Source organism: Lagopus muta, chromosome Z, assembly GCF_023343835.1.
Source record: "Lagopus muta isolate bLagMut1 chromosome Z, bLagMut1 primary, whole genome shotgun sequence".
NCBI classification, from domain to species: Eukaryota; Metazoa; Chordata; class Aves; order Galliformes; family Phasianidae; genus Lagopus; species Lagopus muta.
The window spans coordinates 41,161,054-41,233,142 of record NC_064472.1 but is presented as its reverse complement, the minus strand read 5'-3'; the positions used below and the strand labels follow the sequence as shown (position 1 = coordinate 41,233,142).

At 39.9% G+C, this 72,089-nt stretch overlaps 1 protein-coding gene across 1 annotated transcript; it reads left to right on the top strand.

Moving 5' to 3' along the window:
• Positions 1-34,271: 34,271 nt before the first annotated feature.
• On the top strand, positions 34,272-53,560 carry GAS1 (growth arrest specific 1). The gene has a single exon (XM_048932196.1). It carries the CDS (start codon positions 51,276-51,278, stop codon positions 52,218-52,220), a length of 945 nt encoding a protein of 314 aa, XP_048788153.1. The 5' UTR covers positions 34,272-51,275; the 3' UTR covers positions 52,221-53,560.
• The last annotated feature ends 18,529 nt before the right edge of the window (positions 53,561-72,089 follow it).

The following is a 72,089-nucleotide window of genomic DNA, read 5'->3' as shown; positions in this document are numbered from 1 at the left end:
TGAGCAGCTTCTTGTTCTTTACCCAGCCAGCAATTTTCTAAGAAGTGTACCTTATAGAAACAAGGTGACTATTCCTCTTTTGTAGCCTCCAAGCTTCCAAGACACATTCAGAGGGCAGCTTTGTGAACTGGGGATTGTTGAGTGGCCACTAATTCATCCACTTTCCATGTTTCTAACTTCTAACTCTCTGCCATTTGACTCTCATTGTCCAAAAAACAACCTCCTGTTTGATTGAAGTCTGCAGTGTGGTAACTCCTCCAGGTGCTTGACCGCTACATTATTATGAAAAAGACTCTGTAGTCGCTTCCTTTTTTTTCTTTTTTTTTTTCCCTCCTTCTTTATTGCTGGAAATGTGAAAATGATCTTAGTATAAAAGTATTCCTTAGTATATTCTTCAAGCAGAAGATGGTATATTTCAAGTTTGCCAAGTCCCTGTTCAAGGCCAAATACCTCTTCTAAATAAAAACTATTATAAAAGGTCTTTAGAGATTATTAAGGCTGTTACTGGCACTACCTAAAATGTGTTACAGGTAGGTGTACAAGATGGTCTTTTGCTGGTCAAATGAAGGGCAATGTAATGAATATGACACAGCATTCCTCTTGGAAGCATTTATATGAACACTATAATGTTTCTGTCACTACTTCTCAAAAGCATTATATCAAAGGAAGACAAGGGTGAGAAAGCACTGTATTGATCATGGGTCAGCTAGAAGAAACTTCTGCTAAGTGTATCACATATTTACTAGTGAGTTCACAACTTTACATACATAAGCAAAGAGAACCTATGAGATACAGAGACTCCAGAAAATCTAGAAGTTGCAATGTTATAAGATGAATCCACTTTGTTTAAGTGATGGAGCCAGAAAAAGCCACTGACCTGATGGATGAAATGAACTGAAATTAACATCGTGTGATTTTTTACAGGCCAGACAACAGACTCATCATGTATCAGTGAGATGGAAGAAGTTCTCTCTGTTCTGGATTAAGGCAAAATAAGGATGATATGGCATTAAATGCTGGGTATGCAACATTTCATTCTATCATTCTATGACAGAATGATATGACCTAGAACCAAGATAAATTTTGTCTTTGTTTCCCCTGACCAAGAAATGATTTTTGAAGAGCAAACTTCAAAGCGCTTGACCATTTGTCAGAAATTACTGAAAAACTACAAAGAAATAACCCAACAGTTAATCAAAAATCTGAGAAAGAAACCTCTTGCAAGGACTACAAAGAAAGAAAAAAACAAATGGCATGAAGAGTTGATTATAACACCAGCAGTTTGCCACAGCGAAGAAGAAACTGATACCAGATGCTGCTGGGAGCCCTTTCATTACCTTGTGCACGACCTGCAGAGCTGTGAAGGGGCCCCATGTAGCTCTTCATCTCTTGCTGGGATAAATGTGAGGCACTTGGGTACTCAAAAGAGATCTGCTGAGCCAACTGTTATTTTATTTGAATGATGAATTCAATGGCCAACTCCTCATAAGTTTGCTGCATCCCTTCATCATCTCCTCACAAGTCTTTTGAAGTTAGCTTGTCTTGAAAAATTAAGCTATCATTGTGCTTTTAATGTCAGCAGTATTACTATTTAAAGTGAAAGTAGGATATGAAAAATTAATTAAAAAGTATTTAATATTGATTGTTAAGTTTACCAGAACTTATGACCCTTGGCATGTACTCTCCAGATTTTTAAATCCTCAGTTATTTTTGTCTGGTCCTATGCAATTCATTTTTAATTTGACTGATTATTCAGCAATTCCTAAATAACAGTAAGCAATACAACCATTTTCTTCCACACTTGTAAAAAGTAAAGTCAGCTGGAAACAAGATGATTTATCCTTAGGTAGTACTATCTGCAATTTTACTCACTCTTACTGCATCAGATTAAGAAAATACACAATGCACTAAGAAAAGGAGGGATTTTTATTCTAATAAGACTTTTCTCTTAAATTTTGTTTTATTAGCCTAGTTGCAGAGAGTTCTGCTCAAAGATCTGCATGCAAAGACCATGAGGGAAGACTGGGAAAAAGATACCTTGATGTTGTTTTATCAGTCATAAGGCAGAGAGTTTATGTTGTTGTAGTTGTTGTTGCTTCTTGTTTGGTTTTGTTTGTTGTTATTTCTTTGTTGTTAAGTCCCTATTTATTCTCCCTGTGGTTTCCAGTCTTTTCAGGTTCATTTGCTTTGTGTTTCTGTGGTTTTCTCTGCAACCATGAGGGATACCAATACTCTTTTCCAAACAAGTGAAAGCAGAAATTATATGGAATCATTGGAGTCCAGCAGATGAGGGTTTTTTTTAGCAAAACCATATCAATTATAACAGCTGTGGCAATAAAACTGTTAAATCTGTCACTACAGTGACTGAAAATCAGATGAAGGACAGACATGCAAAGAGAAAGCAGCAAACAAGTTGCAGCAAGCCAGAGGAGAAACAATGGGGATGTTCTGAGCAGAATTGGTAACTCTCAAAGACAAACATTATCAGCATTAATGATTCGTGTAATTCTGGAAGATATTCATTGTCCTTTGTGGAAACGTGAAGTCTGCTGACTGGAGGGTATGGGCAAATTTTCTCCCATGATTATATATCTCACATATTCTACTCTTCAAAAAAAAAATTATTGCTTTAAAGGCTGTTGAATGTTTTCAAAAACTGAATGTTGTGCTAATAGCTTCCTGAGTTATTAGTACTCAGGGACAGAGACAGGACAGCACCAGTGACAGTGAAGCTACCAAGACCTGGGAGCACACTAGCCCTTGCCAGGCTTCCAATCATGTTCATTTTCACAGTGTCTCAATGTGATATGAAACCATAACTTAATTGAGATCGACGACAAAAACACCATAACAAAGTCTGAATAGGAGGGAGTAACTGCCTTATTCATCAGAGAGAAGTATTATCTTGGTCAAGAAATCTGTTACTGAGAGAAATCTGTTACTGTCACTAAAGTGAGAAAAAAGAAAATTACTGTTCTCCAAGCTTACTGCAGCTTCTGTCCTGTCTTGGTCATTGTTTCTGAATAATAACTTCTCAGGAAGAAAACTGATTTCACTGGAACACTGTGCATTCTGAAAATAATACTATCAGTATAGAGCATGGGTGTCCACAGTCATGATGGCCTGGTGGCAGGGGGTGAGCCATATTGCAAGCTGCGCTGGGCCATGGGTCGTGGGTTGGACATACCTGACAGGCAAGCTGCATGTGCCCTAGCACAGCTCACAATGCGGCCCACCCCCTGCCCACAGCATAATGGCACCTGCTGGTGTGCACCTATCACTCAGGAAAAAACAAATACTGATGTGCTGTTAACTCTATCTGGGCTGAAACCAGCAAAAGAAAAGGGAACAGGGCAGTGCTAACTCAAGTTATCGCAAATAATTTTAAGCATTTTGAAGAACTGGCTAAAGACAGTCCTGTGAACAGCGAAGAAAATACAGATGTTCTTTCAATTGTGATACAGGAATTTTAAAACAAGTTTAAATACTGAAAAAAAAAAAAACCCTCTACCAATTTGTTATTATATTTGTGACTCCATTTTCTGACATTACTTGCAAATTTTCAAATGGAATGCATAGATTTGCAATCAGACATGCAGCTCAAAAATCTGATCATATCTCTTTACTGTTCAAAAGTCCTATCATAACAGAGATAAATATCCCTCACTTCACCATTACAGCTTACTCACATCACCACTTTCTGGAAGCATGTACAGAAAGAGTAAATTTCAATCAAAAATCTCTAATGAACACCTTCAGAGCTCACTGAGAATTGCAGCCACAGCCAAACCATTCTGATTCAATAGTTTCACAAAGACAAGGTCAAATATCTCACCAATTTTATAGTTTTATATGACACTTATTTTTGTGTTTAAATAAAAATATTAAACATTAAAATATTTTGTAACTCATATACATTAACTATATTATATATTTAATGAGGGCTGCTCCAAAAGTAATTCTTGCTATTCATGCTGTTGGCCCATGATATCAAATGCTGATGTTAATGGTACGTCAGTAGAGATTGAACCTTTCCACCAGTATTCCCATGTTGTCGCCATGTAACAATGTCAGCAGAGGGGCAGTCTGACATAATGGTATCTGACACAGAAGTGCATAAGGACCAAAGGTGTATCACTGAATTTCTCCATGTGGAGAAAATGACATCCCCTGACATTCACCAACACTTAATGTTTGCAAACCAAACAGTGAATCTGAACACACTGAGGCAGTGGGTGGTGTGTTTCAGCAGTGATGACAGTGACAGTGGGTCACCTCTGCTGGCTGTTACAGCCATGGCACGCAGGCTCTTGTCAATGGTTGACAAAAACGCAGAGCTAATGGTGATGACTATACTGAAAAATAGCATTTTATAGCCCAGAATGTGTGCAATCAGTGTTATTGCAATCAGCTCGTTCTATTTGTTGTAGCTTCCACAGAAGTAGGCATTACTTTTGAACCAACCTACATATATGTTGCTTAAGGGAATTTGTCATCACTCAGTGTGAGTCCTAGCAAGCTGAAAGGTTGGACAAAGGGACATAGAACAAGCCAGAAAATGTTACAACTGGTGCTATGAAGGTGATAAAAAAACCACTTGAATTAAGTGTAACACTAAGGGTGTTTAAAGTGCATAAGGAAATATATTCTCATTCCTTTTAGCCAAGGAAATACTTCTTGCTTCTCTTTGCACAACACTTAGTACAGAGTACTTGTAGAAGATACTCCAATGTAGTTGTACTTAAGATACAGCCATAGCACAAATAATGAATAACAATTAACTTGTGGCTGCTTTCCTCAGTAAGAAGCATGTGAAAACACATGAGAAGTCTCATAAATATCTAGAAGAATTTCTCTTTTGGCCAAAAGAGAAAGCAAACCCCAAGTAAATATTAGCTTTCTATTACATTCTTCTCACACTTACTTGCAAAACTACATCAAGGAATAAAAATATATATTTTTTTCACTTTCTTTCAGAGGGCTTGTTTGCAATACTGAATAACAGCAATAGCTGTTTTTTTGTACTGCTGCTGCTATGGCACCATTATTTAGGCAAGAGTCTAGATCCAGAATCTGAACGTATTTGTAGAAGGATTATCTGCTGTAGTGTAACGTGCAGCAGTGGTATAAAAGCCGGTATAATTCCCCTGGTTTTCTGTTGGTGGAGCTGAAAGCTCAATCTGAGATGACTAGCCTTCAGAGTTAAGAACCACACAAACCACATAACTGCTGTAAATGAAAATGAGTCTCAGGACTTGTCTCAGAAAGGAAAATAAATAAATAAATAATAGGAAATATAGTGGCAGAACTGAAGTGGAATTTTTTATCCATCCTGTGTGATTTTTGTTGTTGCTGTATTGTAGACTGTGAAACAATGTCCTTTGGGAAGTGGTCGAGACAATAGTGGCATTAATCCTTTAAAAGATGTTTGCTCATTGAAAATAAAAAAAAAAAAAATTGCAGTGATAGAAAAATAAATGAAAGGATACTATGGTCCCGAAGCTGGAAGTTTCTGTTACACTTGACAGAAGCATCATTACATTGTCAGATTACTTTCTGAGCCCACATAAACATTTTGGTTTCCACATCACCCTGTGGCAAGGATTTCTACAGTTTAAATACAGGTTGTCTGAGCGGGGATTTTCTCTTGTTTCTTTTGAAGCTCCTGTCTGAAATGCTCTTTTTTTTTTTTTTTTTTTTTTTTTTAATATAAATTTTTTAAGGTGAGAACTGACGAGTAATATTTTGCTGTTTTCTATTCAAGAACCCTCTGGCTGCCTACCTGTGTGACTTACTGTAGGGAACCTGCCTTAGCAGGGGAGTTGGACTTGTTCTCTTGAGGTCCCTGCCAACTCCAGCAATTCTGCAATTCAGTGACTCTGCAATTCTGCAGTTCTACAATTCTGTGATTCTTCCTCCTTGTCACTTGCGATTTTTTAAATCTTTATCACATAACCCTTTCATCAACATCTGTTTTTCCTCTTTTTCTTATGGAATTAGTCTCATCAGACAAATTCAGTACATGTCAGGCACAAGTAGTGAAAGTAGATACAAGAATTCAGACAGCAGTCATCTGCAATGGAAATTACACTGTATCCTTGGAATTGCTTGGACACCAGAGATATAGGGGGTTACAGCTTTCTCCTTCTGCATATTTCTGTGTGATATCAGGGAATTTATTTGTTTGTCCTTGGTTTAAGGACCTACAAAATGAGGGTAAGTTTTCCTCGCAAGCACAGGCGTGTGCTCTACTCATTCTTGTAATGGAAGTTTCTTATGTCCAGCTGTTGCACCTATTCAAACTGGCCTGTGATTCTCACTGGTAAATATTAAATGAAAGAAGGCTAAATGGAATCAATCCAAAGGCAAAAAGCCAGATAAGCATTCGGCTGTGCACTGCAAGTCAGAACATACCTAACATCCTGAAATTTTCAATTATCCTTTCTTTCCTAGAAGCATTTAGCTAGTTAATACAACATAAAACTGAGGCTTTAACAGAGATTCATCAAGAACAAAGCAGTGTGCTTCCATAGGGAAGAGTGAAGAAAACCTTAAAAACAGCAGGAAAAAGTCTCTCTGTCTGTGAACAGGATTGAAAAGAAATGTGAAAAGAATTGAGAAAAGCTCGGTAAAACCAGCTTACCAGTAATGAAAGTTGAAAAGTTATTTAACAAAGTTGGGAACATTACGCTGTTTTATGAGCTTCCCCTCTCACTCTCCTCCACCCACAAATGTCATTTATTGCTTTGGGAGCTTTTTGTCTGCTTTTTTTTTCAAGCATGCTTCATTTGCCTGCCAGAAAGGCACTGTTGCAACATATATCACTGAATTCTCTTCTGGCACAGGTACCCCCACTTCTCCTTCAGCCCAGGCTGTGGAAGTGAAAATGTTTGAGCAGGTGAAGTTTGATTGTCAGCTGACTATGTTACCAAGCACTGGAGAGCTCTACTTTCTTGTAATGATCTTGTATGAATTCTGCAGTCTAACCTGTTTTAATGTAAGTTTTCTGAATAACGGAAGCTCTGAGGATATCTACCTAAATGTGCACAGTGAAACAAATACTTTTCTCATACCATTCTTTGTTCTGCAGTTTCATTCTTGCATTGTATCTCCCGAGGAAAGTTCTGGTTCAGTGTACGCACAACTGCATCTGAGGGCAGTTTCATCTATATGGGCAAAACACAAATTCTGAAGCCACCTGCAAGGAGAGCAAGGAAGCAGTGTACAGGGAATGTCACACATGGTACTCTTTGGTATTTTCTCAGTCTACAGCCAGCAAACTTCAAGTTTGTCTTGATCACTGGAATGAAGAACAGAAAATACGAAGATGTATTTTAGTAAGGACAAATACATATCTCCTGAGATGTGATGCAGCAGCTGTGTAAAGGCGGGATGGGAAATGACTAGACAAACAATGAAGCAGTAAAAAAGAAGATGGATGCTGTAGTCAGTGTAAATCAGCACTGCTGTGAACCTGTGAAGAGAGGATTTTGTAACCCACACAGAGTAAAGATCACTAAGAGAAAATCTGAGGAAAAAAGATCAGAAGTCAACAAAATATGAAGTGAAAAGGAAAACTGAAACAAAAGGGAATGTTTACTCTAAGAGGTTACTGCAGTTAATAAATTCTTAAAATATGCAAAAAGAAGCTATAACCAGGAAGGAAATATTTTCTTTTTTTCATATGTGCTGTGGCTAAGTTACATAAAGTGTGAATTAAGTGATTTGGAGGACAAGCTTTCTAACTCTAAGCACATAAAGCACTGCAGTGGAGTGTACCAAGTGATGTGAGTATTACAGATTGCTAAAAACAGGCTGAACAAACTAGTGATGGGCACCATTGCCACCTTGGCTTTATGCAACACTCAGACTAGGTGACCTCTCATGACCCCTCCATAGAAATCACTTCTCCGAGTTTTTTAAAGGAGCAGAAATATTTTCCCCACCTCATTATCTCTTTTCTCCAAATGACTTCCCTCTGCTTCACAGGACTCTTCTCTACTTTTGAAATGAATCTGGACAGAAAGGGCAGAGTTGTGCACAAAACATTCTTTTAAAAACTTCTGTAGCAAGAACATAGGCAGGACAATGCACAGGTAGTGATCACTTTTCCCAAAGACAAGGGCAAAGGAGGTCAGGTACTGACTGCAGACAAGGCATCTTGGGTACAGTTGCAACAGCCTAAGCACAGATTTCACAGAGAAATTTTATCCCAGTAGTGTTATTTTAAAGAAGATGGTATTCACAGATACCTTTGCTATGAAATTTTTCCCTGAGATTTAGATGCTGGTCCAATATTCAGCTGGTAAAATTAGTGCTAGAACATGGCCCTAAAGAGAGGCAAATTTACTCATAACTTCTGCGGGTTTGCTCCATATCTTTATTTCTCTATCTGAAAAATTCTTTTTTTTTTTTTTTCCCTGTTCAGAAGTATTTCATGAATTACTGTTGGTAATTAAGTGTTATTTTTGAAAGATAGTGGATTAATGAGTCAGGAAAGCCTCTGGAAACAGAGAAACATTAACACCACAAGCCATCCCCAGTTTCTAACAATTCACTGATGCTTCACCTGAAAATCTAGCCTAAAAATAACTTCTTCCACTTCTGAGGAATGCAGGGAGCTGAATTAAATGCTCCAGACTTACAAGGAGAGATGAGTAAAGACCACCATATGTTCAGGGAAAATCTTGGAAGAACAAGCATCAGGTTTCTGGAAATATTTTAATCACCTTTTTTATTTAACAAAGTTGGGAACATTACGCTATTTTATGAGCCTCCCCTCTCACCCTCCTCCACCCACAAATGTCATTTATTGCTTTGGGAACTTTTTGTCTGCTTTTTTTTTCAAGCATGCTTCATTTGCCTGCCAGAAAGGAGGGAATATTGTATCCTGGAATTTTCCTGTGTATGTTAAAGCAGTACTTGGCAAAATTGTACTGGAATAACAAGTAACAGCTTTCTTAAGATAGGGCTATTTACTGAATTACATACAGCTCTCTCAGAAGAAAATCTCCCAAGTACTCTCTGTTTGACAAACATTTTTTCCATCATCTGGTTAGAATTTTTATGCCAGTCAGCTTGTGCCCTGCTATTTCCTCTGCATGTGTTCTGCAAGCTGTGGGGAGGATACATTTGTTATTTTGAAGGAGTCAGGAGCGAGATGCAATTATGGGAGCCTAAGCACACAAGAGATAAAATCTCCTTCCCGCTAGCCAGTATAGAGGGCAGCCTGGGTTCAGAGGCAGCTGATCAGATCTAAGTCTGAGTATTTGAAAACAGTCCTTAGCAGCATATGAGCCCCATATTTGTTTATTTAGAAAGAAACCATTGTATTATTTAATTATTCTAACGAGGCCTGCAAAGCAAGTGCTGGCTTTGATACGATGAATTTCAAACACATCCAGCCCGTGTTTGAGTGAAGTGGCTTCATATTGTGCTGTCACTTAACATGTACTAAATCCTGTGCATGCTTGCCAATGTTTTCAAGTGTACTTTTGACATTTCAGTGCAGTTTATAGACTTCAAATGAGAAGTATTTTTAAATGAGGACAATTTCTGGTAATTTGCCCGCATTCTGCATTTATGCTCTCTTTGGCCTAATCTGTTTAATCGAGATCTGTTCTCTGGCTGACTGCCAATATTAGTAGAGAATGGGGGTAGTAGACTGGCTTACCTATGTACTGCAAGAAGATTTTTTTTCACACTCTGAGTTATCGTATGTTAAGATAGCATTGGTTCAAAGAAATATCCTCCCTTGATATCCAGTATTTACCATTTGCCTATCAATATATTTCATTTTTCAGCACGTAACTAACTTTCTAATGAACTTTCTAATGGCTTGTTCAGTAAAGCCTACTTCAATATCTGACTTAATGCTATACTTATTTTCCATTTTTGGAAAGGTCTACATGAGAAATCAACTGACATTTTGTTTTACAATGGTTTTGCGATGTGCAGCATGAGAACTAGAGAGCCCTTGACCATTTTGACTGTAAAATCACATGTGAAATATTTCAATGAATTTTAACTGTAGCAAGTAAAATTCTTTTCTGATACTGAATGCTGAATTTCTTAAATAAGAGCTTTAAGTCCTAGGTTAAATGATTCATTCTGAGTCCCTCAGGAAGGTGTTCTTGTGAACATGAAAGCTTTCACTTACGAGCAAAGACTTTGTCCTCCCCACGTTGGACAAAGGAGTTTGAACCCTGTCAGCATAGATGTTAGACATGCCTCCATCATGTCAGTTTCCAAAAGTTTCTGAAATCAGCTGGTCCTCAAGATGGCCCCTCACCCATTCCCTTAAGCTAATGAAATGGTATGGGAAATGAAGATGGGAAGAAAATGTTTGGTCCTAGTACATCACTGCTCATTGCCACCAGAAGCAACCCTTATGCTTCCTCCTTTTTTCTACAATTGGTCAATGACTTTAAATATTTAAAATTTCTTGCCAAGATATTTGGAATAATAACATTGGCACTGTTAGACTTGAAAATTCAGGATGCGTCTTGAAAACGCATCCTGATGTAAAAACTGCAGTGAATCTAAACTCATAATGTCATGAGGACTGCAAAATTCTGCAGGACAATAGGCAAAGAGCAGAAATATACTTCTTTAAATTACTCAGCATAGACAGGCCCTATATTACCATATATTCTGAAAGAATACATTTAATACTAAAGAAAAGGGAAGATAATGTGCTTGAAATTTGACCCCTTTTTAAGTGCAAGATGAACTTATCCTGCTAATTCCACTCTTACTTCACCCATTCCCTTCCTTCTACAAGAGCATTTCTAAGGTGCTAGAGCTGAGCAAATCAGTTCCATTAGGATAACAGTCATTGTTTGTTGTTTCTACTCACCCCACCATCAGGTTCTCCTTTTTCAAGCTGAGCTGGACCCCCAGAATGCTGATCCAAAGCCTATAAGTCAGTTTTTCCCAGCAGGATCTGTTCCTATTGTTACCCGCCTTCGATGGCAAAGGTTTTAGCAAAGCTCTGTAGAGAATGAGATCACAGAAAGCAGTAAACATCCTTTCGATCTAAGCCTAGGAATTCAAACCTGCCTGCATTCCTGAAGATCTGGAAGAAGACTGCTGCCAATTGCTAGTGTTAGGGTCAGACAGCACTGCCTTCCCTTTTCACAGGAACTGTCTCTCCATGGCAGTGGATTTCAAACCAATGGGATCAGATGTTTCATTGTCAACACACTTGGACTGTTCCTTACCTTGCTATTTCTTGTGGACACATCACCACTGTGACTGTTTCTGAAGAGCACCCTTTTCATGTACCAGTCCTTCACAACATCTACTGCCTGGGTGCCAAAGGAAAGTCCACAGCTTATGGATTCTGAGCTGATTACCAAAATGTTTATAGGGATCTTTTCAGGAAGCACAAACATTTCTAATTTCTACTCTGTGTAAGTAAGAAAAATCAACACAACTCTTTGACAAGGGAGCATCTGACCTTTGAGGTATAGAATGAAAAAATTAACTCAATATTCTTGTTTTACAGGCATTTAATATTTTTTATACCTTGTGTTTTCTTGTTGCCAGTAGTGAAAATATCACTATTTGATTATAGGGCTAAGTATTCCTCCATGTAACAATTCACTCCTAGACAAAGATGCAAAATCATAGAAAAGCACATTTTTTTATTAAATAAATATGATGTGGCTGGCTGTATTTTTCCTTATTTTGTGTATTTGATGTTCAAAACACTTTACGAATTTAAATCCTCAGCTCAAGACATTTATTCATGACTTCAATTCATCAGAGAAAGCACTTGTTAAAGACAGTGCTCCTGAAATGCTCACATAGTCACAGTAAGAGTGCAAATGAGAACAGTTTCCTAAAGCCCCTTCAGAATATTATTCTGTTGCTTCTCATCACCCTGAATGGGCATACAGATACTGGATGGATGAAGTAAGTCTTCAAATTAAGTCAAGATACAAATTAAGAGAAGAACAAATGAAGGAGGAAACATCAAGTTGCACCAGCGAATGGTTAGATTAGATATTGGGAAGATTTCCTTCAGGGAAAGGGCATTGGAACAATTGGCCCAGAGTAGCATGGAGTTACTATCCCTGGAGATGTTTAAGAGATGTGTGAATATAAGGCTTATGGACATGATTTAGAGGTGAACTTAGCAGTACTATGATTGATGGTTGGACTTGATGATGTTAAGTGTCTTCCCCAGCCTAAACGATTTATGATTCTATGATGATATGTAGTATTCTGATCAGGGATACCAAATATTTTGTGAAAGTTTGACATTTATTTTATTCCAAGTGCTCAGTATTTCTACTAACCTGTGGGAAACCAAACATTTAATAGGAAAATACCTTCGGATTTTAATAACTAATTCAGGCATAGGGATAAAGAATGCATAGTTTTAAAATTAGTTGCAGAGCCATAATTTTTGAAGAACTTGATGGATGTGGCTCCTTGAAAGGCTTAGAGGAGTTTCTTGATCTAAATTCATTACATACATCCATAAATCAGAGCAATTTGCCAAGTTTAACAGTACTCAAGTTTGCTTACACAGCAGCTTGAGGAAATTACACAACCAGGTACCTCATGTTGGACAGAAAGTGACTGAGAATAAAGTTAGCCAAACAGAAGGCTCAGGACCTTGCATCCCAACAGATTTACCTATGGGATCGGACGTCAGGCTGCACAAGAGACGAGTGCCTACATAGACATAGGTGGAAGAAATTGAAAAAGGACTCTGTCTGAGAGAGTATCAAGCAAAGATATTCAGCTCCAAATGCTCTTTTATATTTTGTTGTTGCACTTGGAACCATAGTTATATGGAGTAATATGTCTTTAGATTTTTTAGAAAAGCACATTTTCAAGGAAAATGTAAAGAATCAAACTGTAGTTTTGTACTTTGTGTGGCTCACGACAACCTCAAAAAGCACTACAGAGCTAAAATGACACACATTTGGAAAGAAGCCATGTTTTTAATTAATTTCTCTGTTATCAAGCTAGAAATTTACTTACAGAATTTATTTTGCTAACATTAAATTTCTTCTGGATGTGAATCCTTTGCCTTTCTCCACTTTCTGTAGTTTAACCATCCATTAGCAACATCTTATGGATGTTATTTGTCTGTAAGTAATCCCTCAAGCTTGTATAAATACACGTACTTGTGCTGTGTGCTGAAGCAGAGCTGTGCATGTTATAACAGCTGGCATTCAACCATCTAGTGAGTAAACACCATGTCCAGGGGTTAAAGTGGGCTGGAACAGTTCCAACTTAGGTCTGCTAAAAAGCTACTGGGTTAAATATTCGGGCCTTATCCTCACCATTTGGAAAGTTAAAGCATGTCTAAAAACTGAATACCAGCAGATTGTCATTGCCACCTTGGAAAAAGCTGTATCTGTGGCACCCTTCTGTATCAATACGCATTTCTGACTTACAGTATTTACTTGCATGGTGAAATATTTACTAAATGTTAGAGAATATTTACTTTATTCTTGATACAAGATCAGAATGATACAAGCCACTTCAGAATATTAACAAACTCAATGGAAATGTTGAAGGTTACTGTTGCATGATGCACTGGTACTCCCTCCTGGTCTTTTGAGGCTCCTGGTCCTGGTCAGTTCATACTAGCATGCATGCAAGCTATGAAAAGGAGCAGCTACAGAATAAGACCTCTCTACCCCGTCATGGTGTTTAGAGTGGCAACAGAATTTGGAAGCTGGAGGAAACTGGAGAGTTGGAAGGCTAAAGCCAGGTATTGCTGGAAGGAAGAAACAGCTCCCTGTATAAAGGAAAGGGTGGAAATGAATGCAGTGGGAAACTGAGAACAGTGAGATAAGCTTCATTCTCAAATGAAGTAAAACACACATCTATCTATTCCGATTCTTGTGTAAGTTCATACAATTATTCAGAGAGACCATGCTTGTCCATTTGAGAGGTAACTGGTAGAAAAAAACATAAGCTTGTAATTATTCAGTTGCAATAATTACTGAGACAAGAAGTTATTTTGTTTCTTTAAAAAAATTACAGCTTTTACTGAACATATCAATCATGTTGTGGTCCAAAGACAGAATTATGGCTTTTTTTTAAAGCATTAACAGTTTTCTGTTGTTCCTGCATATCCACCCAGAGCTACTAGTTTCTTCTGCAATGGCCTTCACACCGCCACGGTGTGTTTCCTTCTAGACTCAGATCACTTGCTGACTATGTCAGTGGGAATCTTTTCTACCATTGCCAGTGGATGAGCCTTTTCAACAACTCAGAAATGAAACCAGTGCTATTTATTCACTGTTCTAACTTTCACGCAAAAAATGTTATTTCTTAATAGCTTGTATCTTCCAGTTACAAGTGATGTTTTTACCTTGTGCTGGCTGTGATCAAGGACTAGTCCAACAAAAGGATTTGTTTCTTACAGTTGGTATGTGACATTTTTGAACCTTCTAGACATCTACACAGAGCTCAAATTATTACCACACTCATTATGATGTGTTCTGCATTGCCTCAGATATCAAAGACCAGAGATGGTTTGAAAAAGAACAGAGACCTGGTTAAAATACACAAGTTGAATGACAATAAGTAAATAACTAACTAAATAAATAAATAAATAAATGGGTACATAGACAGATAAATAAATAAAAAGGCCTGCTCCAGAACTCCAAACGCACAAGGACAGGTTTTATCCCATATCCTTTACATTTAGATGCCTGGTGCAAACCAGGTGTCCAAGCTCCCTTTACAGGGGCAGTGAGAGGAAAAAAGCACTTCCAGCAGTGGAACAGCACATTTGTCCATGCTGGGTTAGTGCCAATTGTTTTCCAAGGTCCTTTTTTGACAAAACTGACTGCAGAAGGCCCTTAGATGGATGTCTTAGTTTCAGCTGGGATGGAATTATTTTCTTCAGAGTGCCTGGTACGCTACTATGTTTTGGTTCTAAGAGAAAAACAAGGTTGACAACACACCAATGTGTTGCTAACCAAAGCTGCTGCTAAACAGTGTTGCACAGAGCCAAGGCCATTTGCAGCAAAGGTCCCAAGGATCTGGGAGGGAACAGAATTAGGACAGCTGACTCAGACTGATCAAAGAGACATTCCATAGCCTATGACATCACACAGAAGAATTTTTGAAGGAGGTGGGAATCTGTTGCTTCTTCCTCTGCTCAGGGGTCTAGCTACACATTGGTCGGGGATGGTGAGTACTTGCTTGTGCATCACTTGTTATGTACATTCATATGTATATATACACATATATAGTCATAGGTATTATCTCCTACCTTTTTCTCTATCTTAGTAAATAGTTTTATCTCAATCCACAAGTTCTACTTTTTCGCTGGTTCTCTCCCTCATCCTACTAGGAAGAGGGAGCAGTGAGCAAACTACTGTGGTGCTCAGTCACCTGCCAGGTTAAACCATAACAGTGAGCAAGCTGCACAAAATGCCTAGCTTTTAGATGACTAAAATCTACAGCTAACTATCACACCCATTTAATTTTCTCTATATTTGGTTAATCAGGAGAATGGAAGCATCAAATTATCAGCATTCTAACTGGAATAGTGCTGGGAATACAATGTGCTGCAATACATACAGTTTGAAGAGTTATACTGATGTTATAATCATCATATTATCTTAGTGTATGTCTGTGGGTATGTATGTTTGCCTTTTCCTACACATCTTGTCCTTGATAAAAGCTAAGAATTAAGTAGCTATGTCATATTGGGACTTAAAAATCCTACTTTAGCTTAGAAGTACTACACCAAAAGCCAAGAACATAAATGAGTCTAAGGCACAAGTCTGGCTAAAGCACACCATTTTCTATAGCCAAAAACACATTAAGGAGGTTGAACATATCATTCAAATCCACCTTTCTCATCTCTCCAGTATGAATTCTCAACTCCTTTCTCCAGCTGAGCTGATCTCAGTTGGCTTCTACAAGCAGGCTTGCATGAGTTTCGTAATCCAAGATATGAAATATTTTACAACAGCCCTCAAAATAATTTATTTAGAAGAATAAAGAAGAGATTAGAGTTATCGTAAATGTATTGTGAATCACACCAATATTTAATATATTAGACATCCAGTAGTTAATTAGGCATGTGATTTTTACTTTTCTACTCCATTTTTAATGTATCTCAGAAGCATACCTTACCTTTGGCAATTGCATAGAACAGCTAATATTAATTAGATGCACCCATTAAACTGGAATAAATGAGAAAATATTTTAAAAAAATACAGATGTTTCAGTGCTTTTACTTAAATCTAATTACTGTATATAGGTTGCAGAAGAAAAATATTGGGATGTATCTATATTGACTGTAAAACAGCTCCTTAATTGAAATTTTGTAGGTCATTCTGAAGGCTGTTCACTATATTTGGTAGGAGACAACCTCATCTTTGAAAGGCCCTCTTTACGTATTTACACCTAACAGTCAGTCACTTCTTGTCTTTGAACACATCTTAAATACTAGGATACTTCCAATCTAACCTTTCATCTCCAGCCACAGGACATCTGGAGATCCAGCTCAGATTGACCCTCCCACCACCAGCATTTTTCTATTTAAAGCTGGCTGAGAGTGTAAAGATAAGGAAATAGCTAAGGAACCAACTGAAGGGGTAGATCTTTGTGTTATAACGGCTCTGTCATGACTGTAATTTCCACCATTCTTACCCATTTTGTGTATGCTCCATCACTTCCACTGTTTTAAATCTAGTTTTCTTCCACAAATCTGATGCCCTTTCCCACTGTTTGATTAATAGACCAGCTGAGAGTATGCTATGGCTGTATGACATCCAGTGATAGTACATAGAAAGAAAAGCAGGTTTTTCATCAGATTAGGTGAAAAAATATGGTATCATAAACCATCATTAGGAGTCAAGGAGAGTTGAATTACATTGAGCATATTTTACTGATTCTGACAAAAATTCTTCTGAACCATGCTTTGCTGTCCAAGAGCTTTGGTAAACAGCCATCACATACAGTGCTTTATCGAAAGACACTCTTGTGTTTGGCATCCTGCTTCTGACTCAGTGGTGCTGCTGAGCATTCAAAATCACAAGGTGATGTCCCCATTCATCTGCCCTCCATTAACATTGCTATCTTAATACTGAGACAGAACAGCTAAGTCATGCCTAGTAGAAAGATCACTGATTCATTAAATAACGCCATATATATCTAAGAATAACAAGTTTGTTCCAGAAGACATCAAGGTATCCTCTTCTGTCTTGCAACTAATGCTATTCAAAAAAATGTCTGCATTATTTTTATGATAATATTACTTTGCGTTGCTTAAATCTTCTCATGTAGATTAATGTGAAATCAGTTTCCTGTTTTTACCAAAATAACAAAACAAAACAAAACAACCAAAAAACAACTAATACTGAGTCAAGGAAAGAAGTCTGTTAGCCATGGCATAAAATCGAAGTCATGAAACTGAGATTTTATTGGCCAGCAAGTTTTGTTATTTCAGTAATGGTCACCACAGAAGGTCTTATGCAAAGTAAGCCTTGCTGCTTTTGGAGGTTTTATCTGATAAAGGAAGATGTAACTAGCAAAATAAAATAGAATGATGAAGAGACTAAGACAGAGCAGGGAAAGATTAAACAGAAGAAAGAACATGTGGCTAATTTCCACTGGGGTCCTCATTCTACCCACCCAGGGCAGCAAAGGAAGGGAAAGGAGTGGTTAAAAAAAAAAAAAAAAAAAAAAAAAAAAAAAAAAAAAAAGAATAAGAATAAGAATAAGAATAAGAATAAGAATAAGAATAAGAATAAGAATAAGAATAAGAATAAGAATAAGAATAAGAAGTGTCTGCGAGCAGGATAAAGGGAAAAAACCAAGACAAGTTCAACAGCAACATAATTATCTGTCTTGGGATGGGCTGTCAACTGAAGTGATAATACTCAGTTTTCTGAAAATCATAAGCTACCTTAATTCACTAACCATCTACTGAGATGTTTTGCAGATGCTAAATAGCTTTCTCTGGTTGCTCTGGTTTCAATTATCATCTAAATGCTACAAGCTGCATGAGATGGTGCATGGCTTCCTTTGTCCTACATGTAGCAGGGTGATTGAATTAGACTTGTCTCTAAATCTCTTGAGGGTTACATCCCCAAACCTGAAATTCTTCCTTGCCTTACTTCTGTCAAGCAACGCTATGAGCTGTACTTAACCTGGGCCACACTGTTGTGCAAGCTGTGCCTAATCTGTGCTTTCAAAACACAGTATGAGCTTAAGTAAGCCAAAACTGCCAAGTTTTGGGTATCACAAACCAAAGTATCATTAAATTATAACCACTAAAATCTTACACATTTATTTACTGATGTATGTATGTATACATACATTAAAGTCTCTGCATCTATCTACCCTGTCTTGTGTGTATGCAGTGTTTTCTTGTGCTAATCTATGTGGTTATTTAAACAATAATAACACTATGCACACATTTTACTGAAAATGTGCACCATAGAACATGGAACACAATCTAGATGTGTCCTCCTAAGATATCCTTATCTTCTCTACCAAAGCTTCCTATAGGCTTGGAAGTCTACACCAATATATTGTCTTTGACTTCAAAAGTCAAGTAACCTGTATTCCTCTCCCATAGATTTCTTGGTATAACTACTTGACGCTTGTAGATTTGTGTGATGAAATTGAAGAAATCACCAAGTGATTTTTGAGTGTGTGCTGAGGATAAGGTCATGGAATAAAAGATCTAAAAATTACTGAGGCCTCATCATTTGAAAGTAAGTTCACAAAAAAGCCAATGAAATACTGAATCAGAATGTGTGAATATACCATGAATTCAATATGATGGCTTCATTACTCCTCATGTGAGTCTCCTGGAGTTTGCACATTCAAAGATACTCAAAAATTTGTCTGGGTGATTTGGTCAAATATATATTGTAGGTTTCCATATACAAAGCCATTAATCAAAATCAATCAACATGTGATATACTTTGCATTCTCTCTTTAGTAGCAACGTTGGCTAGGCATTCTGAAGTTATTATGCAGAATGACTGTTAGTGCAGCATGCATAATCCGTGCATAGCCAAACCTTTAAGAGTAACCTTTAACAAGTATTTTCAGACCCTGTATAATTTGCAATACCACTGTTTCCAGAATACAAGACAGTCAAGAAAAAAAGAGTGTGAACGCAAGGAATAATTTATGTTTTCTTTAACTATAAAATTCTGATGATGATTGTTTGGTTTCTTATTAATGATATACAACATCTCCAAAGTAGCTGCAGGAAAACCAACACTGCATGGACTGTATCTATAAAATTAGCTATTTGCTTTTAGAATTTTTGTTTGGATAACCTTTATACAAAAATCTGAAAGTCAAAAGCTTTTAGGTGTTTACTTGATTCCAGTATTCAGATGGAATATATTTCTGGAGAAACAACAGGATACTTTTCACAAACAAGTAATTAAATCCAATTATCAAAAAGAAACTACAAGATGTTTTTAGCTATCTGTATTCACAAGTCTGACCCCAAAATAGTTCTGAAAATGTTGACCAGATATGTCTTCATCTGTCTTCAATTATGTGAGTCAGCCACTGAAGAAAAAAAGAGTCAACACTCTGTAACCAGCTTTCTGCATTCTATTATAGTGTTCTGAACTGTTAAAATAAAAAAAAGTCATGAGCAACTCTTCAAAATCATGAGATAGAACATTTAAAAAATCAGATTCAGAGAACTCTAATTCATAATTTCAATAATTTTTTTTTAGGTTACCACAAGAATAGAAAAACATGTTTTTATAATATAAGCCCACATTCTAGTAAGAACACATCTTAAAGTATGAGAATTTTAAAGAACACAAAGTATCAAAGGATTATGATAACATCACAAGAATTCACAGCACTATTAAGAGCAAATTCTGTCCAGAATACCTATGGGGCTCAGTTCCTACCTAAGATTGAAATTTATAGTTTGAAAATGCCTGGAAATTATGGTTTTGCTGTAGCAAAAGAAAAGCAATAAGCCACCTGCAGAGAAACTGTGAGGTCAGCAGGAAAATATAGTGCTGCTAGAATGAATGCTGGGATTCCCTGGACTGATTGGAAAATGGTACACGGTACTAAAAATTCTGTGAAAATGTCAAAGAACCAGACAATTCCATTCTTTCTTGATTTAAGAGGACAAAATAAAACACTAATTTCTAGTGCAGAGATGACAAAAGGGAAAGTCCAAATTAAATTATTGGTTTTTTGGAAGATTACTTATATTGTTCTTCAAATAACTGTGTCTCAGTCTGTAGGACATCTGCTTTCTTTCTCTGTCTGCTCAGACTGACTTCTGGAATAATACAAAGATATCACAAACACTTAATTAACTTGTTTGTAGCAAAAGACCTTTAAGGAAAACAGCTCTTGGCTGTGGTTGGTTGTTTTTGTTTTTTTTTCCCCCAGCTCAGGTTCGAATGTCTAGCTTTTCAATCCAGAAAGCAGATGTTTTAACAGTGCCTGGGAAATGATTTTTAGCATGTTTCATATGGCCTAAACATAATCCAACCAATAGAAATTGCTATTCCATGTTTAATCTATTCTGAGAGATTCTTTTCTTTACTAGATTTAGTCTTAACACAGAACAGCTGGAGACTGAAACATTTTTGGCACAAAAAGACCAAAATGGAAAGTTTTTTCCAGTACAAAATTGTTTGCACTCTTTGTCCTAACAGTGCCACCTGATTCCCTCTGGAAGGATTAGATTTCTCTACATCCATCATAACCAAATAGGGCAGTGTCAAGAGACCGGCAATACCCTTAGTTTGCCCATCCATGACTGACATTCAGTACATTTTTGTCTGAGTAGACCAGGAGGTTGACATAAAGGTAAATTCCAGCCTAACATTTTAAGACACAAGCCCCTTTGTGTACTGACTTCTGCTCTCACTTCTAGACTCTTCATAACCTCATATGGCATGTAAAGCAGTTTCAAGTACAAGCTTGCATTGTCACTTCAAAAAAAATCCCGGCTCGTAACATACATGTATTCATCTCTTGATGATGATAATAATAATAATAATGAAAAAAATCCCGTAAGATTGCCAGGTATAACAATAAACATGCCAGGATCTAAAAGTTCAGTGTTGGATCATGTTGCAGTTGATGTCAACGCTATTGCATTTTTAATCTAATAGAAATATACTGCAATTTATCATGTCTGTCTCACTGGTCCTAATATTTTGCTTAATCTTTCTGAATAATAAAAATAAGGTATGAATTTTAACTGGTATGTAATCTGATTAAACAAGTGGTAAGCAAAATCCAAGACTCTGGGCTCATTGCTAAGCACAACTGCAGGTCTTTTGAGCCTTTCATGGAATCTTCTGCTGCCTAATGCCTGTGACTGTTTATTTTCACCTTTATGTTTCATATTCTCATGCTGTCTGTTAAAAAAATCCTGGTTTTATTTTGTCAATACAAGTTTAAAAATTTGCTACAGAGATGTTCCTTACTTGTTACTTCTGGAAGAGACACTTAGGATTTCAGAAGAATGTGGACACACTCTCTCAGGGTATTCAAAAACATAAGGCCACAAGAGTTCACTGTACTGTTTCAGATGAGAAATGATGGCATACCAACTTTTTTAAGAGAAACATCTGCATTTGTCAAGAGAAGCTTCTCTTTTAAACTACAAACTGCAGTTCATTAAAAATGTATGGTTTCAGTGAGATTTCAAGCTGCAATTACTTTGAATGTTTCTCAATTGTCCCAGCTCTTCTAAAAATATGTCTCTTTGAATCTTGGCACACTCGCTTGCAGTGAAGCTGAGGATCCCAAAGGACTATAAGTAACACCCCACTGTCACTTCACTGGCTGTTAGGATACTAACGCAGCCAACACATGAGAAGTCGAGACGTACTTATTAGATTCTTTCTATACTAAAATATAAATATCCAAAACATTAACAAAAAAGACAGTTAAGACTGATTATAAACACCTGATAAGCTTTGTGCAGGCTAGATATTGAATCCTGCAGTTCAACGTGGCATACAAAACAGCACTTCAGCACATCAGGCCCTACATCAATTGCATCTATTTATATTCTGAAATCAGAATTATCTTCTGAAATCAATCCCTAAACGTGGCCTGGTCTCCTCTAAACGTGCCTTGTACCTGTGATTTGTCCATGGCAGATAGTGAGCAGGGACATCCAACAGCTTACACCAGCCAGGGAACCATTTTGCCCTTTCAGACACAAGGATCTGTTCAGTATATTTCTGCATTGCTTGGGACCGTCTGTTACAGAAATGTAGCTGTCATGATTAATTATGAGATTGTATTATTTATTTGTTTGTTTGTTTGCTTTGGGGGGTAGAGAGGGGAATCTAAAAAGGTTGCACTGCAATACAGAAAATACACTGATTCACGTTATCTTCAAAGGCAACTATGTGAGTGGCAACTGCACCATTAAAAGGAAGAAAATACAGTGGAAGTTCAAGATTGAACTTATTTGTGTGTAGACAGAGTATACTTCCATCCTGTGCTGAGAAATGAACTACTGGCTCTGTTCTGTCCAACAATGGTGTCTTACCGTGAGATGCAACAACTGTTCTGTCTGCAGGCCCTATACAAACAAAGGTCGCTGGCACTTTTTGCTGTAGTGCTGCTTGCAGCCCAACCTCAGAAGCACCACACAGCTCGTGCTTCTCAGACTTGTAACAGTTTGGGATACTGCTTTGCTTGTAAATTGCTGTGATTAAAACCATGTTATAATGGTCTCATCCGTGAGCTAGTAGTGTAAAGCAGTTGCCTACAGGCATTGAGTTAGGTAGTTGTAAGTTATGATTCTGGTTTCATTTTTTCCACTTACATGGAGCTGCCTGGTGTGTCAGCACATGTGACATGCCTTAGCAACTCACTGCTGCCTACAGGTATTATGTCCTGGACAGACGCCACAGAAAGGCTGTCAGAGGTGGGGTCAGTCCCTGCACTAGCAGTGTGAGTGGCTAGCACTGCTGGCAGGGAGTCAAGTCGGGTGAGCAACAGACAGTGAAATGTGGATAGTTATCTAAATGCTGTGTTAGAAGCAGAAGAAATCTTTATAACTAAAGGCTTTTTCTTGGTCTTATTGAAACTACTGGTTGGACACCAACTGTGTAGAAACACATCAGAGAAGTTTTTGTAAACCCAGAGCAGGGCAGGCTGAGGGGAGGCCTGATGGCGGCTGCAGCTCCTCACAGGGAGCGGAGGGGCAGCGCTGAGCTCTGCTCTGTGTGACAGCGGCAGGGCCGAGGGAACGGCATGGAGCTGTGTGAGGGGAGGGCAGCTGGGGGTTGGGGACAGTTCTGCACCACAGGGCGGTCGGCATGGGATGGGCTGCCCAGGGCAGCATGCACGGCCCCAAGCTTCTGGAGTTCAAGGAGCCTCTGGATAATGCTCTCAGACATAGGGTTTGGATTTTGGGTGGTTTTATGTGGAACTGAACATCGAGCTGAACTCGATGATCCTTGTAGGCCCCTTCCAACTCAGCATCTTTTATGGTTCTATAACTAAGTCAAGTCTGGAAATGGGATTCTGCCTAAGAATTCAGGGACACGATTTAGCAGAAGGTTGTTAGAGTTAGGGTACTATGGTTAGGTCGTGGTTGAACTTGATGATCTTTAAGGTCTTTTCCAACCTGAGTGATTCTGTGATTCTGTGTTTCCATAAATTCACATACACAGCTTGAAAAATAGATGCAAAGACACTGCTTCTAAATGTGTACTCTCACGTGCAAGCACAGTAACTACTTGCAAAATTGCAGCTTTTATTGCCTAGCTCAGTTTGACACTTTTATTCAAATTCTCTGCAGCTGTCTATCCTCATAAGGTGTTTCAAATGTTTTTCTCTAACTGTAAGGTAGGCAGTCTCTTCCAGAAAACAAACACAAAAGACAACTTTGTGATGTTTCAAAAATATTTTAAAGTAAAATATAAACATTCCTAGACGTATTGAGCTTCATTCTATATGTAAGAACCTATATTTATTTCCAAAGTAAGGAATACCCTCTTTATTTTGTACAATAAAATTTAGTAAAAGTACTAAGTATTTCACACTTCTAATTTTTTTTTTTTTTTTTTTTTTTTTTCTCACAGTTTAAATCTAAATTTTTAACTGATATATTCCTTCACCTTCTGGGGGCTCAGGATGATTTTGCTCAGTGCAGATGTCATTTGGAATTTTCCCAATGTTCCATTTCTTAGAAGTATCAATTGCACGCTTATCTTCCTTTCAACGGTTACTTAATGAACAGTTGTTAGGTTTCATGAGAAGAAAAAGTAAAAGAAACTTTATGCAGCAGTTTGAAATGTTCATTTGTTTCTTCCCCACCAATGCAGCTGAGCAGCTGCAGTTTTCTTTAAGATTGTGCAAATGAAATCATTCATTTTTATTGCACATTCTGGTAGAACACACAATGGAATAGATTTACCACTAAAGAACAGGCTGTGGGCTAAGGAACTTGCCATGTCGAAAAGGAAAACAAATTGTGATGATGATTGTACTTGATTGGTTGAAATATTTCATTCTCAGCACTGTGTACAACAACACAAGCAGAACAGCTTTGCTGTTTCATAAAGATTCACGGTATATGTGATCATGCATTAACTAGAAAAAAAAAAATCCAGCTCAGATTTGTAGTCAATGTGTATTTTTTTAATAAAAAATTATATGTGGTAACTAGTAGAATAATAAGTGCATGTGGTCCTCTCTAATGATCAGCATAACCTGCATTCTTTTAGGCAGAAAAAAAAAAAAAAAAGAAAAAAAAAAAGCATGGATTTCTGTACTATTGGTATAAAGAACTTTAAGGAGTGTTTTAAACCATGCCACAGATACCATGTTATGTTTCCAGAGACATACATTATTTGCTAGTCAGCTATGATGCACACATGCATGTGACTTTATTGATAAGGAAATCTTTGCCAAGTTCAGTGAAGGGCTGTGAGCTACACATTCAATTCAGACAGCTTCAAACAATGACATTTTAAGATATCAGCTGATTTCAGCAGAGGAACCATCAAGCCATATTCATATTAATTATTTCCCCCCAACAATCTGAGGATAACACAAGCCTCATCTTCAAAAAAGGGGACTGGGCTTTTCTATCATTTAGTGTTTGAAAATGGCAAATGTTGCTGTCTGACAAAAAATACCAGCATGGTGGGGGGTTCTGCCTAATTTATTTTCAATTTTAAATTCATCTTTTGTTGGTCTGTCCTCCATTTTCTTACTGAAATATTCACACACTAAGAAAACAAGAAGCAGATATTAAATATTCCTAAAAGATAATAATTAGAGGGTAAAGGTGACTTAGTATGTCTAACCTTGTTGATAGGAATTCTTTGGTTGATATATGATATATTGGTACATTAGTCTGAAAAAGTGATGAGTCAGCAGGACATAATGCATATTTATGAAGTCATAAGTGGGGTGACAAAGGTAAGCCAAGAATGACTATTAATTACTTCCCAAAATACCAGATTTGCAAACACATGAAATTGTGGATATAAAACAAACCCTTTGCCTATTTCTTGACACAGTGTATAATTAAGACGTGGACTTTTTTGTCACAGTATGTGGCAAATACTCAAAGAGTACAAACTCTTTCAAAAGGAACTGAATGATAGTTATGGGCCACTTCAGCACAACCAATATCTACAAAGGCTGGGGGAGTTCAGAACAGCATCACCCTGCACAAGCTCTGCTTCCGGCACTGCTCTCCTGAGTACTGTAAAGCTAAATGTTTCAAATACCTGGCATTATGATTTCTGCAAGAATCACCTGACAACCAGTGAAATCCTCTTATCACAGAGCTAATGTAATAAGTGCAACTGAGTTCTCTGAAACATATTCTGCTGGTCTGATTCAGCCTGAAGAGATTATGGTAAATAGATATAACCGTGAGACATGCTTATTCTGATTGATTACACACAACATAGTTTAGAGCAATTTTTTATGATTCTATCTAAATGGAGTGAGATTTCCGAGTGAGCTTTGATTATGAAATGCCAGTGCAGCTGTTCCAGTTGTTCCTCCCCATGCACAGGTTGGTGTTCAGTTTGGAAACCATGTGTGCAGTGCAGGGGAGTAAGGATCCATTGCAGTAAGTTGTATAAAAAACAAAAGAACTCAATAAATATGTCTCAGGGGAAAAGCCTGCCTACTTTGTTCTAGAAGCTCTTATAGAAGTTAGATGCCAAGAACAAAGCTACTAAGTAGTCAGCCTTCAAAGCATTATTACAGTGCCTGGGCAATATTTTATAGTTTGCCTTTTAAAATTCTTCACTAATTCTGTTTTCTTTCTTTCACACAACCTTAGCATAGAAGTTTGCAGATATTATTTGAGACAAATTGTGAAAGTTAATAAAAGTAGAGAGGATGAGAGAGCATTAAAAAGCACAGCAGTTAAAATGAAGAAAATAAAGTAAAGCAGCTGCTCAAGGGGCTAAATCAGGTTAATCAAACCAGAAGGATCTTATATGAAAAACTGTTTAATGACTGAGCAGATGATAAATCTCCAATTTTCGTTGTGGGCTATTGTAAGAATGTGTCACCTTTAAAAATTGTTTGTGATCTGCTTTGCAGTACTGTGGCTATTCTCTGGCCTGCTAAATTTCTGATCATTTATTTCATAAAGGAATTAGACACAGGAAAATAGCAGAGAAAACTATAAAACATAATCAGAAGTTGGTGTGTGTACCGAGACCCTTAGGATATAATGATCAAAGCACTGAAATAGTTGCATATGCCATTTCCCTGAGGCTTAGTGTCTATATAATATTTCCTACAGCTTTTACTAGGCAATAACTCATTGTTAACTGAACACTCAAACTTCAGTGACAATAGCTGAAGATGTGAATTCATTGAGTGGTGACTCCTCCACAAAATGGGCAGCAAGACAAATTTCGTGCTGCTAGCTTCTATAACGTGGCTGCTCTCAAGGATCTGAGAAGTTGGAAATGAGTCCTCCTTAAGTCAGTCATGACTCTACTTTAAATGCCATGCTGGTCAGGATTAACTAGATTTCTTCTCATCCTCTCTTTGGTCTTCACTGTAGAACATGCTGCAGAAAGTAGTTGCTTCCCGAAATACGATAAGAGGCAAGAACATAGAGAGAACGAGCCTCTTATCTGTAAACAGAAACAGGGGAAGAACGCTGTGCTTATAATTTAGAGCTTAATGACTTTCAAAAAGTTAGGTGAGTGCTGCAGAAGTCAGAGTTCAGCACAGAAACTTCTGTTCAGTAGAAAAAGGTAGAGGTTCAAAACACATAGGCTGAGTAGGCAGAAATCAGACTACTTCATGTTAAGTGCTAATAGCAAGTGGCTACATAAATATACGCTCACATCTTACATGTTCTATTTCAGCATGCACGTTATTTTCTATACTAAAAGCCCAGAGTCTATACATTGAGGCTCAAACAGATGTGGACTTCAAAAATAATGTGGTTACCTGTTGTGTGTTGCTCTTTTTGTACACTGGCACGAACATACTGACATGAACAATCAGCCAGAAGAGATATGATGGGATATCAGCTGTCTGAAACTACACTGGCTAAAAACCCCGTGGTTTTGACCTGTCACAAAAATATGTGATATCAGGTGTTTCTGGAGAGGCCATTTCACTTTTCCTACTGAAGCTGTACCGTCATATGGAAAGGAATGAAAGGATAATGAGGCCAGAGAGTTGGTGTGTCCTCCTGTTTTTCAGCTCCTGAGCAAACTCCTTATCCATTAGGCTGTTGTGAAAAAGGCCTAACCACAAGTGTGGGAATACTTCTGAGCAAGAATGGCAAGAAATATTCCCTCCTGAAACAGACTACCAGAGATCATCATGTCTGTCAAGCTGAGGTCTCTCTGGGGATACAACAGATGTTAGTATGGTTTGGTTTATACAGATCCTTAATAGGATCAAAGTATTAGGAACACAATTCCAGACCAGGAAGACAGATAATTCTTGAAACCAAGGAGCCCTGCCACACAAAGTCCACTGGTGGGATGTATGGGCCTAGGTTGGCTGATGTCTTAGCACAGGCACTGAAATAAATGGTATAGGCCTATCTGGCTGTCATGGAGAGAAGGTAGCCTAGGTGCCTTCCATGCATTCACAGGCTTCCTGAAAGCCAAGTCCTCCGAAAGGACAGATGGTTGTTAAATGTCCACAGGCAGAGAGAAAGAGAGCCACTTCTCCTAAAAGCTCTGATAGCTTTCTCTCCTTTTCAAGAGCGTGTGGACCAGGCCCTCAAGAAAAAAATAGTTGTAATTTGTCCAAACAACAACATTGTAAACATTCTTTTTGCCAAAAGTAACATTTGGCTAGGAATATAACAAGCTCATAAAATAAGCTTGACTTGGCAATGCAAAATTATGCATTAATTATGCCTCTAGTTGATCTGACTTCCTACTGAATATGTCAAACCCTGATTAAGTACAAAGGGAGGCCCCAGTCTGGTAAACACTTATTCCTGGATGACTCCCTTCATTTTAGGTGCATAAAATATTTGGTGAGAGTGGGAAGAAGACAGAGAATCATGCATACCTGTGTAGAAGTCCTTAGAGAATTAAAGGCCTTACATACAAAGCAAAGGCCAAGCCATGCTGTCTGAAATGAACTCATCTCACAGTCTTTCTTTTAAGTTGTAAGTACAATGTTTTTTTCCTTTCAGCTTCATTAATGAGATTTCACTTGAACAAATGTTTTTACAGCATACCTTACTTTTGGATCCTGGCCAGCCCTGAAAGGAGTTGTGGTTTCTTCACAGAAATTCAGATCTTCACAAAAAATAAAACTTTTCAGTTTGTAATTCCCCAGTGGTTGCCTCTCCGGCCAAATCACCCTTGGAAACATATTTTAAACCATTTGAGCTGGGAAAAATATTTGGAACTTTGCCTGTTTTGCTAAGGCTCAGCATCAAATTACACAGTCAGAGCTTCTGTTTTTTTTAAAAATATTTTATGTCTATACTATTTTAAAGTACATGGAAAGTAGTATTTTTTTTAAAATAAAATAAAGCTTACTGGCGCCAGTATTACATCAGCGACTGTAACCACTGTGTGCATTGTATCCCTGGTAAGGATTTCTCAATCTTAATGCAACTGACTCAGGACATCAGGTTAGATTCAGTAGGAGATGTGAATGCAATTAAGTCCTTCCCTGAGTTCTTCAGGAAAACAACAGCACTATTACAATTTGATTTATGCTTCTCAGGTGATGTATGCCAAATCCTTCATTTTTTAATGGAAAGTATGACTGAAAACTGGGATCTAAGCCGAGTTTCGTGTTAGAAGATTTTTTTCTTTTTCATTAGCAAATACGAGCCAGAAACTTGCAACACTTACTTAGACAAATAATCATCAGTTTGGTCTGCAGCTTAGCAAACATACATGGAAACAAAGAAGCCAAGTCCTTAACTGACATAAAATGGAAAGGCTCCAGGACTGAAGGGGACTTAGAGGAGGGCTCCATCAATTTATGCTTACTGAGGATCTCCTCCAAGACATCTGCTTATGTATGTGGAGGCTGTATGTATGGTGTGATGACTGTGTGTAAAGAAATATCTAAGCAACTTATCACATAACTACAATTGCATCATCTGCTCATTAATCCATCTCTACAGTTCAATCTGGTATTCCTTGCTATTGAGCTGCTTCGAACAGCACCATTTATATTTTATAGTCAATCTGCCATGGAAGTATTTCCTCCCTCCCCCACCAAAGAAATGGAATTTCCTCAGAAACTATACCTGCCTGAGGTCCAGGACAGAAATTATTCATTCTGAAAAATATGAAATTGTCTCAGTTTTAAAGCTATGCGTGTGTAGTCCTAGGAAGTACTAGTCAATGAAATCAGAAGAACATGGCAGTGCCCCAGCAGACCAACTCAAAAAAACATGGAGTTTCTGAGATTTGGGGCTTTAAACCAGTAATTTTTTATTAATAGAAATGGTCTAAAACGATATTAGATATGTTGTACAGTTGTTTGGTTTTTTTCTTCCTCTTGGTAGTCAAAGCACTTGGTTCAGTAGGCCAGGAGACATATGAAACACTCTCCTACAAGTATTTTTCAAAGCTCCAAAATGTTTTAGAAGAGTTCTCTTATAACATATATGGAATGAACAGCAAATCCAAAACTTACATTAATTAAACTGAGATGCCAAAGACCATCCATGTATCCTTACATATTCTTAAATGCATATGTGAAGAGATTCTTCAGGCTGGAAATGCAGGCTGTCATGAATTAGGAATTGAAATTTGTTATCAATCAATGCCATTTTTCAAGTATTATGTATGTTCTCCTATAGCCACACAACCTCCTCCTGGCCTATTCCAAGCCATGCTTCTTTCAGTAAGCAGATGGTGAATCTGTATGTCTTTTTGATCTTACAAGAAATGGGAAGATGAAAAAGAAATACAGATGAGCCATCTGCTTACTGAAGGAAGCACAGCTCCAATTTGACATAATGTACTTGAGCTCGACACTGCATGCACAAATATTTACGCCCTCCCTGTTGTAGGGATGATCTCACCATGCCTTCACTATGCTACTTGTGAGTTTGGTGCTCCTTGTTCCAATAGTAGAGCTTACAAGTGTAAAGTACTACAAAGAACAACAACAAAAAGACCCCAAAACCTCTAGATGTATCAAAAACTAGTAGCTGGCATTTGGTTTTTGGTGCATTTGGAATCAGATTGTACACTGCACACGTAGGACAGCTGCAAACACCCTCTCTTGCTCCTATAGTTGTTATGCACATGCATTTGCAGAAGTGTTCCCTGGACGGTCAGTTGGACGGGACACAGAAGTCAGGAGGAGAGGTAGAGAGATAACCCAGTTGCTGAAGAAGCCCTCAACTGCTTTTGCTTTTTTGTATGGCCACTCCCTACCTTAATCTGATAAAATCTGCAACCAAGAGAGGAAGAGTGCGCTCTTTCATTGTTCTGACGCGATGACTGTGTTAAGAATATTCCCAACTATGCAGAAAATGAAGCCAGTATTTTGCAGGAACCATGCATGTGATCGCATAATGAAAAGCCAACAGAAAGCACATACTGAAGGTGTCAGATTAAGGTGAATGTGGCAAACTTCAGAATGTTGAGTGTTTCATTTCGCAACTTAATGTTTTATCTATTTTAATGCAGTTCCCAAATTGAAAAAATCTGAAAATATCCATAAATTCTGCTTGATATAAAGAAAGAGGCCACTAGCAGAAGCAGAACTTGATCCCTAGATTTAGTACAAAACCTGATAACTTCAGCACATAGATCATTATTGATCATATAAACTACTGCCTGAGAAAGGGGTAGAATGGAAAGCAGGAGAGCCCTTTATCAGAGGGATTCCCTGGTGACATCAGGTGATAGAGATTTTAGCTTCAAGTCTGAAAGAGTAATAGCTTGAACAAAGTTTTTGCAAGCTCAGGCGATATGCTTGTGGCCTGCTTCCAATGTCTTTGCTTCCACCTGTTTGCCCATTTCAGGGCTCCTTTCAGGTGCCCTCGCTGTTGCACTTTCCTGGTTCCTCTGTAAAATATGTAGCTTATGCTAAAGATTCAGCTTTTGTTCCGTAATGCTGCTTTCCTGTCCTGTGCTTCTCCTTACTTTCTTGAAAGGCATAAGTTCCCCATTCCTCTGCATCTAACTAGGCTTATTTCTTTTTTTTTGTAGCACCTTGATCAAGACTTTTTACAAAGCATTATCCTTGCTATGTCCTGTCCAACGAGAGCCACAGAAAGCTCCAAAGGGGAATTTCAGAAAAATACTGCACAGTTCTTGCTGATCTGTAGGGAAGAATGCTGTGGAGAACTTATCTGCTTATTTCTTCCACTTCTTCTATTTCTTTTTCACTTGTTTAAATATGTGAGAATTTTTTTTTTTCCCATCCAATACAAGAAGCAAAGTACATGTCCTGGCATGATGGTATCATGCTCCCCTCTTTATTTGTCACCAAATTTACAAGCTTCCTTCAAATTATAGGCATTCAGAGTGAACCAAAAGTAAATTAATTTTAACATGAATAGAATACTAATAGAATACTCTATTTCCTCAACAGCCCCTCTAAATTCAACATAAATTAGATACCCAGAATGGAAAACTTTCAGGAAAACTTTTTAACTTTGTGCGTTTAAAACAATTTGGCAAGCTTAGTGACAAATGTAAGCAGAGACCTTATAATGGGAAACATACAGAAACTGTAGGTGTATTTAACACATCTGTCCATGTAATGTGGAATAGGAGACAGGCATTAAGTAGAATGTCAGTTTTCAGCTCTGTTCAGATCTGTATCTGTTTAATCAAAGCATATTACTACATCCCATCATTCTTTTCTTTCATTCTTTACTCATCCCACACTGAAACTTTGCTATAGATCATGAGGAGAGAAAGAAGAAAAAAAAGATGCAACAGAACACTATCTTGAGGAATCTTTCATCTATATATATGATAATAGAAGCGGAAAAAGGGACTGTAAAAGAAATAGAGGAAGGACTGCAAAGGAAGACAGACATAGCAACTATAGCTCATTCATTCTTTAGTGAGTACAAAAGAAATTAAATGATACAGTGTGAGTTGAAACAGAATATGAAGGGCGTGATAGATGTTGGAGTGATAAGAGAGAAAATGAAAAGTGAAGTGGCTGAGTAGGTCTGAAGCCAGGGGAAATAAGGACTGTCAGTTGGACAGAACACAGGTATCAAAAAAGAATGACACTGTAAAAAAGCTCCCAATTTGCAGTCCTTGTGTGTGTGTGTGAAAATGCAATAATAAAACAAAACTTAACTTTCTGAAATTGAAGCCTTTTCCCTGCCACATATTCCTTGGCCTTGTCTAGTCCCAGACTAAAACACAGAACAAAGTTTCCATAACCTTCTAGTGATTAATTCCAGGGTGAAAATTCATTCCTTTCCTAAATTTCCACCTGTTCCTCTCCATTCTGTCTCTGGATTCTGTCCAAAATATCTTACCTGCATAAGTGCACACAAAGCCTGGAGACCAGTAGGATTCCACTAACCTGTTCTCCTTGGGGATGTAGAAATTGCTTTACATCCAAAAAGGAGCATACATGTCCAGTGCTTACAGCTGATATTCTCTCCTTTCTCCCTTCTCTTACAAGACTGTTCTTCCATGAAGCATCATGGTCTCTCTTTTGCTGGGGCACTGGTGCAAGCACATATTGTTCTTGTGGTGCTTGTTTAGGTCACATTTAGCAGCTTTTTTTGGTTACTCTGACTGCTCTATACTAAATGGTAAGATATTTTTGAATCTGTAGGTAAAATGCAGCCATCAACTCTTCTGTGTTTTTACTCAGTCCTCAGCTATCACACCAGGTACTTGGTACTCTTATGCCTTGCAATGGACACCCTGGTGTCTTGTCTGGCCAGCTGTTATGGCATATATAGAAAACAGACAACAACTGATAAAGTAGGAAAGGGGAAAAACTCAGAAAACCTGTATGATTTCTGACATCCTACAATTTAATTCTTTTTGGATGCCGTAATGTCCAGCCAATGCAGATGAAATGGCTCATTTCATACAAGAGCAATTTTCCCTGCTTGGTGCCTACCATTCATAATTGGCTGAGTGACTATCTCCTGTGCCAGCTGTCAAGCAGCTATGCATGGTTCACCCAGGTAAGCACAGAAGTAGAGATCCTGTAGCCATGCAAAAGTACATGGCTGCTACTGTTTGCAAATCAAACACCCCATCCTGGTCAAAAGAGGACCTATTTTATGTGGGAACACAGGCTGTGAAATTGTTCCTATGAAATGTTCAATAGTTGCTATCTTGTATCTCACATGGCTTGCCAATGGAAAGTTGCCAAAGGCAAATAACAGGGTATGCTTATATATCTCTAAATTGGATGTTACTCAGGGGCGTCACATTTTTTGCTTCTCCACCTTCTATAATGAATTTGTACTATACATGCAAAAAGACGCTCTTTCTCACTGTACTCAACAGACTGTCTGATGACTGTCAGTTTCCTTTAATTATGTTAATGGCAATATTTCATTTCAAGGATTTCCTGATCTCTCAGTTCTCCCTAGCTGGCAAGCAGAGGCAGTTCCTCTTCATGTCTCAGGGCAGGTGCAGAAAACATGGTAGAGCTCTCTAGTGCACAGATCTGTTAACAGGTACTGATCCTAAGCAGGATTAGCATTTCAGCAGATAGACAGTATCTCATCACTGCAAAAAGAACAGTTGCTGTTGCAACCTGGTTAAGGATGAAAAATGGTGGACTGCCAGAAGAGCACTCAGTTCATATGCACAAATGCAAACATCTGTGCACAGTCTTAGTATTCAGTAAACCAACTGCACTTTTAAAAGAGCAGTACAGAACATGCACTGTCTCACTAGCTAATAGATACTGAAATAGTCATGTAAATGGAGACCCTTTCAAACGAATTGTCCATTCCCTCCTACCACCTTGTATGCAAGTCTTTAGAGTATGTTTTTCCAAACAGTTCTTGGCAATTCCATCTCCCAAGCATTTTTACAAAGGACAGAAAATTGTTTTGGAAAAGGACCAAACATTAACTGTTAAAAGTCAAACAAAGACGTATGAGTCAGGAAACTAATTTTATATATATATATATGTGTGTGTGTGTGTGTGTGTGTGTGTGTATGTATAAATATATATGAAATGAGAAACAAAATTCAGTTTGGAAAACATTTTTATTAAAAACTGTAGCTGTTTGTACTCTGGAAAACCCTGGAGGTCTAAAGATGATATCAGTATATAAATATTCAGGGCTTCCTGACTATTATTTTTTCAGTAATGACTTTTTTTCCCTCCTTTACAATTTCTTTGACCTTTAGAAAACAGTCACTATTTGTAGCTTGATTTTTTCAAGATGTTCTCCAGTACATAAAGATGGCAGAGAATTCAATTTAAAAGTCAACTCATGAAACACAATAATAATAGTCAGAAGATAGCATTGCTTTAGGCAATATTTTATTAAGTGCACAGCCATTCAAAGCATTTTATCTTGGAGCATATTATATCCTATTCAAAGGAGTTCACTTCCTTCAATGCTACAGCAAAAGCATTTTTCAAGAGAAATGATATTTGAAGTATCCACAGGCATATGGATAAAATGCTCAGCATTCAGCTGTAACAGAGATGTGTACAGAGAACTGTCAAAAGGACTGGTATATAAAAAGTCAAAAGGACTGATATATAAAAAGGTGTTTTTTTTGTTTTTTGCTTTTTTGTTTTTTGTTTTTTCCCCTTTAAAGAGAACAACGCTTTCATGAGCTCCCATAGAACAGCTGCAAAAATACCTTCAGTCTGGCATCTGGAATTCCTGAAGGTGACTTGAGGATTTGTGGCCAATGAAACATTACACAAGAGCACTCATCATGTTGTAAAATACCTCTGATGGTTTATTAGACTCTCACAGGACAAAAAATGAAAGGTGCCCCAAGCATGTTATTCTGTTATAATTACATAAAGCACAAAGTTAGAAGGAAACGTTAAAACCTAGACATCCCCTAAGAGAACCAAACACGAATACTTCTCTGTGACCTCAATAGTAGATAATGAATAACTTGTGACATTACAAAGCGATCAATGGAGACGTGGTGTCCAAGTAAGAATTCTCGCTGATGAAAGTCAGCATGCTTTCTCATGATTTACAACAAAGCAAGATTAAAACTCAGTTGCCAAAAACTTATCTCGCTTGACCTTATCTAGCACAAGAATTTGTTCTAGCCCACTCCACAGAAAAGACATCTGATAAGAGTAACAGCCAGTAATAGATTACTTTGCGTTGAGAGCAAGGAGAGGGCACTGAAAGAACTGTTCTTTTCAAAGTTCAGCGAAGACAGTATGCATGATACAATATATGGTCTTTTTGATATGTCTGTTTTTCTACCTTTTCAAGACAAGATTTAGTAAAGTACAAGAAATGATACTATTTTTAAATAAATGATCACATATGCTACATTCATTTATTCTTAGAATAAAAAGATAAACTGTTTCTTCATAAAAAAACACTACAGTTCAATATTTTCACTTGTAAAAAAGTATTTCCCATATTTATATTTTTATCATTTATAAAGAAGTTTTAATAACTTGCATTTACTGAACTTAGCTTTTCAAATATGTTCTAATAAAAGGTTCTGTGGCAGACAGAAAAAAAAAAAAAAAAAAAAAAGCCAGTGCAGCAAATGGAGAGAATAACCAAGAAAGGTTGCAGGGATGTGACAGATGGCTTTACATTCCTGGGGAAACGTTGACTCGCATTGCTGATGCAATAGCCACTACACAGCTGCAATTGGGTTTTTGCCTTGTTGCCAGTGCAGAGAAGAGTTTCCCCTTTCTGATTGTTTCCAGGGCCTTTCCATGAACAAAGCACATTTGCATCAGCATCTCCAAGGGACAAAGACCTATTTGCAGCATCAAACCTTTCCTGTCATGATTGGAACATAAAGACATGCACTGCTCTTCAGCCTTTATCTGCACAGTTTTAAACATTTAATTTGGAGTTCTGGGAACAGAATATTCTGGGCCTTTTTGTTTACTTTTTTGGACAGGCGTGATTTTCATCCATGACCATAAATGCCTACTTATCTCAAAAGAAACTCAATTCTTTCTGTGCCTTTTCAGGTGTGCTGTCTGAGAACATTAACTTAATTGTAATGTGGCTGTACTCAGTGGAAGTTCTCACATCCAGAGACATCCTTCAGATTTGAACATTACTTGCACTGCTGTGAAACTAAAAGGCTAGAAGTGGAGAAAAAAATATCGACACTTTTCAGCTGTGATTAGCACACTTTCCTTATAGCATTCATGTTCTACAAACACACAAAAAAAGTTTCTTTTTTGCTAACTTGGCAAAGCAAAATGTGTAAAAACAGAAGTATTTTATCCCTCGTTAGACTTTTCAGCACAGTAAAAACTAACATGGTAATGTTGACAGTGATTGTTCCACATAAGCTAACCTCTTACTGAAAAACAAGAGAAGAGACACCAGAAAGGAGCAAGTTTTCTTCCCTTTTATCTCTACTATTTCTTTTCCCTTTTCTTTCATTCCTATCTTCATCATTTATTTTCTTAGTTTGTTTGTTTGTTTGTTTGTTTTTCCTTGAAAAGGAACTGACTTCTTGCCACCTCCTATACAGATTCAAAAAACATTCTTCTACACCCAGTTCTCATGGTTTGAAGGCTGGTTGCAAACCAGGCCTGGTTTGAGTGAAAGGGAGAGTTCACAGCGATCACTTACACACTACTGTCTCAGGCTGGATGAACTCTGTCTGCCTAATTTCAAATCCCCTTGAACATCAAAGGTCTAACTCACACTTCAGGGTTAGCAGGGTCACATTCCACCTAAAAGAAGATGAATACTGCCTGAACTGTTCACAACAAGCTCCTTGTTTGACAGCTTTTACCCCATTTTCTCTTCTCAAATGACATGCAAACAAACATAAATTTTGTCATATTCTCTAATAATTCACTGAACACATTATGCGAATGAGTGTCTTGCTCTGGGTTATCTGCTACGAGCTGAGCTTTAAGCTTTCAGTACTTGTACTATGACATTCAGGCTGCAGTTTTCTACCTGGTGGTATGCATGGCTTCTGGAAGGCTACCAAATTCACAGAAAGGTTTCAACATGGCCACTCAGTTGTTCCTGATTCTCTTAGGAATATGCTTAGTTCATGCAACGCTTTGCCCTTGACAAATGACATCAATGATGTTCAACTAAGGAAGCCAGAAAAAGAAAACAGAAGAGGTCATAAGAGTATCAGTAATTGTGGTTGAACAGAGGGCCTCATCTATGGAGGCAATGGGAAAAATAAAGATAATATCATAAATATCTTTATTTAGGAACAACCATTCCTCAGTAGAACCAAGGATGGTGAAAATAGATACTGCCATTCCCTACTGCCATTCCCTACATGTATATATGATTCTTGGAGCCCATCTTGAAGAATTTCACTATCTTTTCAGGAGGCATCAGATTATGCACATCAGAACACACTGCTTAGCTCTGCAGAACATGAAAACTAACCTACCTAAGGAAAAATAGCATGCTGGAAGCCATAAGCCCAACTAACCCAAAGCAAGCAGTCAGTTAACAACCCAACATTATATTATTTTTTTTGTCAAAAACTATCTCCACACTAGCTATGTATCTCAGATCAAACTCAGGTTAAAAACTAATATGAAATAGACATATCCTTGAAGAACACTATTATAAAAGGCTTTCAAGCAGAACTTGTATAGTAGTCCCAAAAGATGTATACTACAAGTGTATTGCAAAATCTCATTTCAATAGCATTTTCCCATTAGTATGAAAGAAATATGAAAAAAAGTAAGTGTTCTGTGAACTTAACTCAGACTGTTGGAAGAATAAACAAATCTTATTTGGACCACAAGAAAGAGGCAGGCAAATCTTAGGGAAGTTTCTTTTACAGCTAAATTAAAGAAGCAAATAGCATCCATAAAAGAGAGAGTCAGGATATACATTTGTAATGCTGTTTTCCTCCTAAGACAGAAAGTTAATTAAGGAGTATTCTTTCTATTATTTCTCAGATGTTGTATTACAGCTTAGAGACCTTGAGTAAGGTACCGTAACAGGGTAGAGAATTTGAATGAAAAAGAAACAGTACTATACGGATTTGTGAGGTGGATGTATAAAACTGATAGGAAAACAAACTGCAACACTTATGAACACTACTGACTGGATTCTACAATCATATTTGCAATACTGTTATGCTAAATCTCAACCCTGCTCTACTTTAATGTTGCTAGTGTCTGAATGCTAATGCATTAGATAAAAATGACTATACAAGGCTACACAAACAGCAGTTTCACCTGCAGTATAATGATCTAAATTGGCATGGGCATTCTGAATAACTAAATACCTAATAATTACTTTAATAATTAATCTTATGAATACCACAGGAATTAATGTTGATAGAAAATTACTTGGGTGGGAACAATGAAAAATAGCTATGCACAATGGAATGGTATTAAAGGAGGTAAAAATCTGCACCAGTTATAAAATGTTTCCAAACACGTCTACTAAAAGGACATGGTAGAAGCTCCTTATCACTTAACAATATTAACAAATAGGCCAAAATAAACTGGAAAATGTAATAAAGTTAATGACTAATCTCACACTGATGGAATAATCTTGCAGTAAGGATGGAGAATGTTCCAAAACCTCTTTTCCATTTAAAATTTCTACCATCTGTAACCTTGTGGACATGTTAGGGCTATCCAACCATGGGTATTATGTCTGGCTCCAGAAAGCAGAGTGATGCCAGCATATAACTCAATTGCCAGAGATTGGAAACCACCAGAGCACTGCTGTTGCTAACTGCATTCCCAAAAGTACAGCCTTCAGTGTTATCTTTACAGCCTCCTGAAACTGATTCATCCCTTTTGGGGAACTCTGAAAAGAGCAGTTGCCTAACATAACGAAACAAAAAGAAGACAGCTTAGCTCACCTCTACTGTTCATACAGAGAATGATTACTGTTTGTTAGGAAGAATAAAATATTCACAGGATGCCTGACAATGGCTGGTAGCTCAGTATATTTTCATGTAACAAAGCTCTGATTGCTATCCTTCACCTGAAAATAAAACCATAGCTATTTTGTGGTGCTGTTATTGAGATCTCCCAGTTAAGCATTTTAATATTTAGTAATGCACCGTGACAAATTTATGCTGGTTATATTTCTCTCTATTTTCTGAAGCCCTTAATTTTTTGCTGCAGAATATATGCAGAGATCCATTTTCAAAATGTAGCTGTAACTGCAGATGATTCCTCTTTGAATGTCATGCTAGAATATCTGATTTTCCAATGTTAGGTGCTCATCACTCTCTGAAAATCAGGCTGGAAGAAAGTACCTAAATCATTCATCACTTTAGCAAATTAAATTTTTAAGATACAAAGACATTTTTCTTTCATCCTAGAATTAAGACAATACTGCTAAGGGCATACTAGAGGAACTGAGCGGAACTCTACTGCCTTGACATCTTTTAAATTTAGGTGAAGTGTAAGAAGAAAGGCGCATGTACCTGCATGCATATAGCTGCTGCTCTTGTCACAAAATCTGCTAATTATCCAAACTATTTACCTCTAGATGAGAATTAATTTAAATTCATTCTTCTTCCCTAGTATTTCAAGCAAATGAACAAATCAACCAAAGGAAATTGTTCCTTCTGTCCCTAGTAGGCTGCTAACCATATAAAAAATTGTACTGATTAATTAAAACTGCTTTTTAAAAGAACTAATTAAATCAGAGGAAATCCTTGCCCACATAAATTAGTTTGTTTACAGAGCAATACTGATTTATTTGAATTTGGTAATCTAGGTCAGGACTCTGAAATATTTGCATCCTTCATGTTTAACGTACTATTTACACTGTACACATTTTGTTTTAGTGCACTGAAGGAATGAAACTTTTGAGAAGGTGTAATAAGTCTGACACTCTTTTATAGCAGGTAAACTCAATTAAGACATCATCATTGCTTGATAATATGAAGTCAGCTGTGCTTACAGAGATACACTCATGACCAGTTTGCTAATTCCAAATTTATGTTGAAATTTATATTTTCATTACTTTAATAAAATTGTTTTAAAATAAGCATTTATTTTAACTATATTTGTGGGTAAACAAGGCCTTCGGCAAACATCACCACAGGATACCTAACAAATTGAACAGACTGGGAATATGCTTTCAAATAGCATGTTTCATTGCAAACATCTTCAAATTCTAACTTAAAAATTGAATCTGGGAGTATAAATAGGAAAGCAAATTAGTTATAAGTCTTCTACAGTACATGCAAAAGCTGCTGTTCCTTTTGCTGGTGGAGCCTCAAACCACTGAGACGAAACTGCTTCTTTTGTCTCTCAAATAATATAGAAATCTGCTTATCCATGAAGATCTAATTATTCATGCTTCTTGCACAGAAAAACTTGCAATTTTACTGTTTCTTTCAAACTTGTATTAGATGTACTTCAAAGAAGCACATCCAGTTACAAACAATTGAAAAATCTGCGAATTATTTATATACACATCCTTATTTTGTGTGTGTGTGTATAATCTGCATATGTATATGCGTTGACTTGTCCAACAAAGAATTCCCAAAATACTATAAATACCAATATCTATATCTATAGCTATCTACCTATATTGTCCATAAGTATCTAAGGTCTGGGAGACAAGGGGATGAGGCCAGGCTCTTTTCAGCAGTGTGTGGCAATAGGACAAGTGGAAACAGCCACAAACTGGAGCATAGGAAGTTTTACACAAATGTGGGTAAGAACTTTTTCACAATGATGGTGATGGAGCACTGGAACAGGCTGCCCAGAGAGATTGAATATCTCTGGAGATATTCAAGATCTGCCTGGACACCAAGTAGTGCAACCACGCTCTAGGGAGCCTGCTTTGGCACAGGGGTCTAGAGGTCTTTTCCAGCCCTAAAATTCTGTGATTCTGTAATTCTGTGGATATTGAGGTAGTTAAAATTGTTTTGACACAGAGTCAGCATTTGTGGTTTACATTCATCTTTATAATGCACGGTTACTTAAAACCTTTATCTAACTTACTTAACAGGTGACCAGAAATTTGTTGCCTTCACAATTACTTCTGCTCTTGTTAGCACCAAAAAAGGGGCTCGATTCATACTCTGCTCTTGGATTTGTTTTAACAGCATGTGTGGTCCAGTTTGTAGTTTAGATTGGAACAGAGTTCAAAAAAGCAGAAGTCCAGCAAAGCATTGTGCAATATTTCCATGTTTACTGTACTGGTTGCACTGGATAAATACCCTCAGTGATACTTACTATTTCATAAATAAATAACAATCTTCAATTTTACAAGGATACTACTTGATTTCCAAGTAAATATTATAAATGGAAAAGGCAAATTAAAAAGAAAAAAAAAGAAAAAAAAAAAAAAGAGGCACTGAATACAAATATATACTTAAGATAAGTTTATGTATGCAGTTAACCCTTGCAGCACTGCATTTGCAGGATCCAGGATATTAATATTCCAGAATTACTAATTATATCTTGGCTCCGACTTCTTCTAAAAGACAATACCTTCTTTTTCAGAGTCCTCCAATTCTATAAGAAGAGAAGATAATTGTCACTCCTTTTTATACTTTGCTCCCACAGCATAGATAGAAGCACAGTTGGTTTTTAATAGATCAATTCACTCCAGTTCCACCTGTCCAGGTCACTTTCCACTTCCCCTTATCTGCTGACGCTGCAGTATTTCCCCTATGACCAAGAAGATGTCAGTGGCAGACCCTCTGGAGTTTTGGAGAGCTGAGGCAGAGATTGTATCTATGGAAACCTTTAGATGATGTGTGAGTTACACACTTAATTCATTGCAACTCTTCACATTGAACTAGCTGTACATAATAGGCCAGAGAAAAACTCTGCCCTTTCAGGAGTCAAAGGCAGTAACAGGGCAAGCTAGAATGCCTAAAAGCACCATGCCCAACAGCAATGGATCTTCCTTGTAGTACATCTTCTCCATCACTGAAATCAGCAATATCTCCAAGAAGCAGCAAAGATTAATGTTCTGTAATGATCTTACAACAGTGTGACAAAAAAAATCAAATAACTCTGCTTTTCTCCTGAGTAACAGTATCCTGACGTTCCATCCTGCATACCTGCCAGCTCATCTGGGCCTGTCTGCTGGCAGGCAACCTGGGAGCATCTTCACACATGGCACCCACCAGAGGCTATACAGTTGACATTAAACAGTCTCCTCACAGTCCTCTGACGCTAATTTAGTGAACTTTGCTCTCCCATTTGCTCCAAAACCATGTGTCATGACATGCAGCACATAGACTCAAGCACCTTTGCTTTGAACAAATCACAGTCAATCTGCAGCACATTGTGTGGAAAAAGGCTATGAAGTGTACTACATCAAGGACAGTCCCAAACTGAATGGTGTGCAAATGGATGTGACCAACCTGTTCCAGAAGGGATCAGTCTGCATACATGCAAGAAAATTTGAAATAACTGGCCTGAGGGTCAGTTACTGGATGCCCTTAATAAAGCTCATAAGACTTCACACTGGAAAAAATAACCTTAAAAATTTATAGTCACTAATTAGTCCTACAGCATTAATTACAGTAACACCAGCTACAAGCCTCATCAAATTTGGGTGACTTTCAGTAAGTACAATTATTTACTACTGCTCTACTTCTCTTTTTTTTTTTTCTTTCTCTCCCCCTCCCTCTTCTTTCTTCCCTTTCTCTCCTTCTACTGCCTTCTTCCTCCCCTACCCTCCCTTTCTCTCTCAATTTCCTCTTTCTTTCTTGCACTTCCTCCCTCTCTTCGTTTCCCTCTCCTGCTTTCTCCCTTCCTTCCTTCAATTCTCTCCTTTCTCCTATAACTAAAGGGAGAGAAGGGATGATCACACTGGAAATACCTGCACATGACAGTTCATGTTTTGGATACAATTCATGTCCAGTTCAGGTGACTAACTCTGGATGCTGATCTCCCACACAACCCTGTAGACTCAATAACAAGCTGCATTCCATGAAATGTGAAGCAAAATCCTCATCTTGATGGCTTCACTTGCCCTTTCTTTCTCCACTGCAACAAAAACTACCACAGATCATGCTGGGAATCTCTAAATCTTTTCCTTTTGTAACATTATAGAGTGTAAAAGTTACAGTTTATGGGTCTCTGACGGTACATCAACTCCAGGAAATTAGCAGTAGTGCACGTCCATGGTCACTCATCTGCATAAGCTACTGTGAGCGAAATCCTAGTGGGTCATTTCTAGTGAATGAATGCAGGTGTATGAGCAGGACTTTCACCTCCTGCCATGATCCCCAGACACCAACAGAAAACCTGAGAGAATGACTGGCAGAGTTGAGTAAGAGGCTATCATTCACCAACAGGTGAAGAAATGCTCTGTCAGAACTGACAGAACCTAATTATTACAGAAAAAGTTGCTCTCTAAATACAGATCTCCATCAGGCACATACTGAGACATTACCAGATGCACAAACAGAAATCTTCATCAATTCACAGGATTCCTGAAAACATTTTCAATAACTGTTGTAAATCTATTCATGTGTAGAAAAAGCAACAAATCCAACAAAAAATTGTCCCTAAAAATCTTTTAGAATTATAAAATCATAGAATCCACAGGGTTGGAAGGGACTTTAAAGGTCATATATCCCAAGTCCTGTGCAACAAGCAGGGACATGCAAAGCATCATCAGGCTGCCCAGGGTCTGATCTAGACACATGCAGGACCTTGCATTTGGCCTTGCTGAACTTCATGAGGCTGGCACGGGCTCACCTCTCAGGCTGTCCAGCTCCCTCTGAGTGGCATCAACCACACCACTTTGCTTGGTGTCACCCGCAAATTAGCTGAGGACACTGTCCATGTCGCTTACAAAGATGCTAAATGGCACCAGTCCCAGCACCAATCCCTGAGGAACACCACTCGTCACCAGTCTCCACTTGGACACTGAGCCATTGACCGCAACTCTCTGAGTGTGAGCATACAGCCAATTCCTTACCCAACAAGTGGTCCATCCATCAAATCCAACTTAGTGACCAGGATATTGTGCGGGGCAGTATCAAACACTTTGAACAGGTCCAGGTGGATGACATCAGTTTCTCTTCCTTTATCTAGTGACACTTTGACTCCATTCCAGCGGGGGTACAGCCATGGGAGAAGCAAGCCATGAAATCTGGCTTTCCTGCTTTCCTTCTAAAAATTCTCTTCATTGATGTGACATTACAAAGTCTTTGTGGTCACCCAGCAACTGGTACTGGTGCCACCACTCAGTTGCTGCCCAGATGCTGGTGCTGCTGGTGACTTGACTGAGCTCAGGTCAGAGTGACAGCCAGAAAGCAAGTCACAGAAAGGTGCAATGTTCAGCTCAAGGCTTTCCCTACTCCCCCTCTTCCACTTGTCCTTCCTGTTCATGAGCAGCCTTGGCCATTCTGGACACCCCTCCTGGGCCACAGTTATGTGGGATATGGCTCCTCAGGACATGGAGAAGCTGGACACTGGCATGGCAAGCCAGAATTATTTACTAACCACCATACCTCCAGGACCAGTTTTAGTTTTCATTTCAGCACCTGAATCCATGGAAGTGCTCCGCAAGAACAGCACAGAGCTGGTCCTGCTCGGCAGCATCTTCTCTGTGGTGATTTACCTGAGGAGAAGAGCCAGGAGGTGCCACAGAGAGGTGAGTAACAGAAGTCAGGCCATCCAGATGATGCCCAAGTTTCTCAGGAAGAGGCCCAACCCAGCTGCAAAGATCTCAGGTCCCCAAAGCCCTTTTCGTCATGCTCCCAGCCCTTTCATTTCCAAAGAGGACCAGAAACTCTCAGCTGCCCCAGGGATACCGCTAGAACTGCTGCAAATGCTGCAAGCTGCTCTGCCAACTGAAGGCAAACCTTGCCTTGATGGAGTCATGCTAAAACGTGCGAGACGCTGCTACCAGCAGGAGGATGTTTCCAAGAGGCAAGACATGGCAAGATCATGTGAAGATGGGGAAGAAAACAGAGCCTTGTCTTTGCATACCAGTACAAGCATAGCTCCTGAGAGCTCCAGAGCAGCTGTAAACTGAAGGGGATCTGGCCAGAGACACCATCACTGTACCAGGGCACTGCCACAGGACAGGAAAGGAGCAGGAAGCTATCCAACTGCAGAAAAAGCAAAGCTGGAAGCAAACAGACCCCTAAGACTGCTCAATTTTATTGTGTATTCTAAATCTAATTCTGTATTGTATATAGAATAAATATGTTTGATTTTATTAGAACAAAATCATGCATTTGCTTTCTCTTGTAGTATAAGAGAGGGTAATTCTAAAGTAATAACCTCTTTTCACCTCATTTTCTGGGAAGTTCTTTTCTGTACATTGTGGTGTCTGAAATAGTGAACTATAGCCCAAAGGAGAGACACGTTCAGTAGTACCTCAAAATTATATGAACTCATCAATCATATTTTCACCACAAAGAAACCTGAACACTAAAGACAGCTGGTGACTTCTAATAATACCACCCTGCCCTACTGCTCATGCACATAGCACTGAGAGCAATAGATCAGGGGATGCAGAGGCAACACCCCCTGTGCTGGCACCCCATACTTAACATTCTGGATCACAGCCTCCAGGGTTCTCACCTGGGCCCCAGTAGACAGGCAGACCACAGAAACACAGAATATTTTGGGTTGGACATGCAGAGCATCATCAGGTTACTCAGAGCCTCATCCACCCTGGCCTTGAAAGTCTCCAGGAACGGGTTATTCACCACATCTCAGAACAATCTGTTCCAGTGCCTCATCACCCTCACTGTAAGACTTTTTCCTTACATCCAACCTAAATCTACCCCCTTTAAGTTTGAAACACTTTTTCCCTTGTCCTATCAACTCGGACCCTGCTGAAGAGTCTCTCACCTTCTTTCTTGTAGCTTCGCTTTAGATACTGAAAGGTCACCATCAGGTCACCTCACAGCCTTCTCTTCTTCAGCCTAAACAGTACCAGCTTTTTCAGCCTGTCCTCAAAGGAGACGTTTTCCACCCTTGGGATCATTTGCGTGGCCATCCTCTGGATGTGCTCCAATAGGTCCATGTTTCTTGTACACTGAGGACTCCACATCTGAATGCAGTACTCCAGGTGAGGCCTCACCAGCACAGAGTAGAGGGGCAAGATCACATCCCTTGACCTGCTGGCCCCCATTTTTTTATGCAGCTCAGGACACAGTTGGCCTTCTGGGCTGCAAAGGTATATTGCTGGCTCATGTCCAGCTTACCATCTACCAGTATCCCCAGATCCTTCTCTGCAGGACAGCTCATTTCAATCATTTCATTCCCCAGCTTGCATTGATAGTGATTGTTGCCTGGCCATGGTGCAAGATCTTGTATTTGCATTTGTTGAACCTTATACATTTCTACTGTGCCCACTTCTCAAGCCTGTCTAGGTCCCTCTGGATGGCATTCCATTCCCCTGGTGTGTTGACTACACTCCACAGCTTGGTGTCATCAGCAGACCTTTTAAAAGTTAGTGTCCTGATTTTACTCTTTGCCTGTCTCATATTCCTCTGGAGCATGAACTCAACCATAGCATGGTCTCTACAGGTCAGCCAGCCTCCAATCCTGATGTCACCAATCAGCTCATTTGCACTGATGAGAAACAGGTCCAGTACTGCATCCCCCATCTATTACTCTGGCTCTGGAACCTATCCTCAGTGCATTCCAGGAGCCTCCTGGACTGCCTATCTCACCATGCTACTTTTCCAGCAAATATCCACGTGGTTGAAGTCCCCCAGCAGGATAAATGCTTGCAATCAAGATGCCTCCTGTAGCTGGAGTAAGAAGGCCTTATTGATAGGCTTCGTTTGACCGAGTGGCCTGTAGTAGATACCAACCACAATGTTCCCTTTGCTGGAATTTGAGAGAAATTTACCAAATTTAATGTTTATGTGAATGTGAACTGCTAAATTTTAAGCTAAACAACCTTTTTATTATTATTATTTTCACATTTTCTATATACTCCTGCAACATGATGGAAAGCACAACAGTGACAACAGAACAGCAAGATCCCAGGCTACAGCATGTTAGGATTTGCTCAAATGCAACAGCAGTGGGCACAGAAATAAGGGAAAGAAACTGCTTGCCTACAGAAGGCTTCAGATATGCAGGGACCTCTACAGAAGTACCTTTCTCACAGAAGTACCTCCTCTGCCAACCCTTACATGAGATTTGGGAAGGGATGGAGCCTAGTTCCAACCCTTTCGGTCACTCAGGTGCAATGCATGCACCTGAGCTCCCCTTGGTTGTTCCTGCCTTCCCAACAGATGCTCAATCACTGTTTCAAGCCACGACTTAGCATTTTCACTACAACTCCCAGTGTAAAATAGGTCAGATAATTTTTAACACTGCAAGAATGAAAAACTAAGAGATGAGAAGATCCACCAGGAAAGAGCTTAAGATAAAACAGAGGAAAAGATACCAGGCTTAAAAAAAAAAGTGCCACAACCAATAGGAGATTCCTTTTCTATCTGCCATAATGACTGTTAGTGGTAGAAGACTTATTCTGTAATAGCTTGGAAAATTATTATTAGAGAACAACACTGACTGTTTTACAGAAAAGGATGGCCTATTTTAGAATTCAAATAACAACCAGATCCTATTTTACTGTCCAGTCATGACATATTTTCCAAATGATTCTTTGTGAAAAAGAGTTGCTTTCCCGCATACTCTTAAGTCTACTCTGAAAACCCAAAAGCTGAATTTGGCAAAACTGCTTCTAGTGCCTGAAAACCTGCAGCCAAGAAGAGAGGTCAGAGATTTTTTCCATTGGTTTAGATTCACAGAAGGCAAGACTTCCTTCCTCCAACAGAGCACCACGCACCCCAAAGCCCTCAAGTGCCAAACAGCACAAACAGGGACAGAATCCAAATGCCAGACTGGTATGTCTTTAAGCACTTTATGGTAACTTCTTTTCAAAGGATATATAAACCTAGATGTGCAAGATCATACACCAGATGGTTAAAGGTGTGACAAGTGGAATGCCAGCTATTTTGCCGTAAGACTTTCTCAGTTGTTTGAAAGGAAATAAAAATTGTAAGCTTCAAATCAGCATTTCCGTTATTAATACCATTATTAATGTAGGAAGTCCACCTTCCTTAGCTGAGGGGCATCACAGAGTTGCACGCACCTCTGCTCCGTACCAGGCCCTCCCGACCGCTGCGGTGTGCGCAAGATGTCCATTCCCTGCGCTCGGGTGCGCCTTCCGCGGCCGTCTCGTCCCCACCGGGACGCAGCGCTGCAGCGAAGGCTCCTATGCTCCCCCTCCTGGGGCTCTGAAGTTCCGCGGCTGCTTTCCTCGCAAAGTTACGGCCCCGTGTGCTTCGAAGCGAGGAGCAGGCGCTACACGACGGATTTTGCAGATGGAGGCAGGAGCTGCGTGGAAGCAGAGCACGTCGCCTGGCTGTCCAGAGGGCAGCCCGTTTGTGACAGACACAGCGGCTCCAACTCTCCTCCGCTGGGAAAGATCGGAAGGCCCCCTGGTTCCACATCGAAGGATCTTGCCCTGCAGTCTCACCCCCGTACGCATGGAAGAAGCCTGTCCCCCCATCTCCGTGGGGCACAGCCCGGGTCGCTCTCTCCAGCCACCAGGCTGAACTTGCAAACTCGGGCAGCTGGCACTATGCATTTACTGCACTCTGCCTAAATGGCATTTGACATTATTAATCACGCAATTAAACAAGGATTAAAATAAAGGGCAAACAAACTAGCTGGATGGCTGCTCTGAAGGCAGTTTTCATGGTTTTGGGAGCAAGTACATCGTTTGCACCAGAAAGGGCAGAGTCGTATTGAGGAAGGACCACTAGCAGCGTTAAAAGCGACCACAATGGAGTGAGCGCGTGTGCTGGCCGCTCAGCACATCCATCACACTGGCCCCGGACGCACCACGCCGTCTCCCACCCTTCCACGCGCTCTCAGACATCTCGCAGCGCTCGGATCCCCGAGTTTCTGGGAAATACATTTAGCCCTAATTTTTGTGACAGATGGAGTTGATAGTCTCAGGATGAAAAAAAAAAAAAAAAAAAAAAAGCGCCAGTTTTGACAGGCAGCAGATTCCGCTGCCCCTGGCGGTCGGAGGCGATGGTGCTCTGGAATTAAGGTAGCACGAACTTGAAAGGCAGAGGGTAAACGCGGCACTGTTCATTTTGTTTTGCTCCTCTCCTTGCACCTGGATGTGAGCACTGCCGTGTCTAGTTCCTTAAAAGCAAATTAAAAGCACGGAGAGTACAACTGGTGGGCAGGGCGGTTTTCTTTCTGTGAAAATCCTCTTAGCTAGCAGGTTTCAAACCAGCTTCTATTGGTGGGCAGACCTGCCCGAAGTACCACACAACTACACTGATCCTCGCCGCACTTCCGCTGGTCAGGATCCTACGTCCGCGCACAACCACTACAGGCAGTAAGCTGAGCTTGGTGTGTGTACCATTGGTAGGGTGTATTAAGTGGCACTGCTGAGGACACAGCAAGCCGCAGTACTTACATGGTTGCAGGACCCCGCTACCAGCACGTCGGGACGGAGAACGGACAAAGCCACCCTCCGGAGCCCGGAGCCCCAGCCTCGCCCCCACGTGAGCCGAACGGAGCGCGGCCTCCGCTCCGCTCGGGGATGTGCCTTCGCCCCGTGGCTGCGCAGGACCGCGCCGCCTTAACGGGAGGAGGGGCTCCTCGGGGGGACTGTCATTCTCCTTAAGCCTTTCCTTTCAAGCTTTGAATGTGAGCTGCCCTCCAGCCCCCCTTTTCGCTTCCCTCACTCCAGCAGATCGTAAAGAGAGGAGGGAGGGGAGGGAAAAAAAAAAAAAAAAAAAAAAGTTTCAACAACAGGCTGGGCCAATGGCAAGTCGCAGAGCTGGAAAAGGGGGCCGAGCGAAGGGAGAAAAAAGTGGAGAAAAGGAGAAAGAGAGCAAGAGAGCGCAGGCTGGGGGATGTGTAAAAGAAGAAGCGTTGCAAATTTTTTTTGTTTGTTTGCTTTTCCATGCATGCATAATGAGGCCTAATCAGAGCACGTTGCCGCTGCTCGGAAGGCACTTTTGTATTTAAAGCCTTGCAAAGAAAAAAAGATCCGCAGACGGATCCGCAGAACAGCTTGCAGGGCTTGTTGACAACAGCAGCAGCATCAGTCGCCCAGAGAGAAAGAGACCTCGAAGCCGGCCTTCCTGCCTTCCCCGCGCTGCCTACGCGCTGACGGGGAGAGATTTCTCTTCTCTGCTGCCCGAAGTGCGACCCGAGCCCAAGGGAGCAAGCAGAGCCGGCACCGCCTGCGGGATCGGAGCGGCTGGCATGTGCAGAGATGCTGCGAGCGGAGAGTTAAGAGCTCACGAGAAGGCAGCGGCAGCAGCCGGGCATTTATTTTGTGCAAAAAAAAAAAAAAAAGAAAAGCGAAAGAGACACGGAATTGCATGAGGATCGGGTCAGCACCATGAGTTCTCCCGACGCCGCCTTCAAGTCCCCAAGTGCACTCCGAAGCCGCGCTCCTCCGCGCGCCGCTCTGCGCTGAGCTCCACGCCGCCGCGGAGCCGCCGAGCCGAACCAGACCGAGCCGGGCCGGGATCAGCGCCTGCGGCGCTCGGGGCGGCCCGGGGCGAACGCTTCGCACCGCGGCTCCGCCGTTTTCAGCGACAGGGGGCCGCAGCCCGCGCGGATGGATTGATGCGAGGAGACCTCATGCGCACGGCCGGCGGGAGTTCTGCAAACTTTCCGAGCGGCGGCAGCTCCTTCTCTTCTTCATTCTCCTCGCCCGGCGGCTCCTCTCCCCCGCTACCCCGCGGCAGCAGCCGCCTCCGCCGCCCGCGATGCCGGCCCGCCCGCCCGCCTGGCTGTGGCTGGCGGCGGCGCTGGGCGCCGTGTGGCCGCCCCGGAGCTCTCCGGTGCAGGGCCGGCGGCTGATCTGCTGGCAGGCGGTGCTGCAGTGTCAGGGGGAGCCCGAGTGCAGCTACGCTTACAACCAGTACGCCGAGGCGTGCGCCTCGGTGCTCCTACAGCAGCAGCCGGCGGTGGGCGGCGGGGACGGGCCGGCGGCCGCCGCAGCCTCGGCCGCCTCCCGGCGGCGGTGCCCCAGCCACTGCATCGCGGCCCTCATCCAGCTCAACCACACCCGGCGCGGCCCGGCGCTGGAGGACTGCGACTGCGCGCAGGACGAGAACTGCCGCGCTACCAAGCGCGCCATCGAGCCCTGCCTGCCCCGCACCAGCAGCCCCGCGGCCGGCGGCGCGGGGGGCGGCGGGCCCGGCGGCGGCGCGGGGGGCGGCCCCGGCGTGATGGGCTGCACGGAGGCGCGGCGGCGCTGTGACTGGGACAGCCGCTGCAGCCAGGCGCTCAACCGCTATATGGCCTACTGCGGGAAGCTGTTCAACGGGCTGCGCTGCACGCCCGAGTGCCGCGCCGTCATCGAGGACATGCTGGCCGTGCCCAAGGCCGTGCTGCTCAACGACTGCGTCTGCGACGGGCTGGAGCGGCCCATCTGCGAGTCGGTCAAGGAGAACATGGCCCGCCTCTGCTTCGGCGCCGACGTGGGCAGCAACGGCGCGGGCAGCAGCGGAGGTTCGGACGGCGGCCTGGAGGAATACTACGACGAGGACTACGAGGAGGAGCTGAGCCAGAAGGGGAGGGACGAAGCTGAGGACAATGCGGGCCCGGAGCCCGGCTTCCCCATGCAGGCGGATGGTGCCGGCCGGGACTCCGGCGCGGCCTTGGCGCTGCTGGCCTCCATCTTGCTGCCGCTTCTACCGCCGCTCTAGCCTCCCGCCCGGCCCTGGCCACGGCTTCGGCCCCGGGCAGGGCTTCCCCGCTTCCAGGCGAGCGGACAGTTAGTCCCGCCGTTATCCGGGCGCCTCCCCTGCGTGTCTGTCCCCGTGTGCACTATGCAATGCGTCCCGGCCGCCTGGCGCTGCGGCCCGCGGTGAGGTGAGGGGAAGGACCTTAAATCGGCTCCCCGCCGCCTCGGAGGGAGGGAGAGGAAGAGAGGGCACGGCCGCGTGTCTGTAGCGATTTGACATGAAGGTTAGAAAGAGGCGAGGTGCCCAAATTGCTGCCAAAGCTATTGCCCGGCAACCTGACTGTCACTCGGTACCGCTGTGCCCGGTGCTGCGCTGCATCTGCCGCTCACTGAGCTTAGGAGAGCACCGGCTGAGCGAGGTGAGGTGGTTCGCAGCGCTGCCTCTTGCACACAAGTCTGCCCTAACGCAGCGGGCCGGCAGCCGCCTCTCCTAACCTAGGGGCACACAAAAATGATTCTTTTCAAAGAGAGTTGTTGGCTGTCGCAAACAATGCAACTTGTCTTCCAAAAGAGCTCTGCACTGCCATCTTCGAAAGACACTTTTAAACTCAGAACATGTATGTTCACATATGCTGAGAAGCTATATTGCCTCTTGTATCAGGGTGCTGACCTCTGGTAAATCTTTATATAGAGATGTATTTAAAACTGGGATTTGTTACCAGTCGCTCTTCTTTGTTTATACAATTTTATAAATTGTATGCTTTTGGGGATAATTTATTTAAGAAAAAAAAAGTTTTAAATCCACATCCTATTTGCCAGGTAATCACATGCGCTAGTCATTTCTGGAAAGGTACAGGTTTTGTTTTATGTGTAAAGGGATACCAGCAGCAACGATTCACTGATGTATTTTCTAGAACACCGAATGTACAGTGTATTTTATAGATTTGGAGTTAACATTCTTATTTGGAGAGACTTTATGAACACTGTAGAATTGTATGTACACATTTCTGAGCTGCCTTAAACCTAGTATTTTTTATAGAAGGCATAACAAAGGCCTGTGTTTCAAATATGTATGGCTTTTTGTACTTTATAAATGTTTAAATTAGTAAAGAAAGAGCTTTAAATAATGGATGTGGTGAAATTGTTTTCCAGGGACACTTGAACTCTCAGCTCCTGAGATTGGAAGGAGGGGGAGAGCAGGGGAGGGGAGGACGGGAGCCAACCGCAGAACAACAAACCAAAAACAACCAACAAGCAAAAATCTGTGCCTGCCTGTAATACTTTACATAGATGTAAATTACTGGTATTCTTACTTTAATGAATAATTACGTGCAACAAGTAAATACGGCTTTGAAAATACTACTTTAAAAGAGTGGTTGATTTTTATAATGCGTTGGCATGGCAACATGCTGGTGCCAGAAGATAGTGAAGCGATTCAGGGACACTGCCCCTGTATGTGTGTAGAATTGCTTGTGCACTGTGCTTTCTTCTTGAAGTGGAGGCATGTTGCTCCACTGACACCCTCAGAAATACTCCCTACCACGCGAACAAGGAAACAGTGAGAAATGCAGAATGCAGAGCCTTCATGCAGGCTGTGGTATGTGCATCCAGGAGGGTGCTGCAAAATGTGCGTGAGTTATCATTCATCCTGTCTTGTCCCACACTGAATAACACAAAAGTAAACAAACTGAGGGGATCAGCAATTACCAGATCTTGTAATACCGTTCTGAAGAGTTGCTTTGCGTTGTGCTGAAGCCTGGTTTGCTGCCAGAGCTACTGATCTACACTCAAACGCCCTTAGATAAATAATTACACTCTTAAGCTGTGTTGAGTGCTGATACACTTGACCTTGTAAATAGAAATGTTTGCAGTAGGAATAAACTCCAGCATTGGAAAATCTTTTAAACATTAACACAAAAGACAAAGCTCAGTCCTCTAGGGATTTGAGTTTGGACTGCGTCAAGCCAGGCACACACACACACACATACACACACAAGTTAAAAAAAAAAAAAAAAAAAAAAAGAAAAAAAAAGTTTATTTATCTTTTATTCATGGTGTTTATTTAAAGGTTTTCATTTTAAATGCAGTGATTGGAGGGCAAGTCAGAAGTTTAAAAGCTACCACAAATAAACTTTGACTGAGGGGGCAACAGATTAGCAAGATAGTGTCTTTTTCATCTTACCAGATCTTGACAGAGGGCAAGTCCACATCTGCCTGTTGTGTAAATCAATGAAATTAGAAATCCTCGCTTCTGGATTAGTTATTTCAGTGACAGATTATTATTTCTTTGGGGGTGTGAACTTGATTAAGATTGTCCAGTAACACACATGGAGGCACACGTGCACGCGCATACCGACCCCCAAATAGCTATGATTTCAAACAAGTATATGAGTATGCTGTGTGGCTGTGATCTGAAGTTTGTTTTTTTAAAGTCGTCTGAGTGGTTGAGTAAACTTTTTGTTAAAACAAAGCTGGAAATGTAGTTTCCTCAAGAAGAGAACGGAGCATCTGGGTGAGACTTGTGAATAGCATCAGCTTTCTTTGCAAAACACTGGGTCTGCTGTTCTGCAGAGAGATGATCCTAAGTAGTCTCTGGTTCTTCAGGAGATACTCAGAAAGACATTTTCACTTTACCAACACTTGTGCCAACAAAGACTAACTCACTGTTGATGAAAAATTAAGTCCTACCTAAAAAGCCTCTATTTTTCTTCAGCAAGGAGTAAAGACATTTGCACTAGAAAAGAACCAATAATTAACATCTACAATAAATTCAAGACCTGATTTTACAGGCTCCTGTCAAAATCATCTGCCTGGAATAAATCAACACTGAGCAATTCTAGGGGGAGAAGACTCATCTGTATGCTTCCTTCCCCATGGAAAGAGGATTGCTTTAATTTAAATAATTGCACAATAAATACAGCTGAACTAATTTTGTCCCACAAATGCCTTCTCTTATGGAGATAACTGTGTCATGTTTGTCATGTTGTCAGAGTAAGCACATTTCCAGGAAGAATGGCTGAGTGTGTTGGTATGTGTCCCAGCCTACAAAGCCAGTGCAGATGTTGATGTCTATCAAATTCGTATTTCTTCTGCTTGATTTTGAGACAAATGGAAATTCTTGAAATGTCAAGGGATGTAGTAAGGACAGTTTTAAATGAAGAAAAAAAACCTCACATTCCCTGACAGAGGAAGATTTTCCACAGGAAAAGAAGTTCTGGTTTGTATGGATGTTTGAAAGTGCTCTTTGCCAAGGTCCTGTCTAGCCAGTCTCTTCTGAGGGGGAAGAAACTCTACCATTCCATGTAAAATAATCCAGTAGGTTCTGCTCCCTTTTCATTCCCACTTACCAGATTTGAATTCTTGGTGACAGTTTATTTGTCTTTGGAGGCACTTCAGTGACAAATGTTTAAGGGAGTGTGGGACAATGGTGGAGAACAAGGAGGCAGTTCATTGAACTGACAGTGACCATACAGTAAATAGAGGGAGATTCAAGCTTCACTGATCACCCAAGCACACAGCAAAGCTTTTGTATGCAATCACAATGGACATAACATAAGGTCTCTGTTTATTTTTAATGATATACAGTGATGTATGTACAGACAGACATAAGTAACCTTCAAAATTCTTATGAAACAAATCCTTACAATGAGGAAAAGACCTGATTTGGCCATTCTTTTACTGTCTAATTGAAAAGTCTGATGGATTTTAGCTGCAGTGCCTCCTCCATTCCTTGTAAGACCTGTCAATGTACCAGATCTCTCACTGCCAGCATGCGTGTATAATGTATATCCATGGCAAGGATGCAAGGGTGACTGCAGATAACTTTGCAGTTCCATTTCGGTGAGTTAGAAAACCATTCAGAATTGAATGAATACTTGCTTTTTGGTTTGTTTTTGTTGCTTTTTTTTAATCGTTGTTTTAAGTTCACTGGAAGGGGATGAGAGCAACTCCAGAATAGACATGGTGCAAGCAGAGACAGTAGTGGGACACAAAATTGTCACCAGCTGAGTCATGGAAAACACAGCTTGAGGGGCTGAGTTGCATTGTATTTTCAGTGTCACTAAAACAAATTCAGACTTTCAATTGATTTTGTTCCTGTCCTCAGTAATAACGCAACACACTGCCACACTGCCTGTGATAAGTCACTGCGAGTCATCAGGAGAAGTAGGCAGTCTTGCAGAACAAAACATTTTCAACTGGGAAGAGCAGTGTTTCTGTGTGAGATTTAGAGTTTGCGATATGACTTGGTAACCAGTAAAGTCGAAAGTTACTGTATTTTACTCGAGGCATTGGCTGTGGTAGACAGTTGAAAAGGCTCACACTGACTGTCTGAATGACATAAATAATGCGCTATTAGCATAAATACTTTCTAAGACATCCATTTAATCAATTTCTTAAATAACAGAATGATCTACTACAAAATAGTGGACTGTATACACTATATTTTGGCACAAAGATGGTCATTCTCCCACTAGTAACCAGGGGCTCTAAATAAATGATTTCAACAATGTTTTATTAAAGGAGGACAAGAGCCCTCGAGCTGCATTAATCGCGGAGAAGTCGAGTGGCACTTTTGTTATGGAAATGTTAAACACATAATAGTTCAGGCAAACAATGTGGAGCCACTTCATTCTCTCAGCCATGCTGACACCTCTTAAAGAGGAACTGCAGGGAAGGATGTGGGAAAGATTTGCTTTCTGAGGAAGCTTTCAGCTAATATTTTGGATATTTACCTCCAAAACTCAGGCAGTGCAAATGTAACTGAAGGGCATAAGAATATAACAATAAAGAGGGATGATTTATGCAACTACTACCAGTAATCAGCATTTGGTACCCAAATTCAAGACAGCCATTGACAGAAAAACCTTTTTTAAATGTTCTTTTCATGAATTTATTATAAGCTAAACGGTTATTAATGTAAAGGGTCTATGTTCATGAAAAGAGATTATTTTGAACACAAAGTAGTATAGTTCTAATATTATTCCTTGGGCTGGAAAGGGAAAGACGAACAACCTGGAGTTATCCCAGGGGAAAAGATGAACTGAGGTTTAGCAGGATGGGGCAGAAGAAGATTTGTGGTATGTAGGCAATTAAGAAATGTATTCATAAAATGGTACGCAGTGAAAACACTGCTGTGTAAAGGGAAGTTAATTTTCAAAACTGGTTATTTCAAACACACTGGAGGAAGAAAGGCTGAAGAAAATGCATAACTGTTGTGTAGAGGTTTGTAGCAGAAAGTAATCATGTACTTATCATCATGTATCATCTAACAAAGAAAAGAAACTACAAAAATTACCAAGAAGTTAGTAGAGACAGCGAAAATATCAGAAGAAAAGGTAAAAGTGATAATAATTTCAAGATTAAGCTAATCAGCTTAATTAATGTTGGCAGAGCCATCAAGGAAGATAAATGTGGTAGTAAGACAAGTATTCATCTTCGGAGAGAATATTTTTACTTTCTTCAAAAGTCAGAGAGTGAATTCACCTTCTTGTCCTTGGTGCTGCACCTGGAACAAGTTTTCAGACAACGCCTCCCTCAAGTTCAAGGACACTGAGAAACTAAAAAAGAGTGAGACTAGGAGGATGGCTAGGATTTGTGATCAGTGAGGAACATACGAGGGAGCTGTGCTTTTGTCTGGACAAGAAGAGGCTACTGCTAATCTATAGCTACTAAACCAGGAGTTACATAGGCTACAGGACCAGACTTCAGTATTAGATGGTATGATAGAGTGCATGCATGAATTGTGGCTGGATGGTTTGGAGTGAGCATCAGCAAGAACTATGTCAGGTAAGGTAGTGCACAATTTTGATAGGATTCCCAAGGAAGCTCCAAAACCTCTGCCTTTAGGGGATTTCAAGACTTGACTTGATAGCCCCAGCTGATTTTCATTCAGTGTTGGCTGTAATACGGCTTCTAGCAGAAGGTGGGATTGGAGGGTATCCAGAGGTCCCACCAATATAATTTCCTGTAATTCTGATTTTAGTGTTTGCATGACAGTGAGAAACCAATACATTTTTTTTTACTAGATCAGGTCTAGATGAGGACTATATATGGCACACTTCAATGGAGATGGTAATGCAGAAGATTGCAGAGAAGAGGCAGTAGCCTAGCATGTCTGTTAGGCCAGGGTGGGTAGAAAACAGTTGACAAAGAGTCAAAGGAACTTTAGGACAGTAGAGAGCAAAGCATACCATATAGTCCATAACTTGAAGACAAGAAGGAGGAAGTGTAAGTAAGGAAACAGAGAAATGTAAGGGAATGCAATGAGGAAAAGGGAAGGTGTCTGTCTGTTGATAGCTCTTATGAACTCAAAAATGGGCAGATTGGCTAGAAAAGTAAAGAAATGGGTTGGGAAGAGAATTTGGAAGAAAAAGTACAGGAAGGAATTTGCTTTCCTTTCTGTGAGAAGTACTTGTATGTACACATATCTTTGGCACAGCAACTGACACAGTAACTTGATGCCTCAATATAATAATCATAGAATCACAGAATGGCTTGGGTTTGAAGGGACCTCGGAGATCATCTAGTTCCAGTTCCCTGGGCTTGAACATTTCCAGGGATGAGGCATCCACAGCTTCTTTGGGCAGCCTGTTTAAGCCCATCCTCCCCATCCTCACAGTGAAAAATTTCTCCCTGACGTCCAATTTAAATATCCCCTCTTTTCGTTTAAAACTCTTCCTCCTTGCTTTATCACTATCAGACTATGTAAAAAGTTGCTTTCCCTCCTGTTAATAAAGCTACCTGTAAGTACTGGAAGGCTAAAATAAGCATTCTCTTCTCTATGCTGAAGGTGCCCAGCACGCTCAGCCTGTCTTCATAGGAGAGGTGCTTTGATCATCTTTGGTCTCACTCTGAAGGCTCCACAATTAGATCTTCCCACTTGCATGAATATAAATACATATATGGTCTCTCATATATAAATACAGACAGTGCTGACATTGTATTTTTAACACAGAGCTGTCTGAGCTATTACAGTGCTCTGCATAGTCATAGAACACACATTCACATGGAAATAAACATAGCTTGGTATATATTCCTTCTAAACAAAAATAAAAAGCCATGTGTTTTTAGTGCCCTATATCACAAATTCGATTACCTACTACTTCAGTCACCTACTACTCTCTCCAGGGAGAGTGGCTTTTCAGTATGTAAAGGAGGGCTATGAGAAGGAAGGAGACAGACTCTTCAGCAAGGTCTGTGGTGATAGGACAAGGGAAAATGGTTTCAAAATAAAAGAGGGAAGATTTAGACTGGATATAAGGAAGAGGTTTTTGCAATAAATAAAGGTGAGGTGCTGGAACAGGATTACCTCTGGGAAGTTGGTGGATGCCCCATTCTTGGACACTTTCAAGCTGAGGCTGGACCAGGCTCTTAGCAACCTGATCCAGCTGTGGGTGTCCCTGTTCATTGCAAGGAGTTGGACTAGATGATCTTTAAGAGTACTTTCCAACTCAAATGATTCTATAACTCTACGATTCATGGCCTGAGTATATTTGGCTTACAATATTTTTCATTGTTTAAAAAATTGATAGGTAAGATAATTTAAATAAAACAAATATAAATGCCAGAATTTATAATTGCTCACTGGCAATGGCACTAAGCCTTCTTTTAATTCAACCAGTGGTGACAGCTGATCATTTGCAATTGACATTGCAGATACGATCTTTATAAAACAGTGGAATCAGAATTGCTCAGGTTGGAACAGACCTTAGAGATCATCAGGTCCACCCATAACCAAACTATACTACCCTATCTCTAACAATCCTCTGTCTGTAGCATGATGGCATTAAACATGAAGACTTCTATGCCAGCATCACTAAGATTCCTGAAATCTGATTTTGTTCCAACACAGCAGATTGAAGTCACAAAGTGGTTGCTGGAGTGCTAGTGGAAAAGAGAGTACAATCAGAGTGATTGACTTGGTAGTGGTTATCTCTTTCAAAATGTAATTATAAACTTGCTGAAACATTTTAATATCATGTAATAGTGGATTATAGCAGGAAGTAAAACAGAAACTCTTATACTATCATAGAAACTCTTATACTATCATATTTTTGTTCATACTAGTGTACTCAGACTATAATGTATGTTTGCAAATTAGCCTTAAGATAAAGGATGAGGGGAAGTCATATGGAATAGAAAAATAAAACTGTAGGATCATAGAATTATAGAATGGCTTGAGCTGCAGGGGACATAGAAGTCCATCTAGCTCTACCCTTTCTGCCATGGCCAGGGTTGCCACCCAGGCTGCCCATGGCCCCATCCAATCTGGCCTTGAACACCTCCAGAGATGGAGCATCCACAAATTTTCAGGGTAGCCTGTTGTCTGTGCCTCACCACTCTCTGAGTATCATAGAATGAATCATAAATAGTAGAATGGCCTGTGTTGAAAAGGACATAATGATCACCTAGTTTCAACCCCCTGCTATGTGCAGGATCACCAACTACCAGATCAGGCTGCCCAGAGCCACATCCAGCCTGATCTTGAATGCCTCTAGGTATGGGGCATCGATTACCTCCTTGGGCAACCTGTTCCACTGTGTCACCACCCACTATGTAAAAAACTTCCTCCTAATATCTAATCTAAACCTTCCCTGTCTTAGTTTAAAACTGTTCCCCCTTGTCCTATCACTATTGACCCTCATAAACAGTCATTCTCCCTCCCGTTTATACACTCCTTTCAGATATTGGAAGAAGTAAAACATTTCCTGCTAACATCTAGCCTAATTCTACCCTCTTTTAGTTTATAAACATTCCCCCTTGTCCTATCACTGTCAGATAGTGTAAGAAGTCTGGCTTCATCTTGTTTATAAGCTGCCTTTAAGTACTAAAAAGCTACAATTAGGTGGCCTTCTGTTCTCCAGGCGAAAGTTCCCCCAACCCTTCTTCGAATGGTAGATGCTTCAGCCTTCTCTGTGGCCCTCCAATTTCATGGCCCTCCTCTGGACCTGCTCCAACAGCTCCATATCCTTCTTCTGCTGGGAGCCCTCAGGCCTGGATGCAGTACTCCAAGTGAGACCTCATGAGAGGCAGGACCTCCCCTCTCCCACCTGACCTCTCCCTGAGGACCACCCCTATTTTGATGCAGCCCAGGATACAGATGGCCTTCCAGGTTGCAGGCAGTCACTGCTGGCTCATGTCAAGTTTTTCATCTATAGGAAACCCTAAGTTAGAATAGAATAGAATAGAATAGAATAGAATAGAATAGAATAGAATAGAATAGAATAGAATAGAATAGAATAGAATAGAATAGAATAGAACAGATTGAATTGCACCACTGCATGGCACCTATAAGATCAAGTCCAACTGCCTGACCATTTGAGGACCAACAAAAACTTAAAGCATATTACTGAGGACATTGTCCAAATGCCTCTTGAACACTGATAGATACAGGGAATCAACCATCTATCTAGGAAGCCAGTACTAGTGTCTGACCACTGTAATTGTGCAGAAATTTTTCCTAGCCTCCAGTCTGATCCCCCCTTGGCACAACATCATGCTGTTCTCATGTGTTCTCTCATTGGTGAACAGGGAACAGAGCCTGGCACTTCTCTTTTCTTCACCTTCTCAGGGGTATGCAGAGAGCAGTGAGGTTGCCTCTTGGCCTCCTCTCCTCCAAACCAGATGATGTAAATGTGCTCAGCTTATCCTTACAGGACATGTCTCCCAGCCATGCTACCAATTGTGTTGCCTTCCTCTGGATGCTTGTAAGATTTTATATTGTGGAGCCCAAATCTGCAAGCAATATGTTTTGGTTAAGTCCATTTCAGAAATTGAGACCATGGAAGGGTATGAAACATAAGAATGCACAAAGAGACAGCAGGATACTTGTGATAAAAAGCTTGTGCAAAACATCTTTTTTATGACACAATGTTTTATTTATATAGTTCTAAATGCTTGACTTCTATTACAGGTAGTCTGAGTTTGTTTTCTATAACTGATGTCAGTATTTAGGTATGGGTTTTTTTTCTACACTTAGAGTGGAATGTAAATCACTTGGATAGGTAACACTGAAGATGACACAAGCTTTGGTGAATCAACAAGATCAATAGAGATTAATAGAACTAATGCTTGGGCTTGGGCCACTGTAGCTTTTTTTTTTTTTTTTTTTTTTTTTTGGACAGGAACTGATTGAAATAAATAAGATTCAGTGTCTGGATATGTTGAATAACTTGAGAAAAACTATTGCTCTAATAGAACATGTTTGGAAAAGGAGCAGATAAGAAAGATATGGAAATCTGAGAAACTGAAACCTTTTTCAGTTGAGGCTGTACAAACTTTACGTGGTTTCATTTTTTGGCAATTTTAGGCTAAAATTTAAATTATACTTGTTACAGGCATGGACTGAATGCAATCCCTCTCACTGTGCTTAGAAATAGTTATGACCTTTTGTAGAACTTACTGGGAACACTTTGGTCACAATATTGCTTTGTTTGCCCAAATGTATGTGGAGCAAGGAAACAAAAGAAATCTGGCAACTAAGTATGTCCTCTGTATGAAGAAGCATTGTCTCGTAAGCTGTATGTACAAACTAGCTATCTTTCTCCGGTCTTCATGGGAGCAAAGATGATTTTCCCAAATGCTTTCATAGAGAACATTTGCTAAATCCATCAGAATAAGTGAAAGCACGGAGCAGTGATGATCTTTCAGCCCAGCTTTGAAGATGGTCTCGTGTCGTGGTCCCGTGGTCTCAATGCTGTGATGTGAAAATCAAGGCAGACAGCTGTATTTCACTGGCTCCAACTCATTGTATATCCTTCCTTTGCCCCGGGGGGAGCTGTGGCAGAAACTAGAAAAGCTCCAACTGATCCTAACCCTGGCCCTGACTCTGCCCAGGCCATGCCCCCGTGCCACAGTGGAAAAACTGCTTTATAATGCAGCTGCTACCACTTGTCTCCTGGAAAGCTACGTCTGCTGGGCACTACTTGTTTGGAAGTGTGTTCCAGCCCTAATCCTGGTTGTCCTGTTGCTCTTCTGCATAGGGAATTGAAGACAAGGTACAGAAAGCTGGCTAAACCACCTCAGCTCTGTCTGGACAGTCTTCTACATCAGGGCAGTTGTAAATCTCTTTCCGTTGCTAAAATGGGCTGGGACTCATGCTTTCTTGCCATAAGGACTTTCATAAAAACCTGAAAATAGCCACTGTATGTCTGATACAGCTTTGGCTTCTGAAATAATATAAATATGACCTTGGCTGACTGCTCTCTATGGGGATCCTTTCTTTAACTTCTGTCCATATGGAATAATTTTGTGATCATACAGGGGGCAAGTTTTACAGCAAAACAGTTCTGTGAACAATTAGTGCTGCTTTGTATTTTTCATTTTCTGTTTTTGGAGGAATAACGAGAGGAAGAGATAAAACGATATTCAAAATTGTAACTAAAATTGTGAGAAAATAATATTAAATATTTTTCCCGATTCCTTGGTTCCCAATGATAACAATAAACTAAATGAAAACGTAAATTCATTTTGGAAATGCATTCCTATTTATAACTTTCACAAGTTTCAACACTGAAGTTATCAGGAGTGTGTAAATGTGCAATGAGTTTATCAAGTATCTTGGCCAGAATAAAAGTGAGGAGCATAAAAACTGTATCTACTGCAATATTATGATATAAAATGTTTATATTGGGAGATAGCAGATAAGTATCCCTGGGCAAGAAAGACAATCTGATGTACTGTGGAGAGAGAAAAAAAAAAAAAAAAAAGCAACACAATTTCAGGTGTATTACACTAAAAACATCATGAGCAGAATATGTGATTCAAAACTTATTTAATCTTTACCACAACAGCAGTTTTATTACAAAATATGTTTACTTTTTCGGAAATTCTTGTGTAATTCTGAGGATATACATGTACCTTAAAAGAAAATAATTTAATGTCACACCAGGGCCAAGGCTTTAAACGTAAGAACCTTGAGAAAAATTTTATCTTGATGAGTGATTTTTTTTTAATTAATTTTTTTTAAAGTAACTATTTATGTTCAACTGTAGCTAAATAGTGTGGAGAATGGGGGGTGGGGGGGTGATGAACAGTACTGAACAGTATACTATACTGACCAGGCTTGCTTTTCTCCTAAGACCTCTATTCTTCCATTTGTTTCAGATTTGCTTAAGAAAAAGAATGTGAAAGACACGGTTTCAGAAACACACTGCCACTTTAAGAGGATACAACATGCCTATTAATAATTGTATTACTCCTCTATTATTGTTAAGAATAATGAAGGAATGGGAGCATTGGCCCCCAAGCTGAATTTATCCTGAAATGTTTTCAATTAACTCTTGGCACCGGCAGGAAAGCATCAAACCTTTCCCATGCTGAAATATGGAAAATCTGCAGGGAACATCCCAGCAGGAGTGGAATTTCATTAAAACAAGCACATCATAATTCAACAACTTCTGCACCCTCTTTAAACCTTACTATTGATAAGGAGTTTGAGGCAATTTTTATGGATTTGCAAGAAGAAATCATTTCGTAAGATATTCTCAAAGAGTTTGTTTTGGCTGAGACTTTTGAGCTATTATCTGCTCCTTGATGAAAAAATACTAACACATTTAGCATAACTGTGGCTAGTAGTTAAGAGACAGAATATTAAGAAGTTTCTTTAGGGAGAGAGTTTAAGAAAAATTTGTATTCTGGACAGCCACTTTCTGTTATCTCATTTAAGGAACTGATTCCTTGACTATTGTCCCAGATCTTTAAATAAATGTGTTATAATGCTATCAATACCTCCACTTTTGAAAACTAAATGTGGAGACTAAAACATACTGGAGAACTAACTATACATCCAAATACGTAATAAAGTACAAAGAATGTAATATAATAAAAATATCCAGTATGTAAAATATACCAGAAGATTTAATAGTAGAATATTACACTAACGTGTATTGATTTAATAAAGTGCATATTGCTTCACAAAGATACAGGTAGTCTTAAACCATTTGGCTGTGCTCCATGTAATTAAAATTTACATATGGGATGCAGGATGTGGGTATTTTTCAATACTTCTGGATCCTTAGAGCTTGTTTGCTGTAAATTGCTTATGATTTTATCTTGACTGTACTCTCCATTCCCTGAAAGATCGTTATTCAATTCAGAATATAGATAGGATAAAGAGACACCACTTGCTGCTGTTCACAAAACACTTCATATTTCTTAACCTTTATAATAATAAAGAGATTATATTTAATCCCCGCAAAAGTCACAGGCTGCACTTAAATTGTAAGGCCAAATATCTATACTGGTATTTGTCTCCATGTTTCGAAGTAGTTTTGAGAAGTTACAGCAGTGTCTTGTCACTAACGACTCTATGTTCAAAAACTCATCAACTTCTTTGTTGGGATTTTCCCAAGCACACAACTCATCATGAGATGGGAAGAAAGTCATGCAGATTTAGAAGAGAAAGCTGCCGAGGCTAGTACCTCACTGAGAAGCAGGTTTGGGGGAAAGTGCTGAAGAAGGAGATGGTTAACACAGGGAAGGCTGCTGTTGATAGGGGTACCTTTTTCCCATCCGTATCCTAGCACTTGAATAAAGCCCCACACTAAGCATCTGCAGCCAGCTTGATTACTCAGCCTTTTCCTTCATGAACCTGAAGAGGTGCACATAACATCACATTTCAGTTTGCCACAACAACAGATTTCTGAAGTTAGATGATACTCCTTAGCAAAGTTGTACTGCGATAGTCCTCTCCAGTTATGAAGGGACAGGAAAAGTCAGATAGCCAAATCAACCGAAGTGATTCAAATCCACGCTGTCACGATTTTACAGCTTGACTTTCATTCAACAGAAACTGGAGGACTTCACAAACACATTTATTTCCATATTTTCGCAGTAAACTGTTTTCAGAATAGCAGACAGGATTTAATTTGAATTTTTTCTGAGAACTTTGTAAATTACAGTTTTTCTATCACATGTAGGATGAATAAAAAAAGCAGAGTAATTTTCACAGGAATACTGACAGCTGTTTTCTGCCTTCAGTTTATGAATTTACGTCTGCACCCTGTGCATTCTCAACATACTGTAACAAGGAATTCTGCCTAATTGCACAATCCGAAAAAAGGTGATCCTTTTCATTGGTGGGATTTTTTCACAAGGCCCAATTTTTGTACCAGAATTGTTAGTGAAAAATACATTTCTTTACACCTCTCTCTCATCATATCATGATTTTAAAGAATTCTACCAAATCCTTTCTCAGCCCGTTCTCTCTCCATGCAGCCATTCCATTCCTTTGATCATTCTTCCTGTTCTTTTCTTTTTTTTTTTTTTTTTCTGTTCTACCTATAGTTTTATTATAATATGTTGGGTATAAGAGGAGATCTGCATGTGATCTATAGGAAGATACTCTTTCCCCTTCCCTTAGATGATTGCCAAGTTCAACCTACTGGTTCAAAAAATTAATCCTGAGAGTAGTTATTGCTCAGGATATTTGAAAAATAATGGCCACGAATTGTTACTAGTAATGTAATGACTTTTGTATCTCAGTTCATTTTGTGATGAATGAGTCTAGTTAATGTAGAAATTTAATGAAAGAAAGAGGATAAGGTAATTAATTTCTATGCAAGTTTTTTACATGGTAGGGCAAGCTCCTTAGCCCTTTTCCACTTTGATTTCTTTCAAAGATCATAGAATCATAGAATTGCTCAGGTTGGAAAAGACCTTCAAGGTCATGAAGTCTAACTGCAGCCTAACCATACTACCCTAACAACCCACCACTAAATCATGTTCCTGTACACCACATCCAGATAGTTTTTAAACACATCCAGGGATGGTGACTCAACCACCTCTCTGGGGAGCCTATTGCAGTGCTTAACTAACAGTTAACAGTGACTTAACAATGCTTAACCCTTTCTGTGAAGAAGTTTTTCCTGATATCCAATCTAAACATCCTCTGGTGCAACTTAAGGCCATTTCCCCTCGTCCTGTCAGCAGTGAGAAGAGACCAACCACGTTCTCACCATAAGCACCTCTCAGATATTTGCAGAGAGCAATATGGTCTCTCTTCAGACTCCTCTTCCCCAGACTAAACAGCCCCAGTTCCTTCAGTCGCTCCTTGTAGGGCACATTCTCCAAGTCCTTCATCAGCCTTGCTGCCCTTCTTTGGACCTGCTCCAGCACCACAATGTCCTTTCTGTATTGAGGTGCCCAAAACTGAACACAGTACTCATGGTGGGGCCTCACCAGTACTGACTATAGGGGCAGGATGACTTCCCTAGTCGTGCTCACCACACCATTCCTGATACAAGCCAAGAGGCCATTGACCTTCTTGGCACCTGGGCACATTGCTGGCTCATATTCACCCAACTGTCCATAACTGTCCCTTTCTATCAGGTAGCTTTCCAGCCACTCTTCCCCAAACAAGTAGGGTTGCCTGGTGTGATTGTGACCAAAAAGCAGGACCCAATACTTGGCCCTATTGAAACTCATACAATTAAAATTGACCCACCAATCCAGTCTATCCAGATCCCTCTGTAGTGTCTCCCCTCTGGCAGATTAACACTGCCTCCCAGCTTGGTGTCATCTGCAAACTGAGGGTGCACTCAATCCCCTCATTAAAATCATTAATAAAGATGTTAAACAAAAGTGGCCCCAGTACCAAACCCTGGGGGGGGTGATGACTGGCTGCCAACTGGATTTAACTCCATTGACCACAACTCTTTAGGCCCAGCCATCCAGCCAGTGTTTCACCCAATGGAAGATATGCCCATCCAAACCATGGGCAGCCAACTTCTCTGTGAGGATGTTGTAGGAGACAGTATCAAAGGCTTTGCTGAAGTCCATGTAGACTGCATTGATAACCTTACCTTCATCCACTAAGGGGATCACCTTGTCAAAGAATGAAATTAGGTTTGTCAAACAGGATCTACCATTCATAAACCCATGCTGACTGGGCCTGATCCCCTGATTCACCTTTGATTGATGTATGATGGCTCCCAAGATTATCCGTTCCATAACCTTCCCCGGCACCGAGGTCAGACTGATAGGAGTGTAGCTACCAGGATCATCTTTCTGGTCCTTTTTGATGATGGTTGTCACATTTGGCAGTCTCCAGTCCACTGGGACATCCCCAGTTAGCCACGACTGTCTAAGGATGAGTAGCTTGGCAACCACATCTGCAAACTCACTCAGCATTCTAGGGTGCAATCCATCTGCCTCATGGACTTGAGGACATCCAACTTTTGGAGCAGGTCCAAAACCATCTCATCATGGATTGTGTGAAGCCTATTCTGTTCCCTATCCCTATTCACCAGCACAAGGGGTTGTGTATCCAGGGAACAACCAGTCTTACTGTTAAAGACTGAGGCAAATAAGTCATTGAGTAGCTCAGCCTTATTCTTGTCCTTGGTCACTGTGTTGCCCTCTGCATTCAATAAGGGATGGAGATATTTCCTAGCCCTCCTTTTGTTGTTAAATACACTGTTGGTGTATTTATGGACATTTTTTTTTGTTGTCCTTTACCTTAGCTGCCAAGTTCAGTTCTATCTGGGCTTTGGCTTTTCTAATTTTGTCCCTGCACAGCTTCACTATGTACTTGTAATCATCTTAGGTTTCTTGCCTACTCTTCCAAAGACCATAAACTTTCAGAGTGATTAACATGCTCTGTGATTAACAGTGATTAACATGCTCTGACCTATACTGAGATGAAAATTACTTTTTTGCTACACTTTTGCCAGCCAGTAGCTGAGATTTACCAGACAAAGAATAACATTGCATATTCTACAGTTTATTCACATTTCCTTTATTATTTTCTATTTTACCTCAGGCCCTCTTCAGCTTACTTCTGTATTGTTCAACCTTACTGTAGTTCATCCAATGAGCATGATAAAGAGAGTAGAGTAGTAGAGAAGGAAATGCTGAGCATTACCAGCCATTAAGGATCAATTCCACTTTGATTTCTTTTTGAAAACTTGTTGTTGCTTTTTTTTCTTATCATTATAGTTGTCACTATACAATGTTTCATCTTAGACTCCTATTCATCTTCCCACTTAAATAGAAAAACTTGCATTTCATCTTTTCTGCTCTGTCTGGCTTTCTGCTTAGGCATTCAGCCGAAAGGTCAGAGTGTGCTCTGCTTCTCTTCCTTGACATTTCCCACCATAAGGAGAATTTAGAACAGTTATGTATCTTTCAGGATATTCCCAGAACTCAATCACTCATCTTGAATTCAGTATTCTTTCCAACTTTGTTAAGACAGTGCTTTATAACAGTTAATCAGTGATCTGGGTCCTGTTTGGTGAGACAGATTTTCAAAAGACATTTATTTGGCCTTTGACCAAATTCTTCAGGTCTATAATGCCTAATCTAACTCACTGATGGTATACAAATGAATTTAAAGGATTTATTTTTATGCGTCATTCTCAAAAAGAAGTTTTCAAAATGGTGACTGGGAAAACACAGTTAACATTGTCAGCACAGACAATAATGTTCAGAAAGATTTAGATACATTAACTGGAGTTTAATTCTCCAGAAAAGTCAGTTATTCACAGCTTTTATTGATACAGGTTGTGTAGTATAAATGCAACCAGGGACCTCATGAATTATATGGTGGCTTATGAATTACAGTCACACACAGAATCCCTACCTACCTTATCTGTCTTCTCCCAGATCCAATATAAACGTGAAAGGAAAATCCTCCTCTGTTGTTGCTTTTGTTTTTGTTTGTCGTTGCTGTTTGATTTATTTATTTAGTTTTATTTGTTTGTAGTGTGTAAAGTATTTGTAAATCAACAAGTTTTGATTCTAGACCTCTTAGCTGTGTATGTGATATTAGTCTGAGTAATATACACAATTTGTCCTGGAAGATATTATGTTTAAAGACTGATGCAATTAGTCTTATTATCAAACTATCTTGATGAGTAGATAGAGTGGAAAGAGGAACAGGATCAGTATGGCAGAACTGCAGTATTCTAAATCCTCCAACACAAGGGGGAGTGTGGGGAAGAAGAAAAAGATAGTAAATTGTCTCAAGTGATTACAGCATGGAGGAACAGCACAGGAGTGGGGGAATAAAATCAGAAAGTTTAGTGTTTATGTTGAGAGATAAACAAAAATTGTAAAGAAATCATTTTATGAGTGCAGAAGAATATTGAGGATGGCCTTGATGCATTGCTGATTTTTTTTCAGGTGACAGGGAAAAAACGCTCTGTATTGATTCCCTCTTAGTTTCAGTTTCCTTAGAAAATGCACTTCTTACAAGCAGGGTTAGTTCAGATTATATTGGTAAATAAAGGGCAAGAAGTCAAGCCAGAACAGGAAAATACAGCCTTCTGCAGTAGTTTAATCACTTAGATATTTGCAAGATTATAAGATATTGCTCCTACAGTATTTAAAAAGTTCCTTTCAGACTGGATCTCTAGCCATTATCACTCATAAAGAGTGAATAAAACTTCAGACACCAAAACAAGACAAGCTCTTTGAAAATGGGAAGGAAATAGAAAAAGCTGTGGAACTGCAGGTCACTGACACAAATAATTGAATTCATTTTAAACTTAGTGGATAGAAGAGAGCCAGTAACATTATACCTAGATTCTAGCAGTTATTTCTGCATGCCTCTTAAGGCATTCTATTAAGCAAGCTAGTGAAAGACACTTATGATGAAACTGGCATGATTAGTGGAAAGCAATGCTCAAGTACTCATCACCAGTAATCACAGTCAGATTCTATGGATGTAGGGTGTAAGACTCTATAGGACTATTCTGCATCTCATATTATTCTCTTTTTTCTGAGTTTATTGATTTTTCTTAATGTCTTGGAAGGTGGATTGGAGAATATGCATATTAAACACAAAGATAGCATGAAGCTGAGACAAAGGAGATGTTTATTGTACCACAAAGTAGAATATAAACTGATCATAGCAAACTGGAGAATGTTTTTAGAAAGATATGATAGATTTTCATAAAGATAAACACAATATCCTCTTCATCCTTAGGAGTCCAGAAAGAGAGGAAAGAAGATTGAATGCAAACTAAACAAGAGCCTATGGCATGATACCATCATAAAAATATCAATTATCCTATTAACCTTTATAAATGGAAATATTGCCTGAAAGGCATATTAAATGGTAACCTACATCCATCAAGCCTGCAAAAGTTTCTTGAAGTCTCTAACGGGCTTGAATGTGGCACTTCACACTCACAGAGAGGATCCACTGGAGAGCTGAAAAAAGGGAGGTGAGGATTTGGAGTTGCAGAAAACATGATGTGAATAGAAAATGCAAATAAATGATCGTTCAGCTAAAGCTGAGCATACCGAGGAGAGATAATAGCAGATTTTAACAACAGATGTATGCAGCTCTGAAAGTAGTGTCTCCTATTTATTTCCATGGAGACTACAACAGATACAAAGAACAGAACACTATTTGAAATACAAATACTGTTTGAAAGAGCAAATTCTCAGCTAAAAAATGCTATTTTTCAATATCACCACCGCTACTTACTATTATTTTTGCTTGTGATAAACAAGAGCCTGCATGTCATGCTCATAAAAATCTGCACCAGTGGAAACCACTGTTTTACAGCTTCTGTGACACTGTCAAGACTAGGAAAATGCTGCCTGCAGTCCATCTTTCATTGGCCTGAACAGATGGAAGTGAAAAGGAGCCAAATTCAGACTACATGGTGGGTGTGGTAGGACAGTCCAGCCAAGACTGGCCGTGTGCTCTCTGGTCTTCAAACTTCCAGGTATGGCCCTGGCCATATCATGTTGCAAGAGAAAGACTGTCTGCTTCTCTGTCCTGTCTGTGGAAGTTCAAGTCTTCAGCTTTGTCAGTGTCATGATGTAGTGGTCAGAGCTGATGATTTGTCACGTTTCAGGAAATCCAGGAGGGCCACCCATTTCCTATCCTAAAACAGTGTGCACATCACTTAATCTGCTAAAGGCTGTGTCTTGAACT

Excerpts from the sequence above, each read along its gene's own strand:
- GAS1 (XM_048932196.1), top strand. The coding sequence starts at position 51,276 with ATGCCGGCCCGCCCGCCCGCCTGGCTGTGGCTGGCGGCGGCGCTGGGC.